The sequence below is a fragment of the Pinus tabuliformis genome, chromosome 8, assembly GCF_031772625.1.
Source record: "Pinus tabuliformis cultivar Carrire ecotype Pingquan chromosome 8, CPIR1, whole genome shotgun sequence".
In the NCBI taxonomy this organism is placed as follows: domain Eukaryota; kingdom Viridiplantae; phylum Streptophyta; class Pinopsida; order Pinales; family Pinaceae; genus Pinus; species Pinus tabuliformis.
This window is the reverse complement of record NC_142294.1, coordinates 1,610,739,580-1,610,811,668: the sequence shown is the minus strand read 5'-3', so window position 1 is coordinate 1,610,811,668 and position 72,089 is coordinate 1,610,739,580. Positions and strand designations below refer to the sequence as shown.

Sequence of the window (72,089 nt, the reverse complement as noted above, 5' to 3'; positions counted from 1 at the left end):
TTTTTTTAGACTTATCAGCAGCTTATTCTACTGCAATTTTTCCAACACACTTCGAACATGTCAAAAGTGTTCCGCCCTCGTCTTACTGAAAATTAATATATCATCCAGGTACACTATTACAAACTTTGGTGGTCTTCTCCTCTGCCTTCATGGCACTGTGGTATGCTTCTTCTAGATTTTTCAAGGAAAGAATGTTGATTTCATATAATATTTCTAATCTCAAACCATTTACATACCTAGCTATTTTCTCTAGGGCATCCTCTGTATAACCAGTTCTTAAATTTACCAAGTAGAATTCTTCCATGTACTCTCTTATTGTCATCCCTTTCTGTTTCAAATTCTGCAACTGCCGATGCCGTGCAATCTCGTAATCCTTGGGAAAAAATCTGCCTTTCAACTTGGCCACCATCCTGGGCCATTTCTTTATTGGCAACTTGTTCATCCTTCTTCTCTCTACTTGGACATTGTCCCACCACAGGGTTGTGTGTCCCTTCAGCTATGTTGCAGCAAACTTAACTCTCTGATCTTCATTGACCTCTTCACACTCAAAATATGTGTCCAGTTTACTAATCCACTCCAACAAAACTTTTATGGACAAGCTGCCATCATAATTTGGAATTTCTGGTTTAGGCTCACTACTCGCTAATAGGACCGACCTCAACAATCTCATTTCTAGCTCTTCTTCATTCGATCCATCTGTTGTCACTACAACTTCTTCGTCATTGTCAACTCCTACCTCTGGATCCATTCTCCTTCCTACTTCAACTGCTTCCAAACGGGCAGTAAGGATCCTGATTTCCTCCCGCAATCCTTCATCTACTGCTCTTTGAGCACCTCGTCCACATCCTCGTCTTCCAACTTCCATTTCTCAGGAAAACTCTAAATCCTTCTATGATACCACTATGATGGGACCAGCCCGTAACTCCGCTTTATTATGTTAACAATGATATAACAAAGCCTTAATCAGTGATTGAATGATTAGTAAATGATTTGGGGTTTAATACATGTAATTAGGTTCTAATCATAGGATTGTTCTGGGTATTTGTTGGATGGCATTTATGTTGGACATTAATGATGTTGTGTTAGCTATACTTGCCTCGGTTACTATTTTCGCACTCTTGGTTAATGCCAAAAACCTGAGTTCTTTGTCATTTCTTCATTTTGCACTTGTTTTTTTGCTGCACCGAGGGTTTGGACTGGTAGTGAGGATTTGTGGTATGACTGCATGGGGTTTGGCAGTAGGGTCTGCACGTGCATAGCTATGGTTTCTGTTGTTTGTTGGCATGAAATCTTTGTTGGTTCTTGTGATTTCATTGCCCAATTACTTGGGCACGGTATGAAGGTTCTCCTCATCTGTATAAGAGGGATACCGTTGTTTCTGTCTGCTTCCTTTTTTACTTTCCCCTGCTCCACTATTTTCCTTTCGTTATAGTTCTTCTGGTTATTAGCTTTGATTAATGGATGCTTGTTCTGCGTTCTACAGGTCATGGTCATGGTGGCCTCCACAGCTTCGCGGTTCTGTTAACGTAAGCTGCTCCTCCATGATTTTCTTACCCTCTTCGTTTTACTCCAGCTCTAATAATGTCTACTCCTTGGTCTCAGGGTTTCAAAATTGGCTGTGGCTCAGTGGGGTTTCAGTCCTCCCACGCGAATACTCTCTAGGTAAAACTAATTTAATAACTGTGCATTCAATTCTCTCCTTCTTAGGTCACTTCTTGTCTTTACTCTACTTGCATATGGCTAACAACACTCCATTGGCTTGCTTATGTATGTGGGAGTTTGTTCACCGGTGTGGTCGATGAAAATGCTACGAGCTTTGCTCTGGTAGGCCCGTTCTCTGCTGCTGTTGTCAATTTGTTTTTGTTAGGTGGCCTCTGTTACTTTATTGGGCATAGTCCAGTTCTCCTCCATTCGATTATCCTTGTTGTTATGCGATCCAGTTCAATCTTGTATAAGAACCCTTGTTTGTACCTTGGGCAATTTGTAATTATGAACCACATTTTGGACGATGACCGACCAAACCCTCACCCTTAGGGTTCTGTTGTTTCGTAATATTCTTTCCACCATTTTAATTGGTATCTCAAGACTGTTGAATGTATACAAATATTTCTTTTTTGTAATGAAACAACATTAACAAGAAATTTTGTTTATATTTCATTTACCTCTGTCCTGGGGTCGTTGCTCAGTGTTTGCATTCTCTTTCCTTTTAAAATGACATGTACTATGGTTGGCTTTCGTTTGTGGAATTCCTTTATATTTGTTACCAGATTCCGTGCTGTGAATGCTCGTTTAATTTCTCTATACGCTCTCTCTTCTATAAAAAGGAAACAAAACGTAATAGGTAGGAACGCACAGTATTTGTTTAGTTTGCTTACTCAATTACTAAGGGAAAAAGTAAATAAATGTTACAACAAACTGTTATAGATGGACTCAGATATTTCAGATGAAAGAAATTACTCTTTGTATTGTATTTCTCTTCTCATGTACTGAACCCCTCCAGAATGTATTACATTGGTTTTTATGTTGTGTTTAAAAAGTTACTCAAACTATTCTCAGTTACAATACAATACTCTTTGTAGTTACACAATCTATAATCATACTGGGTTTTCTTGTGCTATAGGGTTTACAACATTATACATTTTTTATGAACAGACATCTGTAAGATGGACTAGGAAAATGACAAAACCATGTAACTGCTATGACACTATCCTAACTATACTGTTCCTAATATTCCTTAACTAATAATAATAAAATAAAACTAGTTTCTAGACACTGTTTTATTCATTAGACGTAAATGAAATTAAAAGACATTGAAGTTGTCCTCCTTAGCTGAGACCAACACCCGATCATGCTGCCCTTAGTTGGATGCTCCTGCATCAAGCTCTCGGGGTAAGAAAAATTCATGACTCTGGTCCATGAGCTTCTCGACTGAATAACCTGCCTGCTCTATCTATTTAACGTTAAGCCACGAACTGTTCTCAATTGGATGGCTCTTCCACTTGACCAGATATTGCAGATACTCTTTTCTCCAAGTTCGCTTGGTCACTTGAGTGTCGAGGATCCTCTCGATCTCGAGGGGCTGAGCGTAAGGCATTTGTCTCATCCAAGTATCACTCCCTTCCTGTGTGTCCTGTGTAGGCCATGTGGTACTATCTTCCCCTGGATTAGCAGTGTATGGAAACAGGTCTGCCACATTAATGATGGGCGAGATGCCTATTCCTTGTGGTAACTGCAATTCATAAGAATTTGCTAAAAATTTCTCGAGAACTTTGCAGGGGCCTATCGTTTTGTACTTCAGCTTGTTATATGCGCCTCTAGGAAAACTCTCCTTGTGCAAATGCACAAGGACTTCATCCCCCACATTAAACTGCACCTCTCTCTGTTTCAAATCTACTCGTTGCTTATATTTTTTACTGTTGTCTTGCAACTTTATTTTCACCTACTCGTGTAAATCATTCATCACTTTAGCGAAATCTTCCCCATCAGCACTCTATCTTTCTTGTTGTCATAGATCTCATAACTCATGCACTCGGCGAGGATTCATGCCATATAAGATCTGAAAAGGACTGTAACCCGTGTTGTGATTGGGCAAGTCATTATAAGAGAACTCTGCTTGGGTAAGTACTCAATCCCATATTCGTGAATTTTCACTGATCAAACTTCATAGCAGGTTCTCGGACTCCTGTTTACCACCTCTATTTTCCCGTCAGTCTGCGGGTGATAAGCAGAGCTGAAACTTAACTGTGTGTCCATCTTCTTCCAAAAGGTATGCTAAAAGTTCCCTGTAAACTTCACATCCCTGTCAGAGAGAATGGGCTTAGGTAGACCCTATAGCCTGACGATCTCTATAAAGAACAAGTGGGCCACGTGAGTGGCATCGCTGGTTTTTCTGTAAGGGATGAAATGTGCCATTTTTGAAAATTGGTCTACTACTACCATCACCGAATCATAACCCCACTGTGTCCTTGGTAGACCTAAGATGAAGTCCAAGCTGACTGAGTCCCACGGTCTACTTGGAATGGGTAATGGTGTGTAGAGTCCCATATTTTGATTGTGTCCTTTTGTCAACTGACACACTTTACATCTGGTCACAAATCTTTGCACATCCCTTCGCATTCTTGGCCAAAAATAAAAATGGTTGAGCTGCTCTAATGTTTTTTCTATTCCTAAATGTCTGGCTAGACCTCCACTGTGCTTCTCCCGACTGATGTTCGCTCTCATTGAGCAATCGGGTATGCATAACTGTCCCCCTCTAAGCAATAGCTTCTCCTACAAATTATAGTCCAACCACGGCTATTATTTCTCAACAAAGGATTCTGGCAGGCTTCATAAGCCTCTTTGAAATCTATGTTAGTCTGATACAATTCTTTCAAATGCTCAAAGCCCAGCACTTGTATTATACTCTCCTACAGGAGCAAAGCTCTTCTACTCAATGCATCCACCACCTTGTTGGCCTGCCCGCTATTGTGTTTCAACACAAAGGTGAAACTATGCAAATATTCAACCCACTTTGCATGCTTGGGGTTTAGCTTATGATGTTGCATCACATATTGCAGTGCAGAATTATCTGAAGATAAAACAAACTCATTCCCCAGCAGATAGTGTCTCTAATTCCTCAGTGCTTGGATGGCAACATAGAATTCTTTGTCGTAGGATGAATACATCTGCCTGCTCTCATTCAACTTCTCACTGAAAAACGCAACAGGTTTTTCTTCTTGGCTAAGTACAACTCTAATGGCCATACTGCTTTTATCACAACGAACCTAAAAAAGCTTTTTAAAGTCTGGAAATCTCAGGATCGGTCTTTCTGTGATCTTCTTCTTCAGTAGATGAAAAATCCTCTCTACTACCTCAGTCCAATGAAAAGGCTGACTTGCCTTCTTTATAGTGCCCAACATAGTTGCCTAGATTTCACTGAAATTTCTTATAAATTTATGGTAAAAACTTGCCAGCCCATGAAAACTACGTACCCCAAACAGACTTTTTGGGGATGGCTAGTTGAAAATTGCTACAATCTTCTCTAGGTCCATCTTCAACTCATTTTCTGCAATCATGAAGCCCAGATAAACCAATTCTTTTTGCAAGAAAGTGCATTTTTTCAGATTTATCTGCAGCTTATTCTACTGAAATTTTTCCATCACACTTCGAACATGTCGAAAGTGTTCCTCCCTCGCCTTTCTGAAAATTAATATATCATCCAGGTATACTATTACAAACTTTCCAATGAATTCTTTCAGCAATTCGTTCATCAGTCGCATAAAGGTACTGGGTGGATTACTTAGCCGGAATGGCATTACTAGCCACTCATACAGTCCTTCATTGGTCTTAAAGGTTGTTTTCCACTCATCCACTTCCCTTATTCGAATATGATGATATCCACTCTTTAAATCAATCTTTGAAAAATATGCTTCCCTGCTCAGGCAATCCATCATGTCATCTATCCGTGGCAGTGGAGATCCGTACCTAATGTTAATCTTATTGATGGCCCTCGAATCTGTGCACATTCACCATTCTCCTCCTTTCTTGGGAGTGAGAACTATTGGAGCTGCGGAGGGGCTCAAACTCTCCCTTATCAGCCCTTTATCTAGCAATTCCTGCAGCTGTTTTCTGATCTCCTCATTGTCTTTGGGGCTCATCCGATACACTGCCTTATTCAATAGACTTGCTCTAGGTATAAAGTCAATATGATGACATATACTTCTCTTGGGAGGCAATTTATCGGGTAAGTCGTTCACTACTATATCACTGAATTCCTACAGCATCTGCTGAATTTCCACAGGCAAACCTAACACCTATGTGTGTAAAAACACCATCTTTTCTCTTCTCACAATACCATAGTTCACTTCACTATCTTCAATATGCTTCAAAAAATGTTTTCCACCCATCAGTAACACTCTTGTCCCGCTTGTTTCTGCTGTCTCTTCTTCCTTGATGGGCACAAGTGTGTACTTGATCCCATCTTTGACAAACTTATAATAGTTTGTCTGCCCGTCATGCACTACTTTCCTGTCATATTGCCATGGTCTTCCTAGTAGTGTATGACATACATCCATTGGCATTATATCACAAATAACCTTATCCTTATATCTGCCAATATGGAACTCAACTTCTCATTGTTCATCCACTAATAGCTGATGGCCTTTCTATAGCCATGATACCTTGTAAGGAGTGGGGTGGTTCAATCACTTCAACCCCAACTTCTCTACCATCTCCGTGGAAACTATATTATCTATGCTCCCACTATCGATAATTAGCTTACAACATTTTCCGTGTGACTTACAAACTGTCCGAAACAATGTTTTCCTTTGAGTTTGTTCAGCTGTTTCTTTGGTTGGCTTCAACAACACTTTGTATAAAACTAATGCTTCCCTTGTTTCCAACACATTTTCTACTTCCTGTGGGGGTGCCTCTACTTCCTTTGGCTGTGCAACATGCTCACCTCTTTGTCCAACTTGTTCCACTTCAGGACACTCAAAAGATCTGTGCCCCCACTTGTGGCACCTGTAGCACTGATAGTTAGCTCCTCTACCTTGGCCATTTCCTCTCCCTCACTGATATGGCCTACCACCTCTAGTGTTGTTACCTTTTTTCGATGTCCCAGAAGTTTTGGAACTACTGCCTTGTTCACTATTGTTGGTAGTTCACCCTCTGCCATAAGATTGTCCTCTTCCTCTACCAGTTCCCCATCCTCTCCTAGCATTTTGCTTTCTGGTGATCTTCTCCTTTGCCTTCATGGCACTCTAGTACGCTTCTTCTATATTTTTCTTGGAAAGAATGCTGATTTCATCTAATATTTCTAATCTCAAACCATTTACATACCTTGCTGTTTTCTTCGGGGTTTTCTTTGTATAACCAGCTCTTAAATTACCCAGTGGAATTCTTCTGTGTACTATCTTACTGTCATCCCCTTTTGTTTCAAATTATGCACTTGCCGATGTAGTGCAATTTGGTAATTCTCGGGAAAAAATTTGCCTTTCAACTTGGCCACCATCCTAGGCCATTTCTTTATTGGCAACTTTTCCATCCTTCTTCTCTCTGCCTGGACACTGTCCCACCACAAGGCTGCATGTCCCTTCAGCTTTGTTGCATCGAACTTAATTCCTTGATCTTCACTGACCTCTTCACACTCAAAATATTTATCCAGTTTGCTGATCCAATACAACAGAACTTCTATGGACAAGCTGTTGTCATAATTTGGAATTTCTAGTTAAGGCTTGCTACTTTCCAATAGGACCGACCTCAACAATATAATTTCCAACCCTTCTTCATCCGATCCATCTGTTGTCAGTACAGCTTCTTCGTCGCTGTCATCTCCTACCTCTGGATCCCTTCTCCTTCCTGCTTCAACTTCCTCCAAATGGGCAGTAAGGATCCTAATTTCCTCCTGCAATCCTTCATCTACGACAAATAATTCTATGTTGTCAACCAAGCACTGAAGCATTGGAGACACTATTATCTTGGGAATGAGTTTGTTCTATTTTTGGATAATTCTACACTGCAATACGTGATGCAAAAGCATAAGCTAAATCACAAGCATGAAATGTGGGTTGAATATTTGCAGAGTTTCACCTTTGTGTCGAAACACATTAACAGGCAGGCCAACAAGGTGGAGGATGCGTTGAGTAGAAGATCTTTGCTCCTGCGAGAGAGTACAATACAAGTGCTTGACTTTAAGCATTTGAAAGACTTGTATCAGACCGACATGGATTTCAAAGAGGCTTAAGGGGAAAGTATAGTAACCAAGCAGACAGAAACAATAATATCCCTCTTATACAGATGAGGAGAACCTCCATACCGTGCCCAAGTACCCGAGCAATAAAATCACAAGAACTAGTGAAGGTTTCATGCCAGCAAACAATAGAAACCATAGCTAGGTGCGTGAAGACCCTGCTGCCAAACCCCATGCAGTTGCAACACAAACCCTCACTACTAGTCCAAACCCTCGGTGCAACGAAAACACAAGTGCAAAATGAATAAATGACAAAGAACTCAGGTTTTTGGCATTAACCAAGAGCGGGAAAATAGTAACCGAGGCGAGTACAACCAGCACAGCATCATTAAACTCCGACATAAATGCTATCCAACAAATATCCAGAACAATCTTATGATTAGCACATAATTACATGTATTAAACCCCAAATCATTTACTAATCATTCAATCATTGATTAAGGCTTTGTTATATCATTGTTAACATAATAAAGTGGAGTTATAGGCTGGTCCCATCATAGTGGTATCAGAGCAGGATTTAGAGTTTTCTTGAGAAATGGAAGTTGGAAGACGAGGACATGGATGAGGTGCTCAGAGAGTAGCAGATGAAGGATTTCGAGAGGAAATCAGGGTCCTTATGGCCTTCTTAGCAGTATATGACATACATCCATCGACATTATATAAAAAATAACCTTATCCTTATATCTACCAATATGGAACTCAATTTCTCACTGTTCATCCACCAACAGCTGATGGCCTTTCTGCAGCCATGATACCTTGTAAGGAGTGGGGTGCTTCAATCGCTTCAACCCCAAGTTCCTCCATGATTTGCTTACCCTCTTCATTTTCCTCTGGCTCTAATAATGTCTGCTCATTGGTCTTAGGGTTTCACTGTTAGCTGTGGCTCAATGGGGTTTAAGTCCCCCCATGCGAATACTCCATTGGTAAAACTAATTTAATAACTCTGTGTTTAGTTCTCTCCTTCTTAGGTCATTTCTTGTCTTTACTCTGCTTGCATATGCCTTAAATTGTAACCAAGTTTGTAAATAATGAAAAACATGTGTTTGCGAATTTATAAGGAAATGTGTCTTTGTGTATTTTGTTTTCTTTTTTTGTTTGAATTGTTTCACCAACATTTGGAAGACAAACTAGATCTGTCTATGTCTGCGCTCAAATACATGATGAATGAATATACAGGTATTGAAGAGAATTTATCTGATGAGCAGAGAGTCTAGTATATAGGTATTGAAGATAATTTATCTAATGAGCAGAGAGTCTGGGTAATGCATACAGATCCATCTCTGAGGGTTAGCGAATTTAGCCGAAACCGAATTCATCAGAATGAAATCTTCTACTCGCTATGCGTCTTCTCATGCCTTCACGAAACACAAAGGAGGTACAACTGATCGTGATCAAGGGTCAGTCCAAGAGTTTTTATATCTGCATTCCTTATGACAGCAAGGTACCCCCTGAAAAGGAAGAGCAAATGCGTGCAACAATTGGAATATGAAAAAGTACCAGAACCAGAGCGAGAGCGAGAACTAGCTCCAGAGCCAGAACCTGAACATGATGATGTGTCAAGGAAGCAGGGAAAATAGGCTTTTGAATTCATTGCCAAGGTAGGGGAGGAGGCGATGGAAACAACAGGTGATGATTCAGAGCACCTGGAGAGCGCCAATGATGGCGAGCAGATGGAATCTTTGCAAGCTGCCCATGGCATAGACAATCTCGACGAGATTGTGTCAGATTTATTAGGTAAGACTGAAACCAATGATGACACAATGTGTTGCATGAATGATGCATTTGAAAACGAAAGTAGAGGTGCCGAGATAGAAGAGTCAGGAAAGGGAGAACAACTAAGATCAATGCTAGATTGAGAAGTTTGATATCTGATGGATAAGAGCGGCAGCAAGAATCTGCAGTTGAAGCAACATCATAAATTCTAGAAGCACGAGAACAAGCAGTTCTAGCAACAGCAGCAAACAACCTTGAGAAGAAAGTTCGTGTGTGGATGAAGAATGATGGGAAGTTTTTCAAAATCTTCGTGGGCCCATAACCCACAGGCCTCAAGAGCAATTTATTGGGGAATTGGGACTTTGGTTCACCGTAGAATCTCGTCCTCATCAAATGGTGAATCATCCCCCATGGTTGACATCATCATCTTGAATCCTATTGGTTCTTATAAAGTTTATTTTGGTTGTACATTTTTCTTAGGTGGTCCATTTTAGACCTCAAAATTCCCCTAATGCTCCATGCATACTTGAAGGATAGGAAGGTCAAAACGACAATAAAATTTATTGTGTCAACACATTTTATCGAAGAACATGAGACAAAACTTATTGCAAATGTTGGTATTTCTATTAGAAATTTCAAAATATTTCCAAAGCACAAATATGATAGTGGTGATTGTGAGAAAACTATTTGTCTAAATATCTTTAGCATTGTATAAAACATTTTTCTATTTCCATAGAGTATCAATTCTTTCTAATTATGGCAATTACAAATTTGCCTTGTAGTCAAGATCCATTTCCAATTGGGATAATTTGTGCCACCGTAATTTTAGTAACACATAAAGGAATGCAATGTGTACTAGATATCAAAGACATGAATGAAAAACAAGACAGGGCAATAGTAATCTTTGATTTATTTGAATGTTTCAATGCTAAAATGTTATTTTCTATGTTATATACAATTTACATATATTACAAATACTGCATATGTGATAGGTCCAAGTACATGAAAAACTTCTTTCAATGTATCTTTCAATTCAAAGAAAATTGCAAGAAAACATTTTCTTCCCATATTTCTAAAAAATATAGTTAGAAAATAAGAAAGAGTTTTTTGAACATCATAATCCACGTTCATATGTTCATTAAAAATAGAAAAGAAAGTTGAAAATCAAAGAAAAATGTTTTCTTCCATGAGTGGAATATGCACAGTAAAATTTATTATATATATATATATATATATATATATATATATATATATATATATATATATATATATATATATATATAAGGATACAAATATGTTCTATTTCAAGTTGCTAGGTCTTCGTTTTCTATATCAATTTTACAACATTTGCAAGGACAACTGTTACCAACTAGTGCATATACGAATTTGTTTGAGACTATAAGTGTGAAATGAAGTAGTCCCATTACATTTGCTAGAACTATGAATGAAACTATGGTTTATTGTACCATTTGCAATGAAAATTGTTGCTTAGTTTAGATTGAATGGTATCATACATGCAAATGATAGGACTGCAATATATTGTTTTCTAAGATGCATGGAATTGGAGAAAGTATTACTTGATCTAGGAAAAGTTTCCTATGAGAAATATTGTGCAGAAAAATCAACTGTTATATATTTCATGTCCAGTTTAAAGATACATGGCATATTTGAAATATGTAGGTTTTTACCCTGTACATAAATGACCTGCAAACAAATTCTTCAAATAGAAAAATAAATAATGGCGAGAATAAAAAACAAATATACACATATATTTTCCCCTGGATCCCAAAACTGAGACTACTAGATTGATTTTTCATTATATTTCTTTCAATGTTATAATACATATGTATACATGTCAAAGCATTCATAAACCCCAATTCATGAATCCTAGATTAGAACATAACAATAGTTTCCTTGACCAGATGTACAAACTACCATGGGCAGGAAACCATCACCCCCAAAACCATGTGCAAAACCCATGCACAAAACCATGGGTAGGTTTGTAGAATTTCCTGTAAATTCTCTACAAATCTACCTCTAAGATCTATGTAGAAAATATGACTATAGATTAACTCAATAATGCAATGTACTAAAGCAAAATACTTAATCTATTTCTACAGTCAAACTTGCAGAATCTTCATTGATTTTGAGCAAGATCAAATAGAAAACATATGACAGAGAAGAAGATTCAACCACACATGAAACACAGAAGAATACTTAGGGGAAAGCCTCAGCTAAAAACCACACTATCTTTATTATCATACAAGTGGAAATATCTCAGGATCACACAAAGTTTTAGCTCTCAAGTTATCCATCTCTCAGTACAATCCCTCACTACTGCTCATAGACAAAAGAGAAAACACATATGCCTTCCTTCAGTCCTCCAAGCCTCCTATTCCTTATGTAGTTTGTCCTGGGTCCTCCAGCTGCCACTTATGTGATTCTCACCTCACACACTGCTCTGACATCTTAAATAACTATGCAATCCTCAAGGAATGAATTCCTTCGACATGCAAGAGATATTCACATGGGAATATTCTAGCGACTGATAGTACACTTTCCCTGCATCTAATCTCAATTGGGTCTCTGTCTGAACTAACATGCATAAGTTATTTATGAGAGAATATTCAATTATCTGGAGAACACTAGTTGCATGCATGCCTTCAATAACTGACTGAACTCACAATTAGTTCCAAAAACTGTTTGGAAGTAATTGAATTGGACTTAACTCAATTTAGTGAGCTAACTAATTACAAATCATCCTTATCTCCTTAATTAAGGGATTACTTCCTCAATCAAAGGGGAAAGTGTTGCATGTCTTCACAAAGACTTCATGTTTGATTTTCACCAACTAATTAACTCAAGATGAATTAATTAATTATTTTTCAAACAACTAGTGAGACTAAATTCGAATTTTAATTCTCAATTTTGATTCAAGGACAAATAAAAATTGGCATATATACTGAAATTATATCTACAAGAACGCTATTTTTAGCATTTCTATTTTTATCATTTCTTTTTTCTATTTTCAACAGAGTTGGAGTATATCTTGAAATGTTATTTATAGCAATGTTATTTTTAGCATTTCTATTTTTATCATTTATTGTTGCTATTTTTAACACTCCCTCTCAACAAGAAACGAATTCAACTCGATCCCGATCCTAAACCTTTGGAATGTTCTGCATGCAAAAATTCTCACTACTGTTGTTTCTCAAGCAACTCAGAAACAAAAAATATCCAACCTGAATCAGAATGATGCCTCTGTCATCAAATTCTCTGACTGATATTGCCTCTGTCGACTGAAAAAATCTAAGCTTTTGTTGACTCAGCCTTTCTGCACTATTGTCAGTCCTTCTCTGCGCTCTTCGGTATCTGACTGCTCTAGCCTCTATCACTTTAATCTCTAACTACATCAATCACACTCATTCCTCCTGATGCATCCGTACTACTGCTGGTCCTATCTCCCAATACTACATCTGCACTGCACCTCCTCCCATCATGTTGCATCGTGCTTCCCACTGCTACACTGCAACTCAGTTACTGAGAAGTAAGTAATTGATCTCCCAAATGACCTCCCTATTAGGCTAGAAACACCCTCCGATGCTGAAGCTCCCTCTGTCGCTCCATCTACATCTGTCTCTACCCACTCAGCCAATGCTGCTACTCCTCATCAGGGCTCCCATATCAAGGTCTAATCAAAGATGTTGGGTACCTTAAGGATCCTACCCCTATTTCAACCTTCTTGGGACTATCGCTTCACATCGCCCCACCTCCCACCTAGAGGTATGGCTGCATGTGATCCCTTTGCTGACTCTAATTGTGACTCCTCCAAAATTGTCTGAGACTTCTTCTGGGACTACATGTTGAGAGGTAATGTACTCTCCCTCTTAACCACCAAGTATCTAACCTTTTCCTTTCTCCTCAAGGCTTTGCATGCATCTTGTACCTCAAGTGCATATAGGTTCCTGGCTACCACACCAATTTGTTTCAACTTTCCCGTTGTCATGAAATTTTATGGAAAAAGAGTTGATTTTAAATTAGCGATATCTCCCTCGTCTGAACTCTGATTCAGCCAATTTTTATTTTGAATTTGGGTATTTTTTCGCAAGGAATCTAGATTTGTTATTTGTTTGTGAAAATTTTGCACAAAAAATTCAGACTTGCTCTACAAACTCGTTGCCCAATTTCTTTTACTTCAAATTCTCTTCTTCGCATACTGTTCATTGCTCCGACAAACATGGCTCCAATACCATGTAGAAATTTCTCTATAGATCAACTAGCTTAGATACCATGTAGAATTTCCTGCAAATTCTTAACAAATCTACCTCTGAGATCTATGTAGAAAATCTGACTATAGATTAACTCAATAATGCAATGTACTAAAGAAAAATACTTAATTTACTTCTACAATCAAACTTGTGGAAGCTTAATCGATTTTGAGCAAGATAAAACAAAACACATATAATAGAGAAGAAGATTCAGTCATACATGAAACACAAAAGAATACTCTAAGGAAAGCCTCATCTAAAATCCCCGCTATCTATATTATCATACAAGTGGAAATATCTCAGGATTACACAAAGCTTTAGCTCTCAAGCTATCCAGCTCTTAGTACAATCCCTCACTGCTGCTCATAGACAGAATAAACGACACATATGCCTTCCTTTAGTACTCCAAGCCTATTATTTCCTTGCATAGTTTCTCTTGGGTCCTCCAGCTGCCACTTGTGTGATTCTCACCTTACACACTGCTCTGACCTCTAAAATAACTGTCCAATCCTCAAGAAATGAATTCCTTCTGCATGCAAGAGATATTCACATGAAAATATTCTAGCAACTGATAGTACATTGTCCCTACATCTAATCTCAACTGGGTCTTTGTCTGAGCTGACATGCATGAGTTATTTATGAGAGAATATTTAGTTATCTAGATAACACTAGTTGGATGCATGCATGCAATAACTGACTTAACTGACAATTAGTTCCTGATCCAAGTCTGAGTGTGATGAAGGACCCTTCCAATATCTTTTACTTTCATGATGTTTTAAATTGCATTTTAAAAGAACATGAATGAATACATCTGCATGTTGTAAAGAAGAGGAACATGTCAATCATTAGCACATGAAAACATAAGACGTTGATGATGGAGTTCGTCCAGCAGGGACTACATCTCCAAGCCCCAGTCTCAAGATGGTGTAGGTCACTGCATTAAGTTTTGTTAATAATGGTGATGTACATAAGAGATGATGTCGCTATCATACAAGGAAAAATTCCCTCATGCTGGAGTGGCTCTAAGATATGTTCCACAATTAAAACTCTCAATCAAAAGACTCCTATCAGTATGACACAAAAACATGAATGATGAGCATCCCACCAACATGGCACAAAAGGGATCTCAATAACAAACATGCATGATGACAACAAGACTATCCCAACAACATACAACAAGGGATATCAAAACATAACATGATGAGTTAGGATAGCAAGTACATCACATAGAAGATTCTGCATCAAATCAAGCAAGGAATCATGACAACATGTAAGAAACAAGATCCTGCATCAACATCAATCAAGGATCTATATAGCATAACGCATAAATAATAAGTAGATGAACACATCATATACCTCACAACCAAGGGCCATCTGAAGAAGTGGATGTCATACTACTGAAGCTTCTCGGACCGTCGATCACAAGGATCGATCGTATGAAGATGTCCGCTCGCACATAAACGTGGACATCTGCATTGGCACTTAGAAAAGTGGCTAGAAGAAGAAATGAGAGAATAAGGAGTCTAAAGACACCATCAAATTTGTGGCATCGAGTAGTGCTGAATCGACTATCCAAAATCTGAATCCTGAGAGATTCCTCAAAGATTATGCTCTATGGATGGACTAGAAATTTGCAACTCAGATGGAGAATCTAATCTTGCCATTGCAATCCCTACAGAAAACCATGAAAAGCAAGTATAGACTTGACTATATTCTCACATGGAAAACTTTTACCTCCTTGGGAAAATTTCAAGGCTCATGGTTCTGCTCCCTATTTTTGCTGAAATCATGGTTCCACGTGCATTCTGGAAATGGCTGAAAAATGCAGAACTTTGATGGAGAAACGGATAGCATCATTGCGCTCATGGTGATGAGAGGTGTAAAAACCATATAAAATTTGTCAATTTTTGACAAAGTGAAAATTTTGCCCTCCTGCAAAATTCATGGATCCTGCATTAAAAAATTAATTAATTGTCTCGAAATCCATGCCTACCTTTTCCCTTGAAATCTGTGCCCTGTAGTCTCTCACCTTGTGCAGTGGTAAAAATGACTATTTATATAAATTCACTGATAGATTTAACAAGAAATTTGTTATGGTTCAGTGCTAAAAACGCTAGTTAATAGGGAGGAGGTCAAGTGGTCAAACCCGGCCTCCTTCTTTTTATGCACTGAATTTGTTTTAATTATAAAGAATTCTGGGTTGTTGGGCCTGCCTTGGGTGGCCCGCCACCATACCCTCCTCCGCGGCGGTTGGCATATAACGTTTATGCTTACATATAATATGGTTATGATTTCATGGTTGTTGGCGCATTTATATATGTTTTTAGTTGGGCATTAATGTGTCTTGGAACCAACGCATACCCATAACAAACATAACCATGTGCATTCCATTTTTGACATATGTGTTGAAAATATATTTTGTTTGTTTTGGCTTTGTTTTATGAGCATTTAATAACCATGATATTTTATATGGTTATCACCATATTTTAATAATTTTAATAATGGTTTTATTTTTAAATGGATTTTGTTTTTGGGTATTTAATATTATATTTTTTTCTTTTGCAGGGTAAGGAGCCAATGACTAGGGACCAAGTGTTATTGGCTGATGGGCGGCCATGTGGGTCCCACTTGCTTACTAGGATGCCATGTGGCACACTGTGGGCCCCTCTTTTCCCCTGTCATGTCAAACTTTGAAGAGCTCTATCTTTCACATACAAGCTCGGTTTGATGAACCATTTGCACCACCGCAATCACAACGACGAGATACTGAACATGAACCTATTTCGAGCATAATCCAAAAACTTTCATTTTCAAGCATTCATAAGCCCTCTTTTTCCTGTGTATCTCTCTGGAGCCACCTGGATCAATCCTCCCCACTGAGGAGCTTATAGTCCTCCAAAATCATAAAAAATAATCTGCAACTCTCTCTGTACCCTGCCTACATCACAAGCATCCTGAAAAGGCCTCACTTCCATCTCCTTCACCTTTGTTCTTCAGAGCCTTAAGCAACGCGTTAACACCTGCTACCTCTGCAACTTGTAGTACATTGTTTGCAAATTACATGCTTAAATGACATGACCAACTAATGACCCAAACATCCCACACTTGCCATGAGTTTATAACACATACTTAGTGGTCAAGTTTACAACAAGATGGATGAAATACCCCTGCTACAACAATAAGTCCAACCTATCATCGTTGCTTCAAAGAGTGATGGAAAACAAATCATCACTGCAACACATGATTTACATACATAAGGCCAAACATTATTGTTTCAACAAGTGATGGAAACATAACATCACTTTCAGAGTGTAAAATATGACTCAAAACATTACCAAACATCATTGTTGCTGACCAAGTGATGGAAACAGATCATCATGTTTACATTTTAAAATGCAACAAGTGATTTACAATAGAATGACCATGAAATGACAACATGTCTAGAAACCATTTTTCACTTATCATGGTGAATAGGTTGCCTCCTTGTGGTGATATTGCTTGTCGAACAACTGCTCTTACTAGTTCATGCACCGACACTTTGTCTTTAAGGTGCTTCTCTGGATGGAGCCTCTAACAAGTGGCTCTTTGATGGCCATTTCTATCGCAATGACTACAGTAGGTTTTCTTCCTCCATATCTGATTAACCTGTTTCCTTTCATGCTGTTGAGAGGGTCTTTCATGCCTCATGAGTGCTTCCATTCTTTTCCAACACTTACAAAAGGTATGGTTAGGTAAACCACAAAATGTGCATGTTTTCTGATGCCTTGTTTTATGTTCATGATTAACAACATGATCATAATCAAAATGAATATTCAAAGATCGAAAGTGATTATACCTTCCTTTGCTGTCTCTGATGTCAGTATGGTGATGAGAGCTTTCCTCCACTCTCTCCCTGCAATGGAAACTGCCATGGGATGATGCAGATGTTTTCCCATCATTCTCTTTCCTCAATGATGTCTCTGACAAATCTGACAGCTTTGAGCACTCTGCTTTAGTGTATCCCGAGCTTGCAAATGAATGTTCATGCACAACCTCCAAAGGTTGAGTGATGCCTTGGTTATTAGCACCAACTTCTTCATTCTCCTCCTGCCTCATCCTTGTAAGGAGCCTCATGTTTGTCCCTGTAATTGGGATCTCCAAATCTCCAACAAACATCATATTATGAGAAGATGAAATCGAAAGGAAATCAACATCTTTTACCTTGTCTTTCAATCTGGAAAGAACTAATGAGGGCTGCTCATCATCCATTGTTAGTGGTTCGCTAACTATTGTGGCACATTCCCCAACTTCCTTTCTGACATACCCAAGTCCTATTCGACATGGTAATTCCTCTACATTGATGGGATTGACAATGCATTAGCCATTAAATCCCAAGCCATTTCCTTCATACCCCATTTTCTTCAACAGTTTGGAGCCAATTCCTATGGTATGATTTTCAAAAACAATGAAATCATCATCAAGAAATATACATGAAGATGGAGAACTATTTTTTACCTCACATGGGTCACGCTGCAACTTTTCCAAGGCCTCGTCCTTTGCTTGCAACTACCGTAGCAAACTTTGTTTTTCCTCTTTCTCTTCATGTAGGCACATCTTTAATTCAACATTCTTTGTTTGAAAATTATGTTTGTTTTGTTTTAGTTCTTCCAGGGCCTCTTCATGGCTTGCAACTCAAGCTGCAATCGCTCCTTTTCCTCTATCTCTTTCTCTAGAGTCTCATACATGATTTCCACTCTTTTGGAAATGTTGAGCATGGTCTCATACATCGCTCTTTCATCCTCTGTCGCTGCACGTTCCATTGTTCACGCTCTTATTCACATCAACGCAAAGACTGCTCTGATACCACTTGATCTAGGTCCAGGTGTGATGAAGGACCCTTCCAAGACCTTTTACTTTGGTGATGTTTTAAATTCAATTTTAAAATAACATGAATGAATACATCTGCATGTTGTAAAGAAGAGGAACATGTCAATCATCAGCACATGAAAACATAAGATGTTGATGACGAAGTTTGTCCAGGAGGGGCTACGTCTCCAGGCCCCTGTGTGAAGATGCTGTAGGTCGGTGCATTAAGTGCTGTCAATAATGGTGATGTACACAAGAGATGATGTCATGATCATACAAGGAAAAATTCCCTCACATAAGAGTGGCTCTAAGAGATGTTCCACAACTAGAACTCTCAATCAAAAGACTCCTATCAGTATGACACAAAAACATTCATGATGAGCATCCCGCCAACATGGCACAAAAGGGATCTCAATAACAAACATGCATGACGACAACAAAAGTATCCCAGCAACATACAACAAGGGATCTCAAATCATAACATGATGAGTTATTACAGCAAGTACATCACATAGAAGATTCCACATCAAATCAAGCAAGGAATCATGACAACATGTAAGAAACAAGATCCTGCATCAACATCAATCAAGGATTTGTAAAACATAATGCATAAAGAGGAATTACATGAACACATCATATACGTCACAACCAAGGGCCATCTGAAGAAGAGGATGTCATACTGCTGAAGCTACTCGGACCATCGATCTCAAGGCATCGATCATATGAAGATGACTGCTCACACATGAATGTGGACATCTGCACTGGCTCTTAAAAAAGTGGCTAGAAGAAGAAATGAGAGATAAGGAATATGAAGACACCATTAGGTTTGTGGCATCAAGTAGTGCTGAATTGACTGTCCAAAATCTGAATTTTGAGAAGTTGAAAATTCTGGGCTCAAGGAATCTTTTAGATTCCCCCAGGATTCCTCAAAGATTCTGCTCCATGGATGCACTGGAAATCTGTAACTCAGAAGGTGAATATGATCTCTCCATTGTGATCCTTGCAGAAAACCATGAAAAAGAAGTATAAACTTGACTATATTCTCACATGGAAAAAATTTACCTCAGGAAAATTTCAAGGCTCATGATTCCACTCCATGTTTTTGCTAAAATCATGGTTCCACGTGCATTCTAGAAATGGCCAAAAAATAAAAAGAACTTTGATGTAGAAACAGATAGCACCATTGTGCTCGTGGTGACGAGAGGTGTAAAAACCATATAAAATTTGTCAATTTCTGACAAAGTGAAAAATTTTCCCTCCTACAAATTTCATGGTTCCTGCATTAAAAAATTAATTAATTGTCTCAAAATCCGTGCTCGCCTTTTGCATTGAAATCCATGCCCTACAGTCTCTCCCCTTGTGCACTGGTAAAAATTATTGTTTATATAAAGTCACCAGTGGATTTAACAATAAATTTGTTATGGTTCATTGGTAAAAACATTGGTTAATGGGGAGGAGGTCAAGTGGTCAAACCCCGCCTCCTCCTTTTTATGCACCAAATTCATTTTAATTATAAATAATTTTGGGTGGTTGGGCCCGCCTTGGGCAGCCCACCCTCATATCCTCCTCCGTGGCGGTTGACATATAATGTTTATGGTTGCATGTAATATGGTTATGATTTGGTTGTTGGCACGTTTATATATGTTTTTAGTTGGGCATTTAATGTGTCTTGGAACCAACGCATACCCATAACAAACATAACCATGTGCATTCCATTTTTTACATATGTGTTGAAAATATATTTTGTTTGTTTTGGCTTTGTTTTATTACCATTTAATAACCATGATATTTTATATGGTTATAACCATATTTTAATAATTTTAAAAATGGTTTTATTTTTAAATGGATTTTGTTTTTGGGTATTTAATATTATATTTTTGTCTTTTGCAGGGTAAGGAGCCAATGACTAGGGACCAAGTGTTAATGGCTGATGGGCTGCCATGTGGGTCCCACTTGCTTACTAGGATGCCATGTGGCACACTGTGGGCCCCTCTTTTCCCCTATCATGTCAAACTTTGAAGAGCTCTATCTTTCGCATACGAGCTCGATTTGACGAACTATTTGCACCACCACGATCATGACGTCGAGATACTTAACATGAGCCTATTTTAAACATAATCCAAACACTTTGATTTTTGAGCGTTCATAAGCCCTATTTGTCCTCTGTGTCTCTCTGGAGCCACCTAGATCAGTGCCACAAACTGTTTGAAACTAATTTAATTGGACTTAACTCAGTTAACTGAGCTAACTAATTACAACTCAAATACAACTCATCCTTATCTCCTTAATTAATTAATATGAATTAATTAATTATTTTTTAAACAGCTTGTGAGACTAAATTCGAATTTTAATTCTCAATTTTTGTTCAAGGACAAATCGAAATTGGAACATATCCTAAAATGCTATCTATTTTCAACATAGTTGGAGTATATCCTAAAATTCTATTTATATCAATGCTATTTTTAGCATTTCTATTTTGTTGCTATTTTCAACAAGGTTTGCCCACCATCTTTAGGTCTGCACCCTATCCTTGGGTCCTCCCAATGAATATAACACATACCCAACATTTTCCCACTTGTTATGTTAATTACACACATGGGGTCATAGGAGAGTTTGTCATTGGTCCAAGCTTGCAATGCCCATTGTTGCTCTACACCAAGAAAACTTCTCAGTGCTCACAGACTTCAACAATGCATATACAACAGTCCTCAAAGTGTCCACATTTACTAACAACACCTTTTTGTCATCAAACATATCCCTCACAAAGTGATATTGAACATCAATGTGCTTTGTCTTCGAATGATAAGCATGGTTCTTAACCAAGAAAATTGCACCTTGGCTGTCACAACCTAGCCTTACAGCTCACTGCACCAACTGCATACTTGAACACAATATTTGTAACCAAAATGCTTCCTACTTGCATGAGTGGCTATCATGTATTCAACCTCTATAGTTGAAAGTTCCACTACAGACTGCCTCTTACTCATCCAACTAATTGCTCCTCCAAATAGGTTAAACACATACCCACTTATAGATCTTCTTTGATCCAAATCTCCAACCAAGTTTGCATCAACAACGCCATGAATATTCCAAACTTTGTCCAATCCTAGTCTTCCTTGGTAGCACAAACCAAAATCACTAGTTCCACACAAATAACTGAAAACTCTCTTCACTGTTGTCCAATGCTCCTTCCTTGTTTTCGACATAAAGATGCTCAATAATCCCACTGCATGTGCAATGTATGGTCTAGTGAAAACCATTGAATACATTATGCTACCAACTGCACTCGCATATGGAACATGCGACATGTCCTGTTCCTCTTCTTTCATCTTAGGACACTGTTCAACAAATAACTTTACACCTACAGGAATATGAACCTTCACCAGTTTACTATATTGCATATTAAACCTCTACAATATCATCTCAACATACTTACTATAGTTTAACTAGAGCTTTCTCTTTTCCCAACTTCATTTAATTTCCGTGCCCAAAATATAGTTTGCAGCACCAACATCCTTCATGTCGAATTTGGAGGACAATTGGGTCTTCAAATCTTAAATAATCTCTTTGTCATTTCCAATCAGCAACATATCATCCACATACAAGACCAAATAAATAACATGGTCACCAACTAAATTAAAATACACATAGTGATATGCATTGCTTCTGGTAAAGACAAGTCCCTGTATATATGTATCAAATTTCTAATACCACATCCTTGGTGATTGTTTTAACTAATACAAATAATTTTTTAACCTACATAACAATTTTTCTTACCATTCACCACAAAGCCTTCAGGTTTCTTCATGTAGATCTCTTCTTCCAGATCCCCATGAAGAATTTTTTTCTTCACATCCATCTGTTCTACCTCAAAATCAAAAGCAACAACAGTAGATAAAAGTAATCTAATGGACGCTAACTTGGCAACAAGTGAAACTATATCACCAAAATCAATTATTTACACCTAGCAATAACCTTTTTCTACCGACCAAGATTTTTATTTCTCCACCTTGATTTTTGCATTCATCTTCTTCTTAAACACCCATTTTCTTCCAATGGGTTTCCTTCCAGATAACAACTCCACCATATCTCAAGCCTAAGTTTTGTCCAAAGATTCCATTTCATCAACCATGACCTCTTTCCATAACTTTCCATCCTCTAAATCTACTCCATCCCAGGTAGTTATGGGATCATCATCAGTAATAGACAAAGAAAATTTTGAATGAAAGGAATATGGACTCTACCTTTCTGGCTTCCTTCTCTCTTGAACTGACCTTCTCAAAACTAGAGTTTGTGGCTCTTTCTCTTTTGATTCTTGTTCTAATGTATAGTTTGAATCTTCCGCATTTAGCTCAAACTATATCTTATTAGGTTCCTTTGGTAGGAATTCACTTTTAATAACATCATTTACCGCTCCAAACACCACATCTTGGTTGTACACAACTTTCCTTCTTTCTGCATTCCAAAGCTTATAACCTTTTAAACCATCCTTATATCCAATAAAGATGCACCTTTCAGATTTGCTATCCAACTTGGTTCTTTTCTCCTTTGGAACATGTACATATGCATCATAGCCAAATACCCTCAGATATGAAAGAGATGGTTTCTTACCAGTACATAACTCATGTGGATTATTATCCTCCAACATTGACGAAGGTGATCTATTAAACATGTAAGATGTAGTCTCCACTACCTATGCCTAGAATTTTTGTTGTTAGTATGAAAATTCTTAGTAAGTGTACCAAAAATAATTCACTTAAGTCACTGGTGACAAGTGACCCTAACAACAAGATGTGTTTGTTTGTGCTTCAAATCTGAAATGACAAAAGAAGAAAACCCTGTAGCAAAAAGATCATGTGTAATCTAGAACATAGAAGAACAAGAAATAACTGATGCATTAACCCAATAGAAGAAGACTTTAAATGAATAATATTTTTATTAATAACACATGGTGAAGACCATTTACAACATGGGTCTGCAAATCCCCCTCTGTGAGATGGATCCTTTGATATCTTTGTGCTTCAACGATATATTTTTCTCTCTCAATATGCAGAAAACCCAAAACAAGATAGAACTCAAGTGCAAGCTCAAATGGCATAAGATGACAATGGTGACGATGTTAGTGATGATGGTGAAGAATGAATGGAAAACCCTCTTATTTATAGAAACTATTGGGTTAGATTAGAAATTAGAAAATAATAAAATATTATTAACCAAATCAAGATCTAACCATTAGGAATACTTTATTATATTTTTTTGGAGAGGGAAAAGATATTCAAAATGGTCAAATATCTTTATTTGGCAAATGGTTGAAGCAATTAATGAATAAAGTGATTTATTAATCACTTTGCAAGGATTAAGAAAAGTGTGAATTTGAAATAATCATTAAATAATGGTTTAACAATTATTCCAAAAATAAGATTAAAGAATAATAAATCAATAGTGCTTTATTTAATTATTCCTAGGTGATTTAGTCAAATGTGTTAAGAAACAATTACCAAATAATGATTTAATAATTATTTCTAGAGAAAATTAAATAAATAATGATTTATTCATTTATTCTCATGGTGTTTTTATTATTATTTTAAATAGAAATAATCTAATAATAATGGTTTACTAAATTATTTCCTATGGTGAATGTGATTTTACTAAGGTAAAATTAATCTCCCAGTGTACGAGCGTCAGGAGAAAATCGTATGATTGAAATATGTTGTAGGATACACTACCACGAGACACCAAAGGGGAGTCAAACATAGCGAGAGAGAGAGAGAGAGAGAGAGAGAGAGAGAGAGAGAGATACAACTAAAGAAATGCAAGGAAAGACAGAGGAATGGAGGGGGTGAGACCTACTAAGTTGATATAAGTGTTCGGTGTGGAGCCTAATTATCTTTTGTATTTATAGGTATCACCACATTGGACCCCAGTTCATAATGTGGTGGCAACACCACCCGTAATATTTGAACTACAAGGGGGATCCAGGGGTGGGCAGCAACGATCTTTACGAGCCCCTCTGGCGGTAGATCAAGGGCAGCCCTCGAAGCTAAAAATAGATGTAAAGTTTCTTTGTAAAATGTTGTAATTTTGTAGTCATTCTAGGCTGTTCATTAGGTGGAGATATCAAGGTAGAGGTTATGTTTAATTTAGGGTTTTTTTCCCCTAGAAGGAAAATCCTCGCTATATATGAGGGAATTGTATTGCATCTGTGTATATATGTATTCTGAGTAAGAAAGAGAGAGGAGATTGTGTAAGAGCGAAGAGGGAATTACAACGTATCTACTATAGGTTGTATCTCTTCAGTATATTGGATAATATAAAAGGAAGGACTCGCTGTTGGACGTAGCCCAAATTGGGTGTACCACGTATATCTTTGTCTCTCTTGTTTTATGTGTTTTCTGTTTTTATATTTCTGCAATATATTTTATGTGTTCCATTGCTCTATAATATATAAATTTCTAACAGTAGGTATCCTTTTATTTTGGTGAACATGATCTAAAATAAGGTAGGGGAGGCCTACCGATACCCACTGAGATAAATCAGTACAAATAATAATGGTGGGCCTAGTAATGTGGGACTAAGTTACAAAGTACATGATATATGATACAAGATATGATGGTGTCAATGGGCAAGAAAGTGATACAATAATATAATGAGTCCCATATACATAATGTGCCTAGAAAACAAAGGCCAAGATTGAATAAAACAACATTTGTTGATCTGAGTACATGAGAAATGATGCCCCTAAAGTTGACATGGTGAGGGGGAATCACAACCAAATAATCCTTGCTCTAAAAGGAAGGGTTCTGAATATTTGAATGGATCATCTAAATGAGACATGGATGCTATGGGCGCTACAAGTGGAAGAAACTAAACACGTCAAATTTATGGAACTACATCTGAGGCTAGATCATGATCTGCTAACATTCGAGAATGTGGGGGGGGGGGGGGGGGGGTACCTGAAGGGCCACCCCTGATGATGTCTGGAACATCTTACACACACACCTGGGAAATACTAATACAACCTACTGGATCATCATACTATCAAGTGTATGATTATCGATCGTGCGATAATGAGCTCAAGTCAAGCATTCGAGAAATAACCAAGTCAAGGGGAAATGAAGATTCCCTTTTCTTGATCCAAGGTTACAACAACAAAGTATAGGTGATCAAGGTATGGACTATCATATCATATTAGATGGTTTGGTGAGATTTAGGGACAAGATCTATGTGCTAAATGATAATGAGCTCAAGAAGCTTATCCTGAAGGAGTTTCATGTCAAGTCATATTCAAGTCATTCAAGATATAAAAAGACTTTGATAGTGGTTAAGAAGTTCTATTATTAGCCTAATCTAAAGAAAGAGGTGGTTGTGTTCGTTGCAAGGTGTTTGTATTTCCAATGGTAAAAGTAGAGTGCAAGCATCCAGGTGGTTTATTTCAACCTATTTTGATTCCAGAGTGGAAATAGGAGGTCATTTCCATGGATTTCATCATAGATTCACTGAAGACATCTAGACAACATGATTCCTCATGGTTGTGGTTGGCAGGTTGAGCAAGGTAGATCACTGTATTCATGTTAAGTCTACTAATTAAGCTAGTGAGGTAGCTCAGGTCTTCATCAGGGAGATAGTAAGATTGTATGGTGTTCCTAAGAATATTATATCTGATAGAGATGCCAAATTCACTTCCAGGATTTGGAAGCAGTTGTTTATAGGTTGGGGACAGAGTTGGCTTTAAGTACATCTTATCCTCCACAAATAGATGGATAGAAAGAGAGAGTCAACAAGATTATGGAGGACATGTTGACGATGTATAGTATGCATCAGTAGAAGTAGTGGGAAGAGTATATTCCACTGGTTGAATTTTCTTATAATAACGGGTATCGAGAGTCCTTGAAGATGATTCTATTTGAGGAAAACTGTGGGAGGATTTTTAATACTCCTATCAGTTGGAGTGATACAATGAACAAGGTATTCATTGGAATAGTTATATTGGTAGAGATGGAACAGGAAATACAAGTTATTAAAAGGAATTTGAAGGAAACACAAGACATGCATAAGATTTATTCAAATCAACATGGGGTATTTAATGAGTTTCAAGTTGGGGAACATGTGTACTTGTGTATCAAGCCCAAGAAGAGCTCCTTGAGGTTTGTCTTATATTCTAAGTTGTAATATCGATATTGTGGGCCTTTAGAGATCCTTTCGAGGATTAAACCAATGGCCTATATATTTGCACTACCTCCGATAGTGAAATTCCATGATGTTTTCCATGTTTCATTGCTTAATAGGTAGGTCTAGGATATTTATCATGTGATTAATTGGTTTGTATTGTAGGTGAAACGAGAGGGATAATTCCATCTAGAACCATAGTGCATATTGCAACACAAACAAATCATGCTCTAGAATAGAACAATCGAGCATATTAAAGTGTAGTGGAAGCACTATGGGCCCTATGAAGCTACATGGGAGATTGTTGATTATATGTGGGCTATGTATCCTTCTTTATTTTCTAGTTGAGTGGATGTATTATGGTATATGTGTTTATTGTTATGTTGGTTATATGTATATGCATATGTGTGTTGTAAATACCGCATTGAGTTGTGTTATAAAGCTCCAATAATAGGTATGATGTTCGTGTTATGATTGTCATGGTTTCAGTAGTATGATGTGATGTAAATGTTGTATCGAGCTATGTTATAAATATCCCACTGTAGCATGTTTTTTTTTGGTTTATAAGTGTCATTGAACACCAAGGATGGTGTTACCCCAAGGGGGAGGGGTTTGTAACAACCCCTGCTTGATTTCCTATGAAAATAAAGATAATACTAGGGTCATGGGACATGTATTAAAGGCTTAATTTTGGGAAAAGCATAGTGATGGGTACACTGGTGATTAATTAATGGCTATGGAAATTGGCAAAGGAATTCAAAAAGTCAAAGTGGCATTAATTTGGATTTTATTATGAAATAAAGGAAAATAGGAGAAAAGGGAGATGAAGGACCACAGTGATGGTCAGGTTACCCCCGCTTATACCCATAGTATGCATGTAAAATGCATCCACACATTTGTCCAAGGTATTTCACTCTCAAAGGAGTCAAATCTTCAACGGTAAATGGTTGAGGCCCTCTTTTAGTCTCATGTGGGATGATTAATAGACTTAACAAAGTCTAAATCATTAAACCACATTTTCCTTTCTATTGGAAATTAGTCACCCTGCTTAAGCCCTCATTAACCTTTATTCCCAACTTTTCATTCAAATCCTTCTTATCGGGACTTTAAAACCCTTTCATAACCTTTGCTACCCTTAAGCCTGCATATATATAACCTTTCCCTCTTTAACCTTGATCAATATATATTTATTGCGTAAAAGCTTTTGTCGGCGCTCTTTTCATTTACAAACTATTTACAAAGGAAAAACCCATTTACAAAGGGAAAACCCCACAAACATACCTTTTGCCTTTGTATGGCCTCTGCACACTTTCCAAGGTTAACTTTATCGCAATCAGGCATCGTTCCTCCACGGGTCTTTGACACATATATGCCTCATCACCCCTTTTACTCCGATATGTGACTATCGGAACTGTTAACACCACTTTCTACATTAAATGACTTGGCACACACTTTATGTAATACAAATGAATACATTGAAATCCCGACCCAAACACATAAGGCCAGACTTCAAAGTTTATAAGCCTGTGTCTATATTTATCATCGAGTTGGCCCTTCCATATAAAAACTTCCGCTGCGCTTCTCCTCCTCCGATCTCCGATCACTGAAGTCTCCGATCAAATATTGACCATCCGTTATATTCTCTGATCCAAGGATTGATGTTACTCCCAACTGTTTGAACTTGCACACCTATTCTCTACCGTCAATCTGCACCCAACAGATCCGAAGGCTGTCGTTGATATTGGGTAGATAATGAGCGCAGGGATTAACCACCCGATAAAGTGGTTTCCTCTCTCCTCTCACTACCACACATCATTTGATGAGTGGAATCAATGCTTGTCATTAAATACCACTTACAGTTTTGAGGCCACCTGAAATCCACTTTCATTGTTACAAAACCCACCAATGTGATATTCCTCTGTCTCCTCTGCAATCGGATCCTGGCTGTTCATCTTAAAGATCCAACGGCTACTGTGCAACCATACTTCACTTCTCTGCTACTCTGTTTACTTATGTTTTTATGCTATTTCTTCAATTTCCCTTTGTGGTTCGGGTTTCTTCAAAGGTTTTGGGTTTTCTGCTATTTCACTATGCACTCTTCCTGAGTTTGTCTTATGTGAATTCTTACATTGCCTTCTCTTCAGAGCTTCACTCTGATCATCCAAGTGGATTCAATGATCCCTTACGATTCCTCCGAATCGTTCTACTCCTTTGCATATTTCTTCAGAACTCTACCTGCAACCTCTGTTACAAAACCTATGAATTCAAATAATAATCAATCACAAAATGCTCGATTCACACATTTACACACTCAGAATCGAATTCTTCTGTATATAAATATGAACAATTGATTACATTCGAGACTCTATGTCTCTCTCAAGGCTGTTATTCAATATCATGGCCTCTTCCTCTGCTCTACCCATAGGGTTACATTTATGCCAGAAAGCTATGTTGAACTAATCCTGGTGCGACTCCTAAATCCTCTGTCCACTACTACTTCAATTAGTTCCTAAAAGCTCTCTCTCGTCCCTCGAATCATGAAAATGTTTTGAGAGTCTTGATTGACTTCTAACTCTTGTCATTTATTAACCACTCATGTTCTCATTTATTTGAGAGCATTTACAACTTCCTCTCACTATCTAATTAATTTCTATTTTATGCACTCAAAAGCCTAATATTACGTCAATTTATCACTTAGGAATCCAACTTCCTAAAAATACATGACCCCCTATGTCTACTTAATTACAATGATTTTCCTTGGGCTAAATGCTCCCGCATCACACAGATTTTCATGTGAGGAAATTTGAAGGGAAAATGAAAAAAATACAAGCCTCAATGATGAAAAAGGCTTTTGAGGATCAATTACTAGCCTTTTGACATTTTTGGGTTGGGATCTCTTCTATTCTCTCATTATTTCATACTCTTACACAATTAGGGCTTTCTTGGAGCATGCTTGGAGCACTTTAGCATTCACTTGGATTTGGAGAAGGAAGGCTAAGGAAAGTGGGAAAGTGCAAGGAAACAGGTAGATCAATGGTTATATATAGATTGCTTTGCAGGTAATAGGTTGCATGTGTGATTTCCTTTTCAATTTATGGATGCATGGTATATGCATGTGATTTTTTGGTTATGTGTTATCATTAGCATGGATATTTTCCTTGAGTGGGAGTGGTTTTAGCCTTGTCTTGTTTTTTTTTGGATAGCCATGGTGTTGTGGGTTTTTCCAATTATTTTTTTATGATTGGTGCTCATAATTCCTTATGGTTGTGGTTGGAACAAACACTTTGGAAACTTTGGAAACACTCAGGTTGACTTACTAGCCTTGAAGCATAGGTTGTGACAAATGTTGTGGAACCCTTATTCAGTTGAGTTACTAGTCCTTGGAGCAAGGTTGGAACAATGCCCTAGAAAACCTGGAAGGTTTTGGTTTTAGTTACTAGTTCCTGGATCCATTGACAGCTTGGGTAGAGACTGGTCTGGTTGGTGTTAGTGATGTCCGACCGTGAGGTGGAATCACTAGTTGAGGGTTAAGGTTGTTTGGCCTCTAGAAGTCCTAGTTTGGTTTTTCTTTGTTTATTCCATGGGATCCCACATTCATTCTTGTAATATGGCATGGAGGTGACTGGTTGAAAGAGGGATTTGGTTCAACCCAATCTATGGTCGGGTGGTACATGGAAGTCGTTGACTTGGTTGGTATTTTCATATATTAATGTTAGAAATTTACATGTTGTTATTTATGAGAATTTTTAGTAATTATGTTGGAAATATTATGGCCGAGTTTCGATTGTTTCTATGTTGGTTACTTTGTGGATGTATGCTAGTTATATGATGTGTTATATCTATGGATATTTACATGTTTTGATAATTTATTGAATGGTTGATGAATGAATGGCTTAATAGGTGTTGTTGCAGCAATGTGGAGAGGGTGCATATCCTTCTTGGTGATTCTCATATTAATCTCACACTAATATGATCATATAAGCATTCATGACCTGTAGCATTTATGTTTGCAATGTGTTTGATGAAATGTCTAGTGTGTTCTAGGTAGTCTAGGTCAAGTTTCAGATTCAAGTTTGAATGTTTAGCTTTGTGATCAAGTAAATTATGATTCTATAATGTTCTAGGATGTTTTGGGTAGTGATCTAGAGGTTGTCCTGGAAATGTGGCTCAGATATGAAGATGACACACTCTAAACAGGAGAATTTGGTTTGTAACTAGATGGAGGTAGTGTTGTGCATGTGGTTGGAGGGTTACAACTGCAGTCATGCAAGATTGTGCATGGGGTTAGGAGTCTAGGTTAGTGAAAATAGCCCCAGCTCAAGGTTTGGTCACTTGGAGTGGCCCCTTGGCCTCTTAGTGTCCTGTAGCCCTCAGGAATGAAGTGAGTTGTCAGTTTGTGGTCAACTTGTAGGCCCCACTTCCTTAACTAGAGATGGGAGGATGAGCCATATCATAGTAACTATTCACCTCATGTTTACCTTGGGAGGTTAGTGAAATTGGGAAAATGTGGGTGGGGGTGTTACATCTAATACCTTATTTATCATAAAGTCGATTAAAATTAAGGGCTGTAGACTTTTACCTTATCGTTATGTTTGTACATTCTAGTAAGAAAGGAATGATGGAATACTTTTGGAATAGAAATGGGATTTTATCCATACTGATACCATTAGATGTTAAAAAAAATTTAGGGCTACTATCAAGCTTGCCACACAAACATATTTATTTAAAACATAGCGAGATTTAGGTTGAAGTTTATAATTTTATGTACATTTTTCAATCATGTACAAGTCAATTCGAATTCATATCACCAATAAATGTTTGTAGTGGAATATATTAGGCTTCTTTGGCCAAAAAATGTATTCAATCACACCATCGAATCCAACTTTCTTTGAAGGATTCATGTCTAATGTGTTAGGTGTTGAAAAGGTGCACATGTTAAGCTATGTGCTTCCATTATTCTTGTTTTTTTCATAAAAATTATCCAAGTTATGATTCTTGTTTCATATGAAATAGAACAAAAATCATGAATACACACGCATGAAGGATAAATAGTTAGAAATAATATCGTATTAGTACTAAAAAAATTTCATTCAACATGATTTAATAGCTAATTGATCCTAAAAGAAGCAGACATAATTTTACCTAGATGTTTTTTAGCCATAATGAGCCCAGGAAAACACAATGGTCCAATAATCAAGTAAAATTTTGGTATATGAATAGGCTTTGGGTTCATAATAGAAACTCTTCCACTTGGAATCTTGTAACTAAGTTGGTGAAACTTTTCTTTAAGTTGCACTTCGATTTAACATGTCAACTCTACCATGTAAATAGAATAAATAGGTAGATGATCAGAGAGTTTTGATTCTACTTGGTCATAATATGGTTTCCTTAATCCTTTACCATACCAACCTCCAAGATCACACCTAAATGAAAAATAATGATGAAAATCAAAAGTTAAGATCATTGAAAAAATAATTGAAATGCTAAAATGTGGAGTAGTTACATGTTTTTGGAAAAAATGTATGTCCAAACTAAATATAATAATCATTGAAAAAATGGAGTTTATATTTATAAATAATCATTATGGAGCATCATTTAAAGGGCCTCTCCAAATCTCCCCTTTGCTACCTATATCACATCTTATTGCAAAACCAATAAACTAAAGAAAGTTTTATATTTAAGCTATATCACTTCTTGAGGACCATAAAAGGATACTACATAACCAATTACTTACCTTTGCAACACAAAGACTTTTTACTCTTTATATAGTAATATATAAAATCCCTTTCAATAAATATTTAAATGTGTCATTTCGATTTTTCTTTGCTCAAATTCATCTTATGTCCCTAAAATGAAAGTTGCCAATGTTATACAAACATAACAAGTCTAAAAAAGCGGATCTAGCATGAAACCTGGTCATAGAGCATGCAAAAGAGTATCTAAAAACTTTGATACTCTGCAAACAATAGTAATTTTATAACCAGGTGATTAGAGTCTCCAGAAAGGATTAATAAAAGTGCTAAAAGCTAGATAACAATAAGAGGAGGCTTCATTTTTCTCTGAACCCTTCCTATTGAGGTTTTTCTAGGCCTTATATGAAGAATATAATGACATTAAAATGGAAAATTTTCTCAGGTGCAACTCATATAATAAATAGTCTTAAACAAAATCACAATAAAAATATGAAAGAAAATCCTACAAAGTCAATAGAGAGAATTCCATTTCTCCTTTGTATTGGGGCCATCAATGGAGATTCTACAAAATCATGAAATCTACTTTCTAAGAGCTAGATTTCAAGTACTGAGTTCAAGCTCATGTTTTTTATTAGTGTAAAATCACTTTCCAATATTTGACATTATCAACCTCGATAATATTATAGATTATGAGCATGTATCAAAAAATGATTTCAATCTAATCAATTGTGATTGATAAAAACATTAATAATATGTTAACTTATGCTTACCATGTCGGTGTGCGATGCTTTTCTCTTGAATTAAAATTTTCTCCAACATATAATTCTGAATTTTTTTGGTGCTTGTAAGTAGCAGCGAAATATATTTTCCTTCATACCATCCTTTGAATACATGTCCTTTTTCCTCATTTGAATTTTTCATAGAGATTAAAAAAGCCTCCTAGTCATTCTTTTCCACTAGCTCTATAGTGTCACCATGGGAAAGAGAAATACAATAATTCAAATCCCCATTCCATGCTTTGAATACATGTCCTTCTCTTTGCTCAATTTTAAGACATCATAGAGCATGTCAGATTTGATTTATTTCAAGCTACTAATTTTCAAATCAATCTAGTGGAACTGAACAATTGCAATAAAAAATTGAGAATGAAGTATGTATACCTACCTGATCTTTCTGTAATAGATTCTCATAGTAATCCTTTTCCACCATCTCAATAGTATCACCATGGAAAAGAGAAATATGATAATTAAAATATCCATGCCAAATGGCTTGAGTATGAAATGGAATCATAAGATAAAATACAATATTCAACATGTCACACAAATCCAATGCAATCAATGGAAACAAATTAAATGTTCTACTCAAGTAACTTTCCAACTGGAAAATCTAGTCTGCACCCATAAAGGAATAACCTAATGCCCCCTTTATTTGTTCTTTCCTATAGATATGCCTAGTAATGTATTATTATTTATGAAGACACAAAATTCACACACACACACACACATATCACAATTTGTAAAGATACTCATTTGAATTTTATTCATTCTCCAAAATTCTTTTGGTGGTTTCCTTTGTTGAGAACTTGTGAATCTATGGAAAGTTTGCCTTCTTCAAAATTTCCAAAATATCATAATTCCTTCAGATTTCATCACCTTCTTTCTCACTAGAGGTTTGATGGAGAAACATGCTAATAGAGATGGAAGCCTAAAATCAAGTGTACTCCAAGTAATTGATAACACCAAAAAGGTCATAGAGTTTCTAGAATAGATAATGACATTAAGTAGTCCTTTGTAGATATTTTGGCATTGTACCATGACACGCAGCATGAGGCGATGTTGTATAGCTTGTTAGGACACTGCTTCCTGCAAATTTATCCTAGGGTTTTGTATAATTATTTTAGTTAATAATGGACGAGTTTTTAGTCCTGTGGTTGAAAAATAGATTTCTCTTTGTAAATTAGTGAACAGACAGGGATGAGGAAAAAGATAGATAACTATTGGTTTGAATTTCCTGTAAGGGAATTGTCTTTGTTGATGTTATTGTGAGTATTTGGAGAAGTGAATGAGTAGTCTAATTGCCATTTTTTTGTGGTAGGTTGTGTTTTCTTGTGCATTCTCTGATCTACTAAAATTATGTGTAAAAATTTCTTCTATGGAGCATAGTCTATTTCCATATTAGTTACTATACTAATTTTCAATCTAAAGAAGTGAACTAATAAACCACTTCTAACAGCTCCCATGAGATTGCCAATCCAATCTTCTGCCTTATAATTTCTATGCATTACAAAAAATCAAGTGCCTTGTCATTCTGTGAGGTGATATAACAATAGATAATGAAAAATTACATCAAGGTCGGTAATACAATGCACAGTGTTGTAGAATCGTGGCAACTTCAATGTTTGTGGTGTTATTCCAACTGGCCCTAAATTTAGGGTTTAAAGTGAATCTCCAATTCCCAAAAATGTCATCTTAGATGTTAGTGGGATCTTTCCAACTAGACCTAAATCTAGGGATTTAGGGATTTTTTGTTGAGGAACTTAAGAGAACAACTAATTATGATCTTCATATATAAAGAGACCAACATGCAATGCACTAATTGTAACTAATTTTTATCTTTGATCTTTGTAACTATTTTTTATTTAGGGCACATTGTGCTTTACTGAATGCATTGCACAATTTCCCAAGAACATATGCACCATCAATTGTTATATATGATAGTATATGCTAGACATCCAACATTCAGGCAATGCACTATTAGGTGATTATTGATAGGTCTCATAAGGTGAGGTATAGGTACATGCGTGTCCACTCTTTTGCTTTATGATGTATTGTTTTTAATTAAATTTATATCATTTGGATGAAATATTTGATCCATTTTCAGCATAAACTTATCATGTATCTAAATATTGAACCACCAGCAGAGTTAAATGCCAAAAATTTTGCCATTGGTTCCTTGAAAATTAATTGTAATATACAAGATAAACTATATGAATATTGAATATATATTGACATTTTTTCCTCTCAACGACACACAAATTATCTTAGAAAAAACATAAGATCGATATTTAACAAGATAAGTTTCATCAAATACCCTACTTTGCAAAATTGGTTGTGAATGTTGAATATATATTGACATTTATCCTTTTCAAACATAAAACAAATCTCTTAGACAAAACATAAAATCATCCTTTCAACCAAACAAGTCCTTTAGTATATTTTTCCTTGCAACATTTACTATCCTCTCCTTTTCATGAACTTGCTTCCATTTCATCTTTTACATCCTCTGATTTACATCAACTTTCTATTTCATTTTTCCATCCATACACTCAAAGAACTATCATTATTGATATTTGTAATAACTGCATTATTTTTCCATTTGGATAGCACGAAGTACCTTAATTTTAATTAAATGTTCTCAGATGCTTTAAGAGAAATATTGTTCTCATTAGATTTAAGATACTTTATGCTATCTAAATTTGACTGAGATTGATCCTTACCCAATATACTTGTATTATTTCATTAATTAGCCTAGGTACATCCTTACCAAATCACAATAGAACATAAAAAGCTCAATGTTATGACCTTCCAAAAGGGGTGAGAATAAGTGTCTATCAAAAAACAGTAAGATATTGTATCAGAGGATAATACTATAATAGTTTTATTGCAATGCTAAGAAGAAAATGATGTAGGATAATGTGCAGAAATAGATTTTTCGCAAATCTAACACCTTGTTTAGTATGAAGTCGATTAAAATGAAGGGTTATAGACTTTTACCTAATTGTTATGTTTGCACTTTCTAGTAGGAAAGGAATGATGGGATACTTTTTGGAGTAGGAATGGAATTTTATCCCTACCAATACCATTGGATGTTAAAACTTATTGAGGACACCTATCAAGCCTACCACATAAACATATTTGTTTAAAACATAAATAACTTTAAATTTAAGTTTAGAATTTCATGAACATTCTACAATCATGCGGAGGTCAATTAGAATTCATACCATGAAGAAATGTTTCAATGGAGTATATTAGGTGTCTTTTGAATGCAAATGTATTCAACTGCACCCTTAAATCCAACTTTATTTGCAAGATTCATCTCTGATGTGTTAGTTGTTGAATAGGTACACATTTGAAACTATGTGCTTCCATTATTCTCCGTTTTGTTCATAAAAATTCTCCAACTTATGATACATGTTTAATACAAAGTAGAACCCAAATCATGCATACAAACTCATAAAGGATAAATGGTTAAAGATAATATTATATTAGTACTGAAACTTTTTCATTCAACGTGCTTTAATAGCTAATTGACCCTAAAAGAAGCACACATGATTTTAGCTAGATGTTTTGCAACCATAATGAACCTAGGAAAACACAATGGACAAATTCTCACATAAATTTACATCAAAATGGAAAATTTTCTCAGATGCAACTCATATACGCAACATTCTTAAAAAAAATCGAAAAAAAAATATAATAGAAAATACTCGAGAGATGATAAAGAGAATTTCATTTCTCCTTTTTATTGGGACCTTCAATGGAACTTCTACACAATTAGGAAACCTGTGTTGTAAGGGCTAGATTGCAAGTGTTGAGTTCAAACTCATATTTTTATTAGCCTAAACTCACTTTCCAACATCTAATGTTCCCAACCTCAATAATATTCTATATTATGATGACATATAAAAAATTGATTTCAATATAATCAATTGTGATTGATCAAAACATCAATACTACTTTAACTTATGCTTACTATGTTGGTGTGTGATGCTTTTCTCTTGATTTTAAATTTCCTCCACCATAGAAGTCTGAATTTTTTTGTGCTTGTAAGTAGGAGCAAAATATATTTTTCCTTAATTTAATATTTTGAATACATGTCCTTCTTTTTGCTCAATTTGAAGTTGTCATATAGCCTACCATATTTGATTTATTTCAAGCTACCATGATTCAAATAAGTCTAGTAGAGCTAAACAACTAAAATAAAAACAATTAGCATGAAGTATGTCTACGTACCTAATGTTTCTCTAACAGAGCCTCCCATTCATTATTTTCCACCATCTCTATAGTATCACCATGGAAAAGAGCAATATGATAATTCAAATCTCCATTCCATCCTTTGAATATATGTCCTTAACTTTTCACAATTTGAAGTTATCATCAAGCGTCTCATTGTTTTCCACCATCTCTATAGTACCACCATGGAAAAGAGCAATATGATAATTCAAATCTCCATTCTATCCTTTGGATACATGTCTTTATCTTTTCACAATTTTAAGTTATCATCAAGCATGCCAGATTTGATTTATTTCAAGCTACCAAGTTTCAGTTCATTCTATTAGGAAAAAACAACTACAATAAAAAAAAATTAACATGAAGTACGTATACCTACCTAATATTTCTCTAAGAAAGCCTCCTAGTCATTCTTTTCCATTAGCTCTATAATATCAATGTGGGAAAGAACAATATGATAATTCAAATCTCCAATCCAAATGACTCGACTATGAAATGGAATCGTAAAATAAAGTGCAATATTCATCATCCCACAAAAAAGCAATGCATTCAATGATAAAAATCAATGCATTCGATGATAAAAAATTAAAATTTTTACTCAAGTAACTTCCCAACTGGAAAATATAGTATGCACCCATAAAGGAATAACCTACTGCCCCTTCTATTCGTTCTTTGCTACAATGATGCATAGTAATGTATTATTATTTATGAAGACAAAAAATTAAAATCTATAGCTATATTTATCTACATGTCACAATGTGTGAGGATGCTCATTTGAAACTTACTCATGCTCCATAATGCTCTGGGGTTTCCTCTTATGATAACTTGTGAATCTGTGAAAAGTTTTTCTTCTTCAAAATTTCCAAAATATCATAATTCCTATTAATCTCATCATCTTATTTCTTTCGAGAGGTCTGATGGAGTGACATGCTAATAGATATGTAGTCCTAAAAGTAAGTGTAATCCAAGTAATTGATTAGATGAAAAGGTCAGGGAGTTTGCATAATAGATAATGACATTCAGTACTGTGACATGCAACATGAGGTGATGTTGTATAGCATGTTAAGACACTACTTGATAGAAATTTATCCTAGGGTTTTGCAGAATTATTGGACCAATGTTTAGTCTTGTGGTTGGAAAATGGATTTCTCTTTGTAAATTAGTGAAGAGACAGGGATGAGGGAAAAGATAGATAGCTACTAGTTTGAATTTCCAGCCAAGGAGTTGTCTTTACTATTGTTCTTGTGAATACTTGCAGAAGAAGTGAATGAGTAGACTAGCTTCCATTATTGTGCAACAGGTTGTATTTTCTTGTGGATTATCTCATCTGTTAAAATTATATGTAAAAAGTATTTTCTGTTGTGCATCACAGTCTAGTTCCCTATTAGTTACTACACTAATTTTCAGTCTAAAGAAGTGACGATGGCATCACCTGGAAACACCCCAACACAGTGTTTAGTAAGAGGCCATTATAGCAAAAATTATTACTACTTTAGTGGTCCTATGTGCTCATATCGTCATATGAAATACCTTCTTGTCCGTGTGATTTCTTCCTTTTTTGTTGGTTTGGAGTCTCAACATTCAGAGCACCACCACCATTATTTCCTGGTTTCTACTTTGTTTTTTGTTGTTGAGTCCTCGCCTCCTTCACTGTTTGTTCTGAGCCACTAACCACAAATTTGCATGCTTCCTGGATTCAACCAGCTTCTTCAACAAAACATTGACATAATTCACAAACCTATAAACATTGACCTTCTTCTCTACGGCATCAATAGTGACAGTGTGAACACCTACAGCAACAAGCCATATGGTTGTTGAATATCTCTAACCAACTTCAAACATGTGACCTACACTTACAACAAAAACAAAACTAACTATATGCAAACATGTAGATCATCGCAACACTTACCATTGATTTTCCAAAAAAAATTCTTAAACATTTTTTCGCATCCCTTGCAGCTACAATGAAATTTCAAATTCCAAGCCTGACATGCCCTTCACCATCACCACCTAGCTCACCTTCAGCCCCTTCATTTCCAAAATTTTCCCATTGTCACCTTTCATCGCTCTTCCTCTGGCAGCATTGCCATGGATCTGAACATCTCGTTGCAGACGATAACAAGACACAGCTCATTGTGATATGAATGAACAAACCACCTCTTCCACATTCATCGTGACGTTACTTTTAAGATTTGTGAAGGTATTGTTTGGGTATTGTAGGAGGTAGCATTTAACCTCAAGAGTGGAGGGTGGAGGAGCTAAAATGTGTTCGGATGCCTAGCTAATAGGTGTAGCTAGAGTGGTTTGCTCAAATCAACCATTGAAAAAAAGAAGTGGTAGAACAAAAATGTGTTCAAGCATGCAACTATCTCACACTTATGCGGATGCCTAACTAAACAATGTTACTTGAACCACTGTGTTTGGCTCACAATGGTTTGCTCAAATTAGCAATAGAATAAAAGAAGTCGATGAAAGTAAGCAGTGAACAGTTTCAAAAAGATCAGTGAATAGTTTCAAAAGGGAATGCCAATCAACATAAATATAATTTTAAGCAAGTAGTTAGATGGAATCCAATAAAGAAAACAAACATGATTAGTATGCAACATGTTGACCACTACGTGAAAACGACCCATAGCAATACACCCCCTTTTTCGCAAAAGGGATAGCGCTTGAGCGACGTGTCTGTGTCATTCGATTGTCATTATCAGCTCGATCATGTTATGTTGTAAACCCAGTTTGCATGTGTAAATTCTAAAAAATCTTAGCAAATTTGAGTCATGTATATAAATTGCCTAGGCAAACATAATTTTCTAGTGATAATCTACATTTTGGAAGGCTTTTTGTCTCACCGATCCATGATTGGCAGAGCTTTCCTTCAGCCTAACCCCAAAGCCAGAATGGATTTTGTCATTAGAATCTTAGGGGACTCCTAGTGTACTTGGTTGAGTCTATGTAAAAGTAATTTGGAAATAACTCTAACTATTCGGTTAGGTTATTACAAATTGCTTGATCTGCTAGATTATAGTTGTGTCGCAGAACTCGGTGGTCTATGAGGGTCTATGTCAAATGGGTTTTCCCCCTTGAGATGTAAAATTGTAAAAGTCATGATGTAAAGTGTCTTAAGGGTTAGAAAATGTTTTAATCCCCTAATAAGTCCTAAGTCCTAAGTCCTAGGTCCTAGGTGATTTTTCCAAAGGGCTATGTTCGAGGATCCAAAAATAAAAAAAAAAATAATAAAAAATAACTAAAAAAAAAAATAAAAAAAAATTTAAAAAATAAATAAATTTGAAAAGTAATAAAATAATAATAAGTCAAAGTTTTGAGAAAATAAATGCAAATGTTTAATATTTTAATATCTTAAAATACATTTAAAATTTCGATGGATGAGATTGAAAGGGATTTTGATCCTCATCGATAGTCAAGATTAGTTTGACATGGATCGCTCGAACTAGCCGTTGGGAATTTTTCCTCTAAATAGGGTGTTAGGGGTAATTTGAGATCAAGATTGGATCTGAGAGTCTGGTGCTAAAGAAAGCTCTCTTGTAGTCATTTTTTGTGCAATAAAGAAAGACTTTGGGGTTAAAAATCTTGTTGGTGTTACTCTTCTGGAAGTCCTATAAGATGATTTATTTTTTTGCATAGTTTTATTTTCAGCTCTTGATTATAGCTTGATGAAGATTGATTTAGGCACAGGTATCTTGTCTGATCTCTAAGGTTTGAATGATAGTTTAGATTCTGAAATATAATGGTACGTATCTCCATTTGATCTGGATTTCACTATTGTTTTCTCCCTGTATGTTAATGGTTGATTTTAAGCTGTGCAGGAAATCTTAGTTTTCAGTTTACCGGGCGTTAGGGGAAGTTCTCGGCTGAACCAGCCAACTCCTCGATCGCGTTTTCTGAAAGAGCCCAACCAGTTTTAATTCTGGGCTTATCATTTGAATTTCTCTTATGAATGCAAGAAGGGTTTTCTGAAGTATCTCACATTAAATTTAAAATTTTGAAAATATTACTGTGGATTATTCACAAATCTGGCTGCTTAAGAGTCGAAAATTTGTAAATATTGTAAATTTTTGGCTCGTTTTAGGGTTTTTAGTTTCATTCTTGCATATATTTTCTGGGTGCTTGTTTTTGTAATTGCAAGTTGCAAATCTGAAGGTGAGATTCAATCTTGAAGCCAGATCTAGGCCCTGGAGAGTAAGATCTAGCCTCAGGAATATTTGCTTTAGAACCACTTTTTTGCAGGTGTACAGTTCTATTGCTCGGGGTTTATTTTTATTGCAGGAAAAAATTTCGATTTTTTTTTTTAAGGAGGCTAGGCAAAGTTCCTCACACGACCCCTCATTCTCAGGTAGTCACATCCCTCAAAGCTGCCCACAAATCTTCCTACGCAGCTCTACGTTGGCCATCATTTCTAACCACGTTGTAAAAATATCTAGCTCTCCTCTGTCTCCCCTCATCTCTCACCAAACCCGCATCTCCGTTTGCTGTCATCTCCTTATCAACCCCTTGTTCCTGCGCGCTGCCTCTTCCAACTTCTTTCGCTGCCCTCCATCCACATGTTTTGCTACCCTTCACGCGTTTCTCCCTTGCATCATTTTGCTGCCCATCATGAGCCATCTTCGTTGTCCATAAGCCTGCTTTCCACTACAGTGAACACTCACCGGCTGCTAACCCCATTGACACTCTTCTGCGGCATTTCTGGAACCCTCACGCTAACCTGCAAGTTCAATTCCTTCAAACTGCAAGCCAATTCATTCTCTAACGCTACCTGTATCTGCCTTCAGCATTTGTTTCTATGGCAGCTCAGGCTCTTCCTCACGACGCAATCCCTACGCAGCTCCAACTTTCACGTCTAGTCCATTCCTCATTTCGATTGGCAGCCAACTCCATCCGCTGACCATTCTTTGCGTTGCTCACATTAATTTTCACACTATCCAGATCAGTAAAGTTGTTGCCATTAATCTTTACGCTGCCCAGATCAGTAAATCTTTTTTCTACTACAACATTGAGCCACCCAAAATGCATTCTCCGTTATGTTGCCCAAATCAATAAATCTTTCTTCTGTGGCTGCATTGAGCCACCCAAAACGCATTCTCCGAACCCTTTCCGCCAGCCAACCTGCAAACACATCAAGCCTGCATGATGAAAATTTTCAGGGGTCAAAATTTGCTCCAAAACCTGTGCAGTAAAACAAAAAATCGATTAATTATGTTCTATACGACTGAGCCTGTTTTGGTTTTCATATATACGCATGGTGGCTTAGTGAGATTTTATTTGATTTAGATTTTATTTAAAGTGTTGTATAGTTAGGATAGTTAGATTATGTTTTGATTTATTAGGTTAGCATATAGCTTTCATATTTCTTTTAGTTTAGTATTAGTTATATTTTAGTTTTTCTGTTGTCTTATTTTAATAAATCATAAAAAATTAAAACATTGAAAAAAATAAAAAAATCTCAAAAAAGCAAAATCCGTTCGTTTTATTTTTTTTTCATTTGTATTTATGTAATATGGTTAGGTTTTAGCTTTACGAATAGTTTATATTAAACTTTAATTTTAGTGTGTTCCATGTTGATTTTAAATTTATAACTTTATATTATAATAAATAAATAAAAATCAAAAAAACCAAAATAATAAAAAATGTTTTGATTTTTTCTGGCTCATCACGATTTGGGTCAATTTCAGATTTACATATAGCTTCGATTTATTCTCTTTATAAGTTTAGATTTGATTTTATTTTGAATATAGTTTAGACGCTAAAATTTATTAGGTTGGTTAATTTTCACATTCATTTAATTAGGATTTAATTGTTAGTTTATTTTAGCTTTAGATTTATTAAATTTTAGTTTTAGTTTTAGAATTAGATTTGAGTTGGGTTTTGATTTTAAATTTATTTCATTTTAGTTTTGGTAAGAGAATTTTAATTTTGAATTTGGTTTATATTTAGATTAGATTTTAATAATTCCAAGTTTTGTTTACTTTAGTTTTAGTTTAGATTTTAATTTTAGTTTTGTTTTTTTTTATATATATATATATATATATATAAAATCATAAATGGCTTTAAAATATATATAAAAAGTTCCTTATGGTTTTAGATTATATTTTAATTGAGGATTTTAATTGTTCTATTTTTATTTTTAGTTTAGAATTTTATAAAAATATAAAAAAATATTTAAAAAATATTTTTTTTTTTGAAAAAGCTTAACAAAAAAAATTGAAAATTTCATTTTGGTGTCTCTATGTTCCATTTCTTTATGGTTAAATGCACTTAATGTTTATATCTGGAGATTAACTATTTTAAATCTGGTCAGCATTTAAATTTTATGATCATTTAAAGTATTTAAGTTTCCTTGAAGTTTAATTGTTGGATCATCGTTAAAGCAAATGTGAATTTACTAGATATCTTGCATTGCTTGGGTTATTTGATACATGATTGTTTTACAAGGTTCATATTTGTTCAATATTCGATAAATAATCATTTAATCATTAACTCCATAAGGCATTGGTCTATTAATTTCTAAAGTCAATCAAAGTGCTAGATTGCCTTGCTGTGTCTCCCAACCCAACTGGTCCATAGTTGGTCTTCCTTTGTCCCATAGGGTCTATCCCCCCTTAGCCTTGGGATACGGGTTAAACGAAGAGATCGGGGATCAGAGTGACAACCCCTATTCTGAGCGTTGTCGTGGCAATCTGTACGACAACATTTTTTGGCATCATTTGGATCTTTTCATCACCTTATTTTTCATCATATCAGTAATTACTCTTCAGTTCGTTACTTGTTTGGGTGGCAACATCATTTCTTTCATTTATTTTTCCCAGACAAGAAGCCTCTCTCATATCAGTTTGTTTGTTGCTTTTTGGATCCAAGAATTAAATTCATTGTTCAAGTGGCGACTCCACTTCTTTCATCTCTTGATTTTATTGAGCAGAGATCTCTTTCTATCATCCATTTGGTCCCTCGTTATTCATCATGGATTATTCATTTAAACCATGTCATTTTACTGATGATCTCCATGATATTCCAGAAGTGGCCATTTCTAAATTACGTTTGTTCTCAAGTGGTGATTTAGTCGCTGTTAAAAAGCATCTAGGCTTGTTTACTCGTATAATGATCATATATTGTAAACCCCCTCAGTATAATCATGAAGATGTCAAAATGCATCTTTTTGTCCCTTCTTTAGAGGGTGATGCTTTGAATTGGTTTAACAATTGTTCTAAGGATTCTTTCACTTCTTTACAAGAAATTGTCAAAGCTTTTAAAGATAGATATGGTGATCCAGATAGCTTTCCTTGTGCCCCTAAAATTGTGCAAAAAAATGAAAGTAATCTTATAAAAGGTCCAGCTGTCGATGAAAGATTTCAAGAAAATTATTCATATCAGAATGTGTCATCCACCTGTACCATTGCAGATCAAATCCATGATAATGGAAAAGCAGGGACAAATTATAAAATCAGTGTCGGTAATGAAAGGGAAAGTCAGAAGAAAATTATACAAGAACTAATGCGGCTGGTAAAAAATATGGAGATCAATAAAACTAATTACGCCAATGATGTGAGAACTTTATGCACCCACCTGGAAAAACGTAATAAGAAGATGGAGATCATGCAAAATCATCATGTTAAGGAAATTGAGACCATGAAGACTAATCATGACACATAAATTAGTTTTATGCATAGCAAGTTATCATGCTTAGAGGAAAATATGACGACGATGAAAGCTAATCACGATAGGGAAATTAATTCTATGAAAAACAAGTTATTAACTATGGATGAAGAAATGACTATCATGACATTTGATCATAATAGTCAGTTGGCTAACATGCAAGTAAATCATAAGAAAGAGATAAACTCTATGCAGCATTGCTTGATGACCATAAAGGAAAAGAATGATAAAGTAATAAAGATATGGAAGAAGACCATGCCAGGGAAACCAGTGCTATGAAAGTTGAACACTCTAGCCAGATAGATGCCATTACAATACAGGTACATAAATTTCAACAACGGTTAGAGGATGAAAGAAATCAGGGAACATCAATAGATCGGGAGCCTCCTTATTTGTTGCATCAAACTCCATCTTATTATGAGGAGGTCATTGGTTCGATTGAAAGGTGGTTAATTGAAGGTGATCTATATAAAATTAAAAGATAAAGATCGAATGTAAGATAAAGAAAGACATGTCATGCATATCTTACATACTTCATCTGAGAGCTTTGAAGCAGAAAGTTCCACGTCATCAATAATACAGCCTGCCATGAAGAAAAAGCGCAAGAGAAAGAAAATGAGAAGAAGATTTGATGCATCAGACGACCACAAGCAGCTTGATTTTCGGATAGGGAAAAGTCCTACTATATGCAAAATTGGACATGGCACATCCGACAAGCAATCGACAGATTTGCCTGAAAGCAGGCAAATGCTCAGTATACACTATATTGAACACATCTGATGCCATGGGGCATCGTCTATATTTCTAACCCTACTCCTTATTTTTTTCAGTATTTTCATTTCTATTTTAGGATTAGATTTACTTTTCATTTTACTAGATAGTTAATAAATGAAGAGCTTATATTTTTCCTGTGCTTAATTTTATACGATGATTTTTGGATGGATGCTAGTTATGTTAAATTATTGTGTGTTGTATGGATGTAGATTCTAGATTCTCACATTCCTACAGTGCAGCAACGTGTCCCCAAGTAGAGCCAGATATTGACCACTACGTGTCAACTACCCATAGCAGTACACCCCCTTTTTCGCAACAGGGATAGCGCTTGAGCGACGTGTCCATGCCATCCGATTGTCATCATCAGCTTGATCATGTTATGTTGTAAACCCAATCTTCATGTGTAAATTGTAAATAATCTTAGCATATCTGAGTTATGTATATAAACTGCCTAGGCAAGCCTAATTTTCTAGTGATAATCTACATTCCGGAAAGTTTTTTGTCTCATCGATCCATGATCGGCAGAGTTTTCTTTCAGCCTAACCCCAAAGCCAGAATGGATTTTGTCATTAGAATATTAGGGGACTCCTAGTGTACTTGGTCAAATCTATGTAAAAGTAATTTGGAAATAACTCTAACTATTTGGTTAGGTTATTACAAATTGCTTGATCTGCTAGATTATAGTTGTGTCACAAAACTAGGTGGTCTATGAGGGTCTATATCAAATGGGTTTTCCCACTTGAGATGTAAAATTGTAAAAGTCATGATGTAAAGTGTCTTGAGGGTTAGAAAATGTTTTAATCCCCTCCTAAGTCCTAAGTCCTAGGTCCTAGGTACTAGGTGATTTTTCCAAAGGGCTAAGTTCAAGGATCCAAAACTAAAAACTTTAAAAATTAAAAAAATAAATAAAAAAATAATAAAAAATAATAAAAAATAAATTTAAAAAATAAATTAAAAAATAAATAAATTTGAAAAATAATAAAATAATAATAAGTCAAAGTTTTGAGAAAATAAATGCAAAGTTTTAATTTTTTAATATATGAAAATGCATTTAAAATTTCAGTGGATGAGATTGAAAGGGATTTTGATCCTCATTGACGGTCGAGATTAGTTTCACATGGATCACTTGAACTAGCCGTTGAGAATTTTTCCTTTAAATAGGGTGTCAGGGGTAATTTGAGATCAAGATTAGATTTGAGAGTCTAATGCTAAAGAAAGCTCTCTTGTAGTCACTTTTTGTGCAATAAAAAACACTTTGGGGTTAAAAATTTTGCTGGTGTTACTCTTCTAGAAGTGTTGTAAGATGATTTATTTTTCTGCATAATTTTATTTCCAGCCATTGATTATATCTTCATGAAAATTGATTTAGGCACAGGTATCTTTTCTAATCTCTGGGGTTTGAATGATAGTTTAGATTCTAAAATATAATTGCAGGTATCTCCATTTGATCTGAATTTCACTATTGTTTTCTCCCTCTATGTTAACAGTTGACTTTAAGCTGTGTAGGAAATCTTAGTTTTCAGTTTACCGGGCATTAGGAGAAGTTCTCAGCTGAACTAGCCAACTCTCTAATCGCATTTTCTGAAAAATCCCAGCCCGTTTTAATTCCAGGTTTATCATTTGAATTTCTCTTATGAATGCAAGAAGGGTTTTCTGAAGTATCTCACATTAAGTATAAAATTTTGAAAGTATTACTGTGGATTATTGACAAATCTGGCTGCTTAAGAGTCGAAAATGTGTAAATATTGTAAATTCTTGGCTGGTTTTAGGGTTTTTAGTATCATTCCTGCATACATTTTTCTGGGTGCTTGTTTTTGTCATTGCACATTGCAGATCTGAAGGTGACATTCAATCTTGAAGCCAGATCTAGGCCCTAGAGGGTAAGATCTAGCCTCAGGAGTATTTGCGTAAGAACCACTTTTTTGCAGGTGTACAGTTCCGCTGCTCAGGGTTTATTTTTATTGTAGGAAAAAATTTTGAATTCTTTTTTTAAAGGAGGCTGGGTAAAGTTCCTCATGCAGCTCCTCATTCTCAGGCAGTCACATCCCTCAAAGCTGCCCACAAATCTTCCTACGCAGCTCTATGTTGGCCATCATTTCTACCCACGTTGCAAAAATATCCAGCTCTCCTCCATTTCCCTCATCTCTCATCAAACCCACATCTTTGTCTGCTGTCATCTCCTTATTAGCCCATTTTTCCTGAGCGTTGCCTCTTCCAGCTTCTTTCGTTGCCCTCCATCTGCGTGTTTTGCTACCCTTCACGTGCTTCTCCCTTGCATCCTTCTGCTGCCCATCGTGAGCCATCTTCGCTGTCCATAAGCATGCTCTCCGCTACAGTGAACACTCACCGGCTGCTAACCTTGTTGACTCTCCTATGCGACGTTTCTGGAACCCTCACGTTGACCTGCAAGTTCAATTCCTTCAAATTGCAAACCAATTCGTTCTCCAATGCTACCTGTATCTGCCTTTAGCGTTTCTTTCTATGGCAACTCAGACTCTTCCTCACGCTGCAATCCCTACACAGCGCCAACATTCATGTCCAGTCAATTCCTCATTTCGACTAGCAGCCAACTCCATCTGTTGACCATTCTCTGCGTTGCTGCCATTAATTTTTACGTTGTCCCAATCAACAAAGTCACTAACATTAATCTTTACACTGCCCAGATCAGTAAATATTTCTTCTGCGGCTACATTGAGCCACCCAAAACGCATTCTCCATTACACAGCACAGATCAGTAAATCTTTCTTCTGCGGCTGCATTGAGCCACCCAAAACGCATTCTCTGAACCCTTTCCGCCAGCCAACCTATAAACACATCAAGCATGCACGATGAAAATTTTTAGCCATCAAAATTTGCTCCAAAACCTGCGCAGCAAAACAAAAAATCGATTAATTATGTTCTATATGACTAAGCCTGTTTTGGTTTTCATATATACGCATGGTGGCTTAGTTAGATTTTATTTGATTTAGATTTTATTTAAACTGTTGTATAGTCAGGATAGTTAGATTATGTTTTGATTTATTAGGTTAGCAGAGAGTTTTCATATTTCTTTTAGTTTAGTATTAGTGATATTTTATTTTTTCTGTCGTCTTATTTTAATAAATCATAAAAAAATTAAAACATTAAAAAAATAAAAAATCTCAAAAAAGCAAAAATTTTCATTTGTATTTATGTAATATGGTGAGGCTTTAGCTTTAGGAATAGTTTAGATTAATTTTTAATTTAAATGTGTTCCATCTTGATTTTAAATTTATAACTTTATATTATAATAACTAAAAAAATAAAAAATCAAAAGAATAAAAAATGTTTTGATTTTTTCCTTGCTCATTACGATTTGGGTCAATTTCAAGTTTTCATATAGCTTAGATTTATTTTGTTTATAAGTTTAGATTTGATTTTATTTCGAATATAGTTTAGATGCTAAAATTTATTAGTTTGGTTAATTTTCACTTTCATTTTATTAGGATTTAATTGTTAGTTTATTTTAGCTTTAGATTTATTAAATTTTAGTTTTAGTTTTAGAATTAGATTTGAGTTAGGTTTTGATTTTAAATTTATTTCATTTTAGTTTTGGTAAAAGAATTTTAATTTTAGTTTTGGTAAAAGAATTTTAATTTTGAATTTGGTTTAGATTTAGATCATATTTTAATAATTTCAAGTTTTGTTTACGTTAGTTTTAGTTTAGATTTTAATTTTAGTTTTTTTATTTAATATATATATCTATATATATATAATCATAAATGGATTAAAAATATATATAAAAGTTTGTTTATGGTTTTAGATTAGATTTTAATTTAGGATTTTAATGATTCTATTTTCATTTTTAGTTTAGAATTTTATAAAAATATAAAAAAAATTAAAAAATATTTTGAAAATGCTTAGTAAAAAAATTGAAAATTTGATTTTTGGTGTCTCTATGTTTCATTTCTTTATGGTTAAATGCGATTAACTATTTGAAATCTGGTCAGCATTTAAATTTTATGATCATTTATAACTTTCCTTGAAGTTTAATTGCTGGATCATCATTAAAGCAATTGCGAATTTACTGGCATTGATTGGGTTATTTGATACATGATTGTTTTACAAGGTTCATGTTTGTACAACATTTGATAAATAATCATTTAATCATTAACACCATAATGCATTGGTCTATTGCTTGGGTTATTTGATACATGATTGTTTTACAAGGTTCATGTTTGTACAACATTTGATAAATAATCATTTAATCATTAACTCCATAATGCACTGGTCTATTAATTTTTAAAGTCAATCAAAGTGCTAGATTGCCTTGTTGTGTCTACCAACCAACTGGTCCACGGTTGATCTTCCTTTGTCCCATAGGGTTTACAGCCCCGTCTGAGTGTTGTCGTGGCAATTTGTGCGACAACACAACGCATCAAAGACAACTTGCTTATATCCATGGAAAACAACAACCCATGATTGAACACATTTTACAACTCGAAAGAGTTAACATGTGAGTTAATTTATGTTTTAAATTTTTTTACAGTGTACTAAGTGAATCAATTAATATTTTTAACCATTTTGTTTTGCAAACGCAAATGTAAACCAAATTTAAGTTGACAACGACGCCATGATTGAATACATTTTACAACTCGAGAGAGTTAACATGTGAGTTAATTTATTTTTTTTTTTTTTTACGGTGTACTAAGTGAATCAATTAATTTTTTAACCATTTTGTTTTGTAAACACAACTGTAAACCAAATTTAAGTTATATAATATATTTGTTACGGGGTAATTCAACACATTTTATGCAGATTGTTTAAAGAGATTTTTTTTAACATTAACTTAATGGTTAGGATTAATTTTGGTAGCTAGTGGTTTGAGGAATATGGTTTGGTGGTATGTGGTATTATGTTAATTGTATTTCGTTGGAAAGAAGCTTTTAAATAAGCTTATTTGTCTCCATCGTAAGTGTCTTAATTGTCTCCATTGTAAGTGTTTTAAATGACAAGGTAAGAGACCAGAAGGGTCTCTCGAGTAAGTGTAAGAGATAAGGGTTGAGCAATGCTGCTTGGTAGGCTTAGTCATAGTTTTGGCTAAAGACTAATAGAATTCCATTAAGTTGGGTTTTCCCTGAATACCAGCTATTAATGAAAAACAACAGAAGAAATTAAACTAAAAAATAAAATTTTCACCACACTAGAAACAAGATTTAAATGGAAGATGTAAGTGGAAAACCTTATTCAAAAAAAAACCATGAAAAATAATTTAGTAAATTTCTATTAAAACAATGAAAAACATATTACATTTCACTTGCTTTATATTTTTTTCTCACCCATAATTCCTCTTAACTCACACCTCTCTATAAAAATATTTCATTACAACACTAGAGACCCAATAACATGACAATACCATGAATTGTGAATACAATAAAAACTAACAACTTTAACTTGATTTCGTCTCATACTTACTACTTATAATCATATTTTTCTTTAAATAAAATTAAAAAACTTGACACAAATTACCCGATCTCGTTTTTCAAAAATCACCCAATATCTCGAAAAGATTTCTCACAACCAAGTTACCCCGGTCTCGTTTTTTGAAAATTACCCAGGATCTCGAAAAGATTTCTTACAATGATTATGAAATATTTCACGTTTAAGTAATATTGAATCTAAGGTGAGAAAGAGAGAGTTCTCGTCTAGTGCGAGGCGGAGAGAAAGAGAATGCCTTCTGCTTAATTTGATGTTAGCGGGGTCTTTTTGCCAAATGGGAAGTGCAACTAATTCAAAGTGTGTTTTTCTAGAAAAATTGCGTTTGAAGAGCAATGAGATTATAATTTTATTTATAAAATAGTAGAAATTTTGACATGGTTTTGGTAAATATTTGACAAAAAAAATTTGGGAAGGTTTTTCTGGGGTAAAATGGAAGGAGCTTCAATTCAGCATATTAACAGGGAACAAAACCAGCAGGCAGACTTTTTGTCAAAGGAGGTCTTCAATCGGCTCCAGGTTTATGGTTTATGCAGGTATCTTCTGAAGGGAAAAGTTTCTCCATCCAGGAATTTTCTTTTCCTGATTTCTAATTATAGTAAAGCAGTCTCTCAGGTTTGCACTAGTTTATTTCTTTTCTGCTTTACTTTCCCTCCGTTTTTGTTAAACGATGATACATCATGAGATTTTTCTATGTATCGTGTTTTCTTGTTCCGCATCCTGCCTCTCCTATGCCTCTTCTATGAACAATGTAATCATGAAGCTAGTGGACAGTCTATGCTCTGTTGTTTTTCTGGGCAAATGTCTTACTTTTTAAGGATTTCGCTCCATGTTTTTCAGCTTGTCAAAGATCCAGTCCTATATGGGTCATTCTCAGAATTACAAGCAATGTACTTATCTGCCTTTTTATATATCTTATATAAAATGATCACGCTTTGTTTCTGAAAAAAAATTACTAAATTTTAAAATTTTGACTGTCCTATAAATTTTTAATGATCTTAAATCCATTTCCAGTATCAAAAATACAATTCAAACTTTACTATAATCAAACTTTCTCAAAACAAAAATAACAAACTTTCCCATTAAAATTAATACCTCCTTAAAAAACTCCAACACCAATCTGTATCAATCTCTTTTAATTCAAACTTACGGTAAGATTTAATTTTCGTGAGTGCGCTCTTCTTTTTTGAAAATTACCCAACCCTAATCTCTTCAAAATCTTTCTTAGAGTGCTTTTAGATTAATCCATACTTGGGGATTAATTCAGTGCTTTTTATTAAACATGGTATTCTTTCTCAAAAAAAATTTGGAAAGTAGGTATTTAGCATCATTGTCTAAAAAGTCATAGTCTGCTTTATTCAAGCTTCAAAGGTACAGAAATATGTAACTTATGTGGGTTCCATTTTCTTTTTGGAAAACTAGGGAAATGGAAGATTATTACATTTTCTATTGTGATTCTCTTCGCTCAGTACTAAGACACTATTTTCTCTCCCATCTTGACTATCGTTGTATTTATAGAGATCATTTTGTTAGAGAATAGTCTTATTCTTGACTCTCCTGTATTACCGGAATGGTGGGTGGTCTTATTGTTAGAGAATAGTCTTATTCTTGACTCTCGTGTATTACGGGAATGGTCGGTGGTGGTCTTATGTTAGGTTAGAGAAGAGTCTTATTCTTAACTCTCGTGTATTATGGGAATGGTGGGTTCGTATTAGATCATTCGTTAATGACAGCATGATATTTTTAAATTTTTAAGGGATTTTTTTAATAAGCTGAGAGTATTTACTGTGAAGTTTTTACAGGGAAAAAGCTGAATACATTGAACTTATTAAAAAGCAATTTGTTTTATAGGTTATTTTTTTTTTAATAATTAATATTAAAATTTGCTATATTTATTATTTTGTTAACTAATATTTTAAAAATAGATTTTAAAATTGAAATAAATAAAAGTTAAATTGTAATTATGTGATAAAAATTAAGATAAATGTATTAAAAATTAGAAGTTACTTTTATTATATAAATGTATGGAAGGTTTAACAAAAAATTGTAGGAAGGCTTTATATTAAATCAATTAAATATTTAATGAGACTTAGAAATGTATTATGAATATAAATGTTATGATGTAAGTTAATTAAATCTATTGGATTTGGAGTATGCGTTAAAATTGGGTGATTTAGAGAATAAAATTTATTTATTTTTACAAACTATTTCAAGTGGAGTATTTTAGTGATGAATAATGATTCTACTATTAATTTGATAACTAAATTATTATCAATTTTTTCAATATAATATAATATAATATAATATAAGATATATAATAATAATAGAATAAATCAACATCCATGAGGAATCAAAATCTGAGAGTGCAATTATTGGATTTTCCAAAGTCTTTTCGCTGCATAGTCATATTTTTCAGGGAAGTATACTCCGATAGAGTTAAATTCAACTCGATTGCAGATTTAAAAAGATTTCGTAATTTGATCTTTGACCTTGTAAGCTTGACCCTCTAGCAAGGCAGGTTGTACTAAAGACACATTCCACACATATTCCACTAACGCCTATCACTGCAGCAACGTGGTAGATTCCAGAGTTGTAACACATAGATATTAAATTTAAGCCCGAATTATAAATAGGCGATCAGCAGACTATGCTTGTAAGAGTTGAGAAATACTTTCAAAGTTAATCATGGGGCGCAGCTTATTGGCACAAATTCTATGCTTCTGTGCTCTTTTCTCTATCCTGGAATTGGCCTTATTTCCTGCCACAACAGAAGCTCGAATTGTTGCTGCTTACCATAATCATATGAATACATCAACAGGTATGAATCAGCGTATTGACTTTCCAAGCCAAATTATATTTATTTTCTGTTCTTGCAATCTGTATTAGGGTTTTGATTACACATGTATTTTAATAATTTTCCAGAGGTATCAAAGGAAGAAGCGGAAGGTGGGGGATTGCCGATGAAGGTATTGATGGAAGGAATGAAAGTGAGAAAAATGATAGCAGAATCTGCGAGGCGTCAACCACTTTCTCCTCCCCCTCCATGTCCAAACCGTAATCACAATCCCTGTTAAGCACCTAATGCGCTACATCTTTCCCCTGCAATTATAACTCTCTCGTTTACCTTAGGGCTTCTTCGCAATTAAATCTGGGTGTTCGTGTTGCTATTGTTATTGGAATGTGCTCCAAGTAGTCGTCAACTCTTATTACGGGGCTCTGCCTTCGGTTGTGGTTTCAGGATATTGAGAACTCAGACTCTGGTTGTGTTTTTAGTTTGTGTTTGTCTACCATGGTTGAAACTGGTTGTGTTCTAGTTTGTGTTTGTCTACCATGGTTGAAATTGTTTTGTTTTGTGTTTGCATTGAAAGATTTTATAACAGAGATCACTTATTCACTGTGTAACATAAAATTATCAGTGGGGGATTATAGATTCATTGATCATACTTCTAAAATAATCATACTGATATCATATATTCACAACTTTGGTTACTAAACAATATTACGTTTAGCTCTTTTACCATTTTGGAAATGATTCACCAAAGTTAATTTTATAACGGTGGATCTTGGATTAAGAAAATCGGAATATGAATGCTTTGCAAGGAGTGCGATGCCATGAATATGAACTACAAAATCGAAAAGATCACAGATTCCACATGTTCACCATCCCTGGTCATTCAAACACTTCAACAATGTTCAAAGATCGGGGTTCCTTTTTCTTTTACGTGTTTGATAAATCCATTGACTACCAGGTCAATGGCGATATGGAATCCTCAGTTTTCTTTTTTTATGTTTTTATCTATTTTTTAAATAGCAATTATTTAACTTTCCTTTTATTCAAAATTGTAGAATATTTTTTACAGTTATAATTTAAATAAAAATAAACTTGGAAAAATAACTTCTAATTGAAAATATATAGTCTTTTTATTAAATTGTAGAATATTTTTAGAAGTTATAATTTAAATAAAAATAAACGGAAAAACAATTTTTTTATCGAAAACACATAGTACAAGACACAACTTTTTATAATAACAGACTACAATATTTAATAGAATGTTCATTCCCATTTGTAATCAAACTTCTCAATGTTTGAAATAAATAAACCATATCAACATAGTCCTACAAAATTGCCTTGTATTAAAAAAAATCAACCCAAAAAAAACATAAAATTTAATAAAATGTTCATATCCATTTGAAACCAATCTTCCACTCTTTCACTTAAATCAACTTCATCCAAGAAACTCTTGATTCTGTTTACTCGGTGGTTCATATCCATTTGAAACCAAGCTTCCACTCTTTCACTTAAATCAACTTCATCCAAGAAACTCTTAATTCTGTTTACTCGTGGATGTAGCCATTGCAAAATTATAGTAGTGGTGGTGGTGGTGGTGGTGGTGGTGGTGGTGGTGGTGGTGGTGGTGGTGGTGGTGGTGGTGGTGGTGGTGGTGGTGGTGTGGTGGTGGTGGTGGTGGTGGTGGTGGTGGTGGTGGTGGTGGTGGTGGTGGTGGTGGTGGTGGTGGTGGTGGTGGTGGTGGTGGTGGTGGTGGTGGTATATCTAAAATTATTGATGATGATGATGATGATGATCCTCTTAATTCAGTTGACTAGATGGATCTAGCCACTGCAAAAATAAATAAATAAATTTAAATAAGGAGGTAGTATTTTACTATGTACTTTATTATTTTTAATGGATTATTTAAAATGTTATATCTAAAATTATTGATGATGATGTTGATGATGATGATGATGATGATGAATTTGAAACCAAGCTTCCCACTCTTTCACTTAGATCAACCTAATCCAAAAAACTCTTAATTCAGTTGACTCGGTGTATCTAGCCACTGCAAAATTATATGTAAATGGTATGAAGAAGAAGTATTCAAATATTATAGATCTAGTGCGAGATAAAAAATTAAATAAATAAAAATAAAAATAAAAATAAAATAAGGAGGTAATATTTTACTATGTACTTTACTATTTTTAATGGATTACATTAAAATGTTAAATCTAAAATTATTGATGATGATCATGATGGTGGTGGTGATGATGATGATGATGATGATGATGACGATGATGATGATGATGATGATGATGATGATGATGACGACGACAATGACGGCGACGGCGGGATGATGATGATGATGACGATGACGACGGGATGATGATGATGATGACGACGGTGGGATGATGATGATGATGACAAGATGACGACGACGATTTTTTTTATAAACGACGGTGGTGGTGGGATGATGATGATGATGATGGGATGACGACGATGATGACAGCGACGGCGGCGGCGGCGATGGGATGATGATGATGATGACGACGATGATGGTGATGACGAATATGGGATGATGATGATGATGATGATGATGATGATGGTGACAACGATGACGGGATGATGATGATGATGACAATGATGACGACAACGATGATTTTTTTATAAATGACGGTGGCGGCGGGATGATGATGATGATGATGGGATGACGATGATGACGACGACGGTGGTTGGATGATGATGATGACGACGACGACGATGACAATGACAACGATGATGACGATGGCGAAGACGAGATGATGATTATGATAATGATGATGATCATGACGATGACAATGATGATGATGATGACGGGATGGTGATGATGATGATCATAATGACAACAACGACGATTTTTTTTTTATAAATGATGGTGGCGGCGAGATGATGATGATGATGACGGGATGATGATGATGACAACGACAATGATGATGACAACGATGACAATGACGACGACGAAGATGAGATGACGACGACGATGACGTAGATGGAATGATGATGATGACGACGATGATGATTTTTTTTTAATAAATTTTTTATTAAAAAGGTAAAAAATATATATATATATATATATATATAATTTATAAAATTTGAAAGAAAAAAATTTGATGAAAATGACGATTAAATATTTATTTACAAATTTTTTATTAAAAAGTTATGAAATTTAAATATATATATATATATATATATATATATATATATATATATATATATATATATATATAACTGATGAAATTTGAAAAAAAAAATAAAATATTTTTAAGTACAATTTTTAAAAATCGTAAATATCTAAATGTTTTTACAATTTTCCTTTAAAACTATCAAATCCAAATTATATTAATAAATTACACATTTTTGAGAAAGATGATTAAATGAAAATTGTTATTTAATTCGTATTTATTATCAAGTAAAATATTATTATCTTTAATATATATGTGGATGATTTAAAATAAACTTGTAACATCTCTATAAACTTTGTGTAAAAAATTATAATTTTTTCTTTTTTAGACAATTACTAGCATGTAATATTCCCAACCACTTATTTCATATTCTTTAATTGACCATAACATAAAATCATTGTCATTACATAAAGTAACCTTAGGAATGAAATAGTAAGTTACATAACATAAAAATCATTATTGTAGCATGTTAAAATAAATCCTTTTGTTGTAACTTTACATCAGTATCATTGTTCATTTAATTAGGCTAGTTAATCACATATTTGATGATTGTTAATTTTAGGTATGTTCTATGCTAGAGCAATTTATTTAATTTATTTTCCATATTAGCAATCACATCAGCATAAAGTAAACTGCAGATAGAACATAAATATAAATCGTAGAAGACAACCCAAGACAAGAGGACACAAGATGTGGCGCTAGCTAGGGAGAAACACCACAATGTGTGGGGAAAGCCTTGATCAATTCTTCTTTTACGTTCTTCAAAGTTCAACAGAGAAAGAGAGAGAGAGAGATAGTACATTTACAATAGAAGTCAACACTTTGAATTTTGATATTGCATGAGATCAGTTGAAGACATATTCTTCAATTGATTCTCTGAGGTGACTCCTTCACCTATCTTAGTGCTGCATCTCATCCATTTGCCGCACCTTACCGTGTAGCACCATGTTGCCCCATCACAGTGCTGGACCTAGATGACTGAGCTGCTCTCATCTTCATGATGCTCATCATGCTGCATCTTCCATGGTCTCGCCCATTCTTATGATTACATTCATCATTATGCTATCCATGCTCCATGTATCATTTTGCAGCCCATGCACATGATCTCATACATCATGTTGCCCATATATCTCATGATGTTGTCCATGCTCATCATGCTGCCCATATATCGTATGATGTTGTCCATGTTCATCATGCTACCCATATATCTCATGATGTCCATATTCATCATGCTGCCCATATATGTCATGATGTTGTCCATGTTCATCATGTTGCCCATATATCTCATGATGCTATCCATATTCTACATAGAGTTTCTTTCATGCCATGCCATGCCATTTCATTGAATATGATGACACAATTCCACTGAAGATTGGTACAGTCATACCATTGACTACTATATCAACATTGTTGGCCCTCAAAGATGACAGCGTATATGTCTGGCACCCTTATATTTAACTGCGGCTCCCACTGTGGCTTACCTTGCAGCTTGACTGTGGCCTTATGTCCTTATGACTGCAGCTTCTTTTACTGCATAAACATATTTCCAAGTGCCCCTTACGCTAGCATATAAGTGTCTCTACAGCTGCGTTGAATATCTCCCCACTTCAGCATGTATATCATTGACAACATATCTACACTTCTCATATGCGTATCTTGGTTGTGTTTAAAGTGTCTATAACCAGCGTATAACATCCTCTATGATCAACAATGAACAACGTATATATCTCTCCATTACCTGTGTGTAAGGTCTCTTGTGTCTGCGTATAGATGTTTCCAGAGACACGAATTAGGGCATCATGTTGACTGTAATTAGGGCTTCATCTGTAGCTAGGGCATAGTGTCTCTCCTTCTCCAAAAACCCAAGACGTGGAGAGGAGGAGATCACTTAAGAATGTGTGTGCAAATGACATCAAATCCTCTTCTATTTATACCAAAAACGTATAGGTTGAATAGACATGATGTTTGGGCTTCTTGAGCCTACATAAGTTGTAGGTCGACTTGATAATAATTACATAATCAAAATAAATTCATATCTCCATAAATACTTATCGGAATCGGATGATCTTTGGATCAATCCTACACCTCTCAATGAGAGGGATCCAATAAAAATATCAGCTACCATAAATAAGCTAATCCACATGGAGTTTGGCCCTAGTTTTCAAATTTAACACTCCCTCTAAACTAGGGATAACTCCATCCACTGATCCATAAGTCCGATTGTACTATCTCTGCCATCAGTGCCCTGCACTGCTCTACCCAGCTCTGCTTGCTTAGCTCTACTCTTCTCTGCTCTGCTTAGCTCTACTCTACTGTGCTCAGCTTTGCTCTGCTCAGCTCTGCTAGCTCTTCTCAGCTCTGCTGGCTCTGCTGGCTCTACTCTACTCAACTCTACTAGCTCTACTAGCCTTGCTTAGCTCTGATGTCTCTACTCTACTAAACTTGGCTCTGCTAAGCCATGAAGAAGAAGAGTTGATCGAGAATGTCTCATACCATTCTCCACTGACCCAAAGTCAATCTCAGAGTGCGTACCACTAGTCCCAAACCAGTCTCAACTGACCCAAACTCAGCGTCATAGTATGTACCACTCCCACTAGTCCCGGACCAGGCTTCCACTGACCCGAAGTTAGTCTAAGAGTATGTACCACTAGTCCCAGACCAGTCTCAACTGACCTAAAGTTAGTGTCATAGTGGGTATAACTTCTACAACTAGTCCCAAACAAGTATCATTGATCCCAGATCAATCAAGGTCATCCTAGCGTAGGGAGTACTATAGATACTGTGATGTGTCCATTAGTACTACTATGGTCCCTATCTTCATTTCCCTACTCATTGATCATATGAGAGGTACTTCCCATGAGTCCCTGACTGCATGGGTAGGATGCCTCGATAGGAGAACTTAATCAATCTTGTCCTCACAGGAGAACTTAATCATCCTGCTACAATTTTCATGGAGAACACATCATCCAGGCCTCACAGGGGAGCTAATCATCCTGCTACATAATCGTCATGGAGAACACATCATCCAGACCTCACAGGAGAACTAATCATCCTGCTAAATAATTGTCATGGAGAACACATCATCCGGACCTCACAGGAGAACTAATCATCCTGCTACATAAGAGAGTGAATCATCTTGTCCCACAAGAGAGCAAATCATCTTGTCCCACAAGAGAGAAAATCATCTTGTTCATAGGAGAGCGAATCATCTTGTTCAAGGAGAGTGAATCATCCTATCCCATAAGAATGTGAATCATCTTGTTCACAGGAGAATGAATCATCTTGTCCATAGGAGAACGAATCATCATGTCCCACAAGAGAGCGAATCATCTTGTCCCAGTGCGCACCACCAAGGGAGGGTGAGTCGCCTTGTGGTCATATGTTGCTCCAGGAAGAACCACAAGCCCATAGAGCTCCCGGAGCTTAATGTATGCAACATGCAGGACCCTTGTACAAAGGTCTCTTGATGACTCCAAGTTGTTCAGGAAAATCACATATTTGGTCTTCCCCTGTGGCTTTAGCAACCTGTACATCATCTTAGTACGATGGAGCCTCCTTGCTCACCAACTTACCATATCCTAGATAAGGTAGTATCTGATGTTTATCTACTGGAGCAATCGTTGAATACAGGATTCCTCAATAATCGAATCCCACCTCTGGTTGTTACAGAGGATCACAGTGGTATTCATCATGTGTACAAATAGCTCACTGATGAACTTCCCCAACCAAGCAACTTCATACGAGATCATACTCGTGGATATGTATCCAGTCTCGATAGTGCTTATAACAACCAACTTCTACTTCCTGCTCATCCATGATATCGAAGCAGAATCCAAACAGCACTAAGAAGTGCTTCAGTGATCCTTCACACAACTTGCCCAATTAGCATTCGAATAATCATGTAGTTTCATATTTCCAACAGTGTGTCTCAATCCATGAGAAATTGTGCCCTGAAGACATCTTAGAAGATTCTTGGCACCAATCCAGTGAGGCTCAACCAAATATGAGCTCCATGTGCTAACTGCAAGACATATGTCTAGAATCCAACTCCCTCTTACTTCTGCAAATGAGAGGGTCTACACCTGTCAGAAATAGTTCGTTCGCACAAGGTGCCGGTATGAGATGTCTATCAGCCACAACCTTCAGATAATGGTTTGGATCGGTTTCACTTCTAGTGAATCTCAACTTCATCAAATAGCTATCAATCCTCTCATAATACACTCGGGGTGTTTTGCTTCAAGCCATAGAGGGCTTTCTTCCTCCTGTATACATGAGATTCACATTCATGAATCTCAAACTTCACGGGTTGTTCCATACCTATGGACCTACTACATGGTCCCCTTGTAAGATTTTCCTTCAGTACGTCTCAGACATGTACTTTCATGCTCTTTTTAAATTCAGGCTTCCCTGTCACCATCTGACTCATAGACCTCCGGTGCTATGTGTCAATGGACATGGTCCCCAATGGACTTCCTATAACTTAATACAACCTTGAACTCAAAATCATCTTTGAAAATTATATTTTCAAACACATACCTTTCCATCGACGAATGCCACCTTAAAACCTTTGACTTCCATTCTTGGGGTTCCTTGCTTCCTTAAAGAGTTGGCCGTGTCCTTGATGACCTGCATCTCTACCATTTAGACACTCCTTCACATAAGGGCCAAACTTATAACCAAGACATCTGCCTTTCCTTCCACCCTTAGATCTGAACTTCCCAATGCAGTGACCTTTAGGTAGGCCATGAGAAGTTCCACTGTGCCATTCTAATAATATTCTCTGCTTCGACTTCACTCTGGGTGAATTATTAGGAACCCAATGATCATTTTGTCTTGTCCCAACTGTCTTCGGTGATTTCTCTTTCACTCTTTCTTGGGCATTTTCTTCACCTTAGCTCTTATACCATGTTAATTTTAGGTATGTTCTATGTTAGAGAAATTTATTTAATTTCTTTTTCATATTAGCAATCACATCAGCATAAAGTAAATTGCAGATAGAACATAAATATAAATTGCAGAAGACAAGCCAAGACAAGAGGACATAAAATGTGGCTCTAATCAGGGACAAACCGCACAATGTGTGGGGAAACCCTTGATCAATTCTTCTTTTATGTTCTTCAAAGTTCAGCAGAGAAAGAGAGAGAGAGAGAGAGAGAGAGAGAGAGAGAGATAGTACATTTACAATAGAAGTCAACACTTTTACTTTTGATATCGCATGAGATCAGTTGAAGACATATGCTTCAATTGATTCTGTGAGGTGACTCCTTCACCTATCTTAGTGTTGCATCTCATCCATTTGCCACACCTTACCATGTAGCACCATGCTGCCCCGTCACAATGCTAGACCTAGATGACTGAGTTGCTCTCATCTTCATGTTGCTCATCATGTTGCATCTTCCATGGTCTCGCCCATGCTTATGATTACATTCATCATGATGTTGTCCATGCTCCATGTATCATTGTGCTGCCCATGCACATGATCTCATACATCATGCTGCCCATATATCTCATGATGCTGTCCATGTTCATCATGCTGCCCATATATCTCATGATGTTGTCCATGTTCATCATGCTACCCATATATCTCATGATGTCCATATTCATCATGTTGCCCATATATCTCATGATGTTGTCCATGTTCATCATGATGCCCATATATCTCATGATGTTGTCCATGTTCATCATGCTACCCATATATCTCATGATGTTGTCCATATTCTACATAGAGTGTCTTTCATGCCATGCCATGCCATGTCATTGAATATGCTGACACAATTCCACTGAAGATTGTTACAGTCATACCATTGACTGCTATATCAACATTGTTGCCCCTCAAATATGACAGCGTATATGTCTGGCACCCTTATATTTGATTGCGGCTCCCACTGCAGCTTAACTATAGCCTTATATCCTTATGACTGCGGCTTCCTTTACTGCATAAACATATTTCCAAGTGTCCCTTATGCCAACGTATAAGTGTCTCTACAGCTACGTTGAATATCTCTCCACTTCAACGTGTATATCATTGACAACGTATCTACACTTCTCATATGTGTATCTTGGCTGTGTTCAAAGTGTCTATAACTAGCATATAACATCATCTATGATCAGTAATGAACAACGTATATGTCTCTCCATTACATGCGTGTAAGGTCTCTTGTGTCTGCGTATAGATGTTTCTAGAGACATGAATTAGGGCATCACGTTGACTATAATTAGGGCTTCATCTGTAGCTAGGGCATAATGTCTCTCTTTCTTCAAAAACCCAAGATGTGGAGAGGAGGAGATCACTTAAGAATGTGTGTGCAAATGACATCAAATCCTCTTCTATTTATACCAAAAACGTATAGGTTGAATAGACATGACGTTTGGGCTCCTTGAGCCAGCATAAGTTGCAGGTCAACTTGATAATAATTACATAATCAAAATAAATCCACATCTGCATAAATAATTATCGGAATCGGATGATCTTTGGATCAATCCTACACCTCTTGATGAGAGGGATCCAACAAAAATATCAGCTGCCATAAATAAGCTGACCCACATGGATTTTGGCCCTAGTTTCCAATTTTAACAATGACGTAAGTGTCTATGCCATGTAAGGAATCAATGTAATTAGAATGACATAATATACAAACACATCAATGGAAATTGATAAACCCTGGAAACCATATAGGGAAAAACCAGCAAATGTTTATTTTAATAAACATTTCTTGAGGATGCTTACCTCTCACTCATTAGCAGTAATGGAGTCAATCCCTTGAAAATTGTTAAAATTTTTACAAAGAATATCATCTTAAGTTCAAACATAACTAGCTAGTGACCATTCCATTACTCATGGTATAATTTAAACCGCAATCCTCGAGCATTGCGCCTCTGTGCCCTTGTTATTCCATGAAGTGGATTATCCTATGTTGATCAATCCCTCAATCTGCATTGGTCATTAGTTCATTTTCTGCCATAATGTTAAATATAATTCAACTTTTGCATAAGTCACAATCCTTTCCTGCAATTACTACTATCAGCAAACTCTGACATCATGAATATATATAATATTCATTTATGAAATCCAAATAATCAATATCTACTAGTTATTCTTTAAACATCTTTCCGTGTTTCACTTTCTTACACATACATAATAACGTTAAAAGATATCTTTGATCTTTTTTCTTTTACATGCATCCTCAAATGCACAGCCAATTTCTAACACATACATAAATAAAATTTATAAAGAGTATAGAGACATGTCTCTTTATGAACATTGCACAAAAATTAATCAAAATCACATAATGACAAACATATATATTTGTCCACACATGTATGGTTATGAAACAACTCTAACCATCCAAATTCCACATGTATAAAGTAAATTGCATAAAGATCCCCAAGGTCTACTCATTTATCCCTACTTGACATATATCATAAGAAATGGAAATAGTTGCATTCTAATTTTACCCACAATATCACTGTAATATTTAAAAGAATCTTCATGGTTATCACTATCTCTTTTCACCAGAAGAGAATTTTTTTTTCCAAAATATAAACACCACAATAACTATTATCTCTTTGCACAACACATTCTTTTACAAAATGAAAACCAGCGCAATTACCTATATTTTTTAAAGAAAACTAACACGCTAGCTATGATATTTGCGCATGTAAATACATATTCTTTTTCCAAAAGATATTAGACCAACAACTATTATCATAATGCATATAAACACATATTATTTTTCCAAAAATAACCTAAGTTACATAATAGTTATTATTCTTGTGCATATGAACACATATTGTCTTTCAATAAATCTAACACAATAACTATTACATTTTTCTATACGAACACATAATATTTTCAAGAAAGCTAGCATGGATTCTTATATTTGTATGCACAAGATCCATACCCAAGCTTTTAAGAAAATACCTTGATTTTTACCACTTCATGCACAAAATTTATATACAAGCTTTTAAGAAATAACATGGTTACTTATATTTTATGCAAATAATTTGTATGCATTATTTTCCAAAAGATTAGCATAGTTAATTTATCCTTTACCATGTCGTATTTTCCAAGAAAATAACCTCACTAATATTTTTATGCAAATGATCTTCTTATGAATTCTTTTTCCAAAATATTAGCACATTCAATTTATCTTTTCCCATGCAATCATTTCCAAGAATATAACATGGCTAATATTTTATGCAAATGATATTCATATGGATTCTTTTCCAAAATATTAGCACTTTTAATTTATCTTTTACCATGCGGTCTTTTTCAAGAATATAACATGGTTAATATTTTTATGAAAACGATTCTTGGATACTTTCAAAATTTTTATATGTAATATTTTCTTTCAAGAAGAATAACATGGATATTTATCTCTTATGTGCAATACCCAAGAAATCCTACTTGCATTCCTCAAATAACAACCCTTTGCCTCGTTCCCTGTCTATGCTCAACACTGCATACTCCTTTTTCTCACTCCCTGTCTATGCTCAAAAACCATGTCTTATTAATAGTAAAAATAGGAAGGGAGTTTCAAATGACCCAAAGTATACAACCATGCACCTTTCACCACTTTAGTAGAGAAGGAATAGACAAAAGGATAGCGTGGATTCTTCGAGAATGACGTGATCCAAGTGCACATTGAATATCATCTTCGAGTAGTTCCATTAGGTTCTCATTTGATTTCGTATACACTGCAATCAAAGTATCCACACAACTGGAAAACCATGGTGTTCCCTTGATTGTTTCTTTCCTATGACAACTTTGAAATACAAACTTGATGGTTAAATGGATGAGCCTCTGATGTTATAAGGCTCTGAAAGTCTTTGGTGTTATAGAGGAGGATACCCCTGCAGACAACATAGAACTGGGACATTATGACCACAAATATCTTTGGAACTAAAACCCTTACCAATCTCTCTTTTTTTATGCACCACCCATGAATCATTAGAAAATGCCTCTCCCTTTTTGTTTGATTCCATAAGGCAATATAATTGGCATACTAGTTATAAACTAATTCACAACAGTTCTTGATATCAACCATTTTGTCAAATGTGATATTACTATAATTTTTCAATAATAATTTCATATTTATTAATATTATTATGTATGGGTATTACATTATCCCTCGTTAAAGATTACACCTTCCTCGATGTTCATCTCCTCATTATTATAATTTTGTCTGGTCATTGTCTCCCAATGGAACTCTAACTTTATATTTAGATTTTTTTTATCCTTTGCAATCATATTTCATTCATGACATCTATGTCTAGTCATGATAGTTTTGTAACCAAAACAATATCACAAGGGATCCTCTCCCTTCAAAATACATAATTTGATTTCCAAGAACTACCAATAAGTAAAAACAATAATGTTTATCAATAATCATAAATATTTTCAACTACAAAAGATATTCATTTTTTACTTCTATCCTTTCAGTTATTATAAAAAAGAATATCTCTTTGTAACAACAAGTTCTTACCTTCTAATATTCTTGGAAACCATGGCCATTCCACACAATATTTTACTTATAGGTGGTTTATTAATTGTGGAAAGAACTCTATGAGTGGTTTATCAGCCCAATAACAAACACCTCATGTGGTTTCATAACCTCCATGATAAGCATCCTCTGTCATATGATCAACAAATCCAACATAATCACATTAATGAGAACATTTCAATTAAATGATATTCATAATATTTTAACTATCAATCATTTATCATAGTATCATTGCAAGTAATTAGAGGTAACCTAACTCTCTAATCATAAAAATGATCAAAGTGGTCATAACTGCAGAAAATGAATATTGCCTTAGCCCCTACTAAAGACATATACAAGACTGGTAATACAATAGAGGGACTACTCTTCAAGTACATCCTCCTTGAGCACTAGATTCCTTTCTCGTTGGGATGTACATAAAAATCTTACAAATTCATACACAAAATTCATTTTAACACATCATATACTTGGTCAGTTAACTCGATTTGCTAAGAAAACCATAGTGAGAAAAGAGTTCTGCTCCCAAGGTTTCCACAAACTAGATTAAGTCCATTTCACATCTAGGACAATTCCCTAACAATGAACACATTAGTTCCAACACAAGACTCCTCTTGGCAACATCTTGCCTATTCCTCCAACAACATTATGCCTTGAACAATTTAGAGCTCAAAAGCTCACTCTTTTGGGCCTCCTCTAATAGGCTCCAAAACCAACAAGGTTGCCTCAAGATTTCCCCCTCACCATCTTGGCCAACGTTTTCACCTTACTGATATCATCTATCTCTAGGGAGAGGAAATTCGAGTAGTCAATTTCTTCTACCCATTGCCCTCCTTGGGCTTTTCCCACCTGTCTTATAACTATTTGGGATGTGAAATTCTCTTTAGCACCTTATCCCACTTTAATTTACATAATTGGCCCTATGCACATTAACATTAAAGCAGAATGAACATTTATGTACATCATGTATTCATACTTGACCATTAGTGTGGGCCCTACCATCTGTAAAAGTAAATATGACATAAAATCATGTTTAACATCTCATGTCACACAAGTGTTATTCATTTCAAATTTTCCACATAGTAATCAACCCGCAATTTAGGAAAACATTACTATATCTTCTATCCACAAATATTGCATAGCATAACGGTGAACATTATAACTTCACATTTGCAGCTGCAAATCACATTGCAACATTCTACCTTTCACTGGTTCTTATATTTTGTGCTAATAAAACTTTAGCGATGTTACTATGCTTTCATTAAACTACACATGCTTTATTACACTAGCAACATTAGTCACAATTTCTTTTGATAAAACCATACCTTCTACAAAATATTGTTATTTAAAAAATATCTTGTCAATTCAATATTTTAATAATGTAGTGTTGACAGTGCCAGAAATCGATCAACCAAGTGGGTCTCCGTGATGTGAAGTCCTAATTATACCTCACATCATTTGGAATAAGAACCCCATTTGGAGTATTGGCCCAGTTTCTATATATTCTTATATATTTTCCTTGGCTTTAACTGTGAGCGAGAGAGAGAAGCATGTATGTGCCTTTGTGAAAAGCAAGTAAGTGCATCTGGTGAATGTTCGGTTGAAAGTGTAACAAGGTTCTTCTATTGCAGATGGAGGAAAACGTGAACCTCTAAGAGAGAGGTAATAGTACCACACTAATAGGGGTACACACAAGAAAAAGAGAATATCCTAACGTCAAGCATAATAGTTCACATAGATGCAATGGTTATTACAACCATTACAACAAAGTTCAAATAAGATAAGCATTAAAATAACCTAAATAGTTCAACTAATTTAGTACAGGTGAAAGAAACCATGAATCATAAACATTCACAAAATAGTCTTACAAATATTCACAATCCATGCATGAAAATGTGTTAGGAATCAAGCTTCAAGTGTTAAGTAAGTCCCAAGGTGCACGAATACAATGAGCATCACTAGCTTGAATAGTGGTGCATTGGAGCCACGACTTTCTCCCCAAAAGTACTAACTTTGTCTCTCTGATGCTTTATGGGAGAAGCTAAGGTGAAAATTCCTTTGCATGAACAATGAGGGTGTATATATTAAAAATGGGGTGATACTTCATTTCCCTTATGAATCTTGGACTACCCTCATGATTGTTTGACTTCTCATAATGTTTCGACTTCCTACATGAATTTTCACATCACATAGATGACTCTTGGACTTCCACTTTACATTAAATTTTCCAATACAGAATTACATAATCCATGAATGATGTGGCACATGATGGCTCCTGACACAACATGACATGACACTGATGACATGGACTACATGATGACATGGCAATGTCAAGTCACTTTTGTTGTTGATTTCTTTGTGTCTTATTGAAAATATGGTGCATGTTCTTCTTCTTCCTCCTCCTTATGACTTGAATTTAAGGAGTCTTAAATGTGGTTTTGATCATCCATCTTATTCTATAATCCAACATTCCTTCGTCTTCTTTCCTGATGATCATATTATCTCCTCAGCTCTTTAAGTGTCTTCTAGCATGGTCTCCTTCTCCATCTCCTTCATCATCATCATGTCATGAAAAAATAGAATACTTGTGACTGCAATCCACCCATGACAAGATAACATTAGTTTGATAAACCCATATCCTAAGATGCTTCATGAAGTCACTTGTTAAGGCTAAAATTAGTGACTAGTTGAGTTACTAACTTAGGGATTGCACATTTCTAGAGGCCAAGGTCCAGGATTAAGGCTTGAGACTATGCAATGGACAGTTCATGAGGGCCAGGATCAAATGATTTAACGATTGAGGGAATCAAGGACTTAGTTTGGAGGCTTGAGCCTTGAGACTATGTAATGCACATTTTTGGAGGCCTAGGCAGATGAACTATGAAGTTGAGGGACTCAAGGGCTTAAGCTAGAGGCTTGAGGCTTGAGATTGCATAATGCACAATTCTAGATTCTTGACACTTCAAGTTACCCAATGTGTAGTTCAGACAGGAGAATAGGCTTAGAGATTTCATAGTGGAGGGGTTCAAGTGCTCAAGCTTAAGGCTTGGGGCTTGAGTTCTTCCACTTGATGAGATACTCTAAAATTGATCAATTTCGTAGTTGTTGAGTTCTTGTTTCTATGACTGCTCCAAGTTCCAATATTATTTTTCCTTCCTTGTCAAGTTTTGGCAATATTGTTTGAACTAGGAGCTTGTCACCAATAACCTTATTTAAGCATGAAACATGGAAAACTAGGTGCACTCAAGAAGATGCAGGAAGTTACAATTTGTATGCCATAGTACCAATCCTTTGTAACACCTTTTAAGGACCATAAGACTTTGGTGATAATTTATTATCCTTCTTAGCTTGCTTGAGGAACATTTTTTTGTATGGTTGTAGCCATAAAAATTCCCAGTCGCCTACATCAAAGCTTCTTTCCTTGCGATGTTGATATGCCTGTAGTTTCATTCTATTTTGTGCCAAAGTGAGGTTATCCTTTAAGAGTTGGAGAACTTCTTGTTGATGCTCGATGTGATCTTCCACTTATTTAAACTTAGAATTTTCTCTTAAACATGATGTGATCGATGGTGGATGATATCCATAAAGTGCCATAAATGGGGTCATTTGTGCTGCAGTATGGAAGGAATTGTTATACCACCATTCAGCCAGAGGTAACCATTTGACCCTTTCTGTTTGTTTATTAGATACAAAGAAATGTAGATATCATTCCAAACATTTGTTCCCTATCTCATTTTTCCCATCAGATTGAGGATGATAAGATGAGCTATGAGCTAGCTGAGTACCTAGACAAGAAAACAATTTTGCTTAAACATTTCCAGTGAAAATAGGATCTCTATCGCTTACAATAATCTTTGGGCTTGTTGGGTGTGTAGCCTGATTATCTTCTGTATTCAAAGGTATCGCCACATTGGACCCCAGTTTGGAATGGGGCGGCAACGATGCTCGTAAAATATTCGCTGCAAGGGGGGTCCACGGGGGTAGCTGTGACCTTTGGGGAGTGCCCCCTTGGCGGGGGGTTTCGAGGGTAGCACCCCCAAAGCTAAAAACAGATGTAAAATTTCCTTGTAAAAGCATAGTAATTTCTAGTCAATCTGGGTTGTTCATTAGACAGATGATCTAACGATAGAACTTATGTTTAGTTTAGGGTTTTTTTCCCTAGATGGCAACCCCTCTCTTTGCATGAGGGCATTGTATTGAGTCTGTGTAATATATGTGTATTCTCTGAGCGAGAAGCAGGGTGGTGAGAGTGTGAGAGAAAACAGACGATATTATAGCGGATCTGATGTAGGTTGTGTCTCTTCATTTTGCTAGATAATAGAAAGGAAGGACTGGTTGTTCGGGGTGGACGTAGCCTAAAATGGGTGAACCACGTATATCTATGTCTCTCTTGTTTTATGCATTTTCTGTGCTTATATTTCTGTAATATTTTATGTGTTCCATTGCTCTGTACTAACAGGGCTTCCATGTAGCTTTTGAATTATTTCCATAAATGCAGTGGCAACTGTACTAGCTTTAAATGGATGAGATAATACACAAAAGTGTGCATACTTGGTAAGTCTATCAACTACCACCATGATGACACTCTTTCCGTCGGACTTGGGTAAAATTGTGATAAAATCCATTGAAACTTCCTCCCCACATTGACTTGGAATGGATAAAGGTTTCAATAGACCTTGGGGCTTAATTGACTCAACTTTATTTTGTTGGCAAAACAAACATTCCGCCGCAAACTTTTGGATATCACATTTTAGGCCATCCAAAAAAATTCCTTCCTAACCCTATGGTAAGTCTTTAAAAATACTGAATGCCCTCCTAAGGTAGAGGTTTGCAATTCTAGAAGAATATTTTGTTTGAGTTGGGAATTATTACAGAGGTATAAGCGATCTTTGTACCATAATGAATCATTTTTCTAGCTAAATGTATCAAATGTACTAGTATCTTGCTGCAACTTTTGAATGAGTGCCCACAATTCTTCGTCATTCTTCCATTTATCCCTTGCTTCATTTATCAAATATGGTTCGATAATAGAAATGGAACAAAGAAATGCTTCCACATCCTCATCCTTTCTTGAGAATGCATCTGCAACAACCTTTTGATTCCCTTTTTTGTAGATGATTTCAAAGTCATAACCCAACATCTTTGTGACCCATTTTTTCTACTCTTCTGAAGATAATCTTTGTTCTTAAAAGTATTTAAGACTATCATGATCTGTTTTTACCTTGAAGTGTCTTCCCATTAGGTAAGGTCGCCATTCCTTAAGTGCATGTAGTATTTCC

General features: G+C 35.6%; 1 long non-coding RNA gene across 1 annotated transcript; it reads left to right on the top strand.

Moving 5' to 3' along the window:
* Nucleotides 1–53,977: 53,977 nt before the first annotated feature.
* LOC149242206 (uncharacterized) lies at nt 53,978–54,676 on the top strand. Its single transcript, XR_016245703.1, has 2 exons — nt 53,978–54,134; nt 54,239–54,676. It is a non-coding gene; the product is annotated as an uncharacterized LOC149242206 (long non-coding RNA).
* The last annotated feature ends 17,413 nt before the right edge of the window (nt 54,677–72,089 follow it).